This window comes from Budorcas taxicolor, chromosome 19 (assembly GCF_023091745.1).
Source record: "Budorcas taxicolor isolate Tak-1 chromosome 19, Takin1.1, whole genome shotgun sequence".
Lineage (NCBI taxonomy): Eukaryota > Metazoa > Chordata > Mammalia > Artiodactyla > Bovidae > Budorcas > Budorcas taxicolor.
Genome location: NC_068928.1, coordinates 18,066,532 through 18,120,726, shown reverse-complemented (window position 1 = coordinate 18,120,726; position 54,195 = coordinate 18,066,532). Strand labels below are relative to the sequence as shown.

At 36.6% G+C, this 54,195-nt stretch overlaps 1 protein-coding gene across 1 annotated transcript; it reads left to right on the top strand.

Moving 5' to 3' along the window:
• Window positions 1-16,784: 16,784 nt before the first annotated feature.
• Window positions 16,785-53,875, top strand: SUZ12 (SUZ12 polycomb repressive complex 2 subunit). The gene is made up of 16 exons (XM_052658386.1): window positions 16,785-17,058; window positions 19,360-19,406; window positions 19,491-19,555; window positions 23,801-23,869; window positions 31,820-31,869; window positions 35,555-35,640; window positions 37,605-37,836; window positions 38,898-38,991; window positions 43,143-43,248; window positions 46,793-46,970; window positions 49,488-49,579; window positions 49,803-49,946; window positions 50,420-50,577; window positions 50,950-51,148; window positions 51,607-51,686; window positions 53,530-53,875. Exons 1-16 carry the CDS (start codon window positions 16,785-16,787, stop codon window positions 53,873-53,875), a joined length of 2,220 nt encoding a protein of 739 aa, XP_052514346.1.
• Window positions 53,876-54,195: the final 320 nt, after the last annotated feature.

The window sequence follows — 54,195 nt, the reverse complement described above, 5'->3', positions numbered from 1 at the left end:
GATAAGAGCTTGAAATGTGGAAAGGCAAAGTTGTCAGAAAGCAGAAACTGGGTAAGTAGAAATTATGAAATATAGAAAAATATACAGGGTAAGAGTGGATGGGGATGGAACATGTGCCTAAAAGAACATGTGCCTAAGTGCCTAAGAGAGCACCGAATCACATTAATAAGAGTGCCCTGGAGTGAGGACCATAGACTCCTGCAGCTGAAGTCCCATTTCATGCTGCTCTGAATCTCTGTGCCCTTTCTTGCTCTCTGTGTCACTTATAAGAATGCCCATTTGCTTGAGGTGCCTTAAGAGGTTGTCTCTGTAACTGACAATGCCCAACCTAACCAAAATACCATTCTTGGTTCATACAGTTGCTATCACCTGTCAAAGACTGAGGGTATTATGTTTTCATATTTTTTACCAAATAGTACACTTGAGGTGTTCTTCAAAGCCTTAAGCAATTAACCCTTTGAGCTTTGAATATTTATTGGGAAGAATAGGGATGAAAGTTCTCTTCAGAGCCATTTGGTTTTCCTTAACGCCACACTCCTATGGCAGCTAGAATCCACTCACAATGTGAAGGTACCTTGCTTTAAATATATTTGAAACTCTGGATTTACAGCAATAGATTATTATGTGTCACTTTAAAAAATATATTTATATATATATTTATTTATTAGCTTTGTCAGTTCTTAGTTGCAGCATGTGGGATCTAGTTCCCCCAGCTAGGACAGAACCCAGTCCGCCTCATTGGAAGCTCGAAGTCTTAGTCACTGGACCACCAGGGAAGTCCTTCTGTGGTCACTTTTAACAATCTTTTATTTATTTGTTTTATCCAAAAAGTCACATACTGCCAGAGGCCATATTCTTCAATAGTTCATAACCACAAGAGAGCCACAAACCTCAAATTCCCTTGCTATGTTTCAGGGCATACCATTGGCTTGGGTAAACACAAAGCACCCAAGAAAAGGGGCCGTCTGCTTCAAAGACTTAATCACAATCTTTCTCTTTTTCCCCTTCCATGAGTAGCCCTCCCCTATGATCCACACAGCTGCCACTACCCAAAGAAGCCAACTATTTCAAAATGCAGTTGCTACTTTGCTCAAAGGGCAGTGGGATATAATCATTAAAACCAGGAGCTTTATTTTGAGTATGTTTCGTCAGTAGCTAAAACATTTTAAGCATGCATGCTTAAGGCCTAGCTGTCCTGACATCTACAAATCTATCATATGGAAACACTAACAAAAATGCACAGACATATACATACTGGGTTGAATGAAAAAGTGCGTTCAGATTCTTCTGTAAGATATTGTGGAAAAACCCAAATGAACTTTTTAGCCAACCCAATATAAGGAGGATCACGGAATCAATGTTTGCAATAGCAAACTATTGGAAAGATCCTACACTGATTATCAGGCAAGTGGTTATACATGCACACAATGGTATACTACATAACTATTAAAGAGAATGAAGAGTGTTGTATATGTTTTTAGATGGAAATAGGCCTATTACACATTGTTAAATCTAAGACAGGCAAGTTGCACAATAGTATTTATTGTATAATCCATTTTAAAAGTGTGTACGTGCATGTTATGAACAAAATAAAAAGCTAGGAGGATTGCCCACCAAACCATTCATTCATACATTGGTTACATCTGAGAACTGGGATGGGACTTTCTCCATTACTATTTTGTTGAGCAATATAACAAAGGTGTATTATTTTTGTAGTTTTTATTTCAATAAAACAATAGAGAGAAAAGAAAAAATGAAAGAAGAGGTTTCAGAATCAAACTCTGGTTCAAATCCCAACTCTATCATTCTTTTTGGGTTAGTTGGGATATTAAAACACAGACTTGCTTTATCTTATTGACACTTCACAGCAATTGCTTGAAATACCTCAACTTTTATTTTACACATTGCTATTATTAAATACCAGAGGTGATTCTACCTTAAGGGACTTAGGATCCGCTTTTCATGTGAGGAACACTTTTTGTAAGATGAGTAATTTTACTCCCTAACTTATCTGTGTGCTAATAAGATACTCATAAGAAATTGGGCATATTCTCTCTCTCTCGAAAATCCTGCTCCCTTTTCTCCCCGTCTCACCCCAAGCGTCCACAACCTGGGAGCTGTCCAGGTACAAATTAACATTTAAAAAGACCTCTAGTTGTTCACACAAGTAGCTCTATTATTGCTTTCTCCTTTACAGTCTTGGTCTGCTCAAAAACCCACATTCAAATTGGATCACATCCACTGCAGCCCTTCAGCACACAGGTATTGTGGCAGGGAGGCCGCTTTTGGCTATGAATCCCTTTATTCATTCTAAAGTAACTTCATTCATAAGGTTCACTGAACAGCTAGCTTGTGCCCATCACAGACTCTGACAAAGCATCTTTGCCTACCTGTCACTAATCCTTAGGAAATGCTGTGGGTGGAGCTTCATTTCACAGCCCAGCAAACCTAGGTTCCAAAGGGTGAAGTGACTGGCCCAAGTTGACACCACTAGTAAGTTGCAGGAGCTTGCTGGGAAATCTAAACTTCGGGGTTACTAAAGGTCACCAATGGTTCTTTATCTTCCTCCCCCTCCTCCTTTTCCTAACTAACCAGTTTTAAAAGCCAAATAGTGCTCTAAAACTTGTAAAGAAAAAACAGCCTTCCTCTACCCCAGCAATCCCCAATCTTTTTGGCACCAGGGACCGACTGGATTAGTGGAAGGCAATTTGTGTGTGTGTGTGTTGGGGCAAGGGGGTATCCAGGATGGCTCCCGTTTCCCGCCTGCTATGCAGCCTACTTCCTATCAGGCCACCGAGAGGTACCTGTGGCAAAGTAGTAGGGGGACTCCTGCCTTACCCCACCCTTCCCTTCTCTCCTGTGCAACCAAGTATAATCTTATAACTCTTCTGTGCAACCACGTGCAATTCCCCCCCCCCCCCACACACACACACACTCTGTCTACTGGTTTACCACCACATCTCTCAATAAACCCATCTGTTGCACAGTTCCTCTATAGCTCAGTCGGTAAATAATGTGCCTGCAATGCAGGAGACCTGGGTTCCATTCCTGGATCAGGGAAGAACCCCTGGAGAAGGAAATGGCAACCCACTCCGGTATTCTTGCCTAGAGAATCCCATGGACAGGAGCCTGGTAGGTTCCCAGTCCATGGGGTCGCAAGAATCTGACACGACTTAGCGACTAAACCACCACCACCAACTACGACATAACCAAAACGCCACTCTGCCGTCCACTGCTTCTGCTCCCTCTTGATTCAAGGGGTCACCTGCCCTGCCCAGCTTGGAAACTCGGTCCGGACCCCCCTCTTCGCTCACCGAGTGTCTAGCACCACCGCTGGTCAGAGCCCAGGGACCACCAGCGGGACCCGGACCCGGACGCGGGCTGAGCGGTCAGCTCCCCCTAGCCCGGCCTGGCCTCACCACAATCCCTTGCGGGCTGCGAACCTGGGTCTGCGCGGCGGTCGGTGTCGGAGAGCTAGGATCGGGCGAGCACGAGGGCCGGGGTCGCAGGCGAGAGCCAGGGGTGGGGGCCCAGGGCTTGGCTCGGGGGACAAGGATCTGGGTCAGCGGAGTAAGAAGGTCGGGATCCCGGGCTGAGAGCCGGGGTCAGGGGACTTGGGTCAGAGTCGAGGGTGGGGGGCTGCGCCGGCGCGGGGAGCTGGGCGAAGCGGAGGCCGGCAGCGGGCGCCTGTCCGCCGGGCCGCGGTGGCCCTTGGCGGCTCCTGCCGGCGGTCGACAGCGCGGCCGCGCCCGGGGACAGGGCGCCGCCCTCCGCTCCACCAAGTCCCGGCGGCTACTCCGCGCCGCAGTCCCGGCCCAACCCGACAGCCCTCCCCTGGCGCCCGCAGGCCGTCAGCCTCCCCGGCCACGGATTCCCCGCGAGAGGCGGCCCGGGGTGCAGCCGGCGCGGGGCGGGCACTGGGGCTCCGGGTTCCGGCCACTCGGCCCGAAGGCCCCTCCTGAGTTCGGGGTCGAGAGTCGCACTCTTGCCTCGCCCTCGAGGGACGAAGGGGACCACCATCCCTCGGCCTTGCTCCGAAGAACCGCGCCACCAAGCCCTCCAATTTTTCCTTCTGGCTGGTTCCCTTTGCATGTCTTCTCTCAGACTGAGGAGGTCTTCGGAGGAAAATGTCCTTTATTTATGGGGGGGCTGTTTCCCCCTCAGTGTGGCATCCTCTTACCGGCCTCTCACCAACTCCATACCTTTTCCTCCACACAGGCTTATCCTCCCCATACTGTGGGTTAAATCAATTTTTAATTTACCTACAACGAATTGAAAATACTTTTAGCAGTGGGTCTGAGTAATGTAGTATGATTATATCTCCTTTCTAGTACCTGGGGTTAATCATTGTCTCAATTCCTTGTTAAGCTTTCTATGTAAATCCCACTTATTTCCCCCCAAATATTCCGCCCAAACTGTAAATCCCCATTCATTCAAACTCATCAAGGAATACATCTATTTTGGTTTTTTCTCAGAAATCTTCCTCCCATTCCAGTCTTCACTGTTGCTCAGTAGGCCAGTCCCTGTTGTGGGATTTCCCTTCATCGTCATCCTGGGAATTTTCCTTACTTTTTTGTGAGTCCCGTTTCCCACTGGATTCCTTGTCTTGTTTTTCTCCCTGATTTTGGTACAGCACATCTTCTGCTAGCTTCCTGAAAAAAGACTGTAAGGGAGGAGATTTTTTTCTGACATCTTGCAAGTCTGAAAATATCTTTATTTGACATTGATCCTTCGTCTGGGTATATCATTCTGGATTGGAATTCATTTTTCCTTAGACAACTATGAACTGTCTTCTAGATTCCAACATTAGTGCTGAGACGTCTGATGAAATTCTTACTTTTGTCCATGACCCATAGTCCTTTATTCTATTTTTATTATTTCTGGAAGCTTTATGTTCTATCTTTGACTTTCTGAAAATGCCCAACGGTATGTCTTGATGTACATCTTTTCATTCATTGTGTAAGATACTCAAGGACTCCTTCACTGTAGAAACTCTTGCCCTTCAGTTCTGGAAAATTTCTTCCTTAACTTTTTGTCCCTTGCACAATTACTCATTAGATCTCTCCCCTCCACACACATCTTCTATCCCATTCAATCCCCACCCTTCTTTCTCTGTTTTTACTTTCTCAAATTCTTTTTGTTAGTACATCAGTATCTCCAAATGATTCTAATTCTCTCATCTTTTCTCTACCACTTCTCATTTCTCTTTTTTTTCCCCTGCAAATTCATTTCCTTCTTTGTCTGCAAATTTCCTCAACTCTATTTTCCAAACATTTCATTGTCTCTTTGTCAATTTTGCCTTCTAAACAATGATGTGCAAGTAAATAACAATGAACTCTCCAAAGAGGGGTGTGGGGAGCCATCATTGCTAGTGGTTGCCCATTTCCTCCGTGCAAGTATTTCCACCATGCCTGATTTCAAGCCACCAACATTATACCCTTGAAAGCAGAGTTGGGAAGAGAAGCATAGTAGTGTATCATTATGCTAGTATTTCTACCATATATATACAATATACAAATAATCTTAAGAGCATAGATAACAATAAAATGTTAATAATAAAATAATTTGGAAGTGATGAGTTTTAAATATTATTTTTAATATAATATCTTTAATTACAACCATATATAACCTAAAGATATTATATTAAAAATAGAAGTAATATGCAAAACTCATCACTTCCAAATTATTTTTTATCTTTAATGGTAACCCAAGGCTTCCCTGGTGGTTCAGTGGTAAAAAATCTGCCTGTCAATGCACGAGAGGTGGATTCAATCGTGGGTCGGGAAGATCCCCTGGGGAGGGAAATGGCAACCCACTCCAATATTCTTGCCTGGGAAACCCATGGACAGAAAGGCCTGGTGGATTACAGTCCATGGGGTCACAAAGAGTCGGACATGACTAAACAACAACAATAACATATCCTAATTTTTACTGATTGTGTTTAACAAATGGATTGCAAAATTCCTCAAGATTCACCAGTTGGCTCTTGCACACCAGTATGAGCCACCTCCTGCAAATTATTGCTTCGAAATTAAAAACCATGCTCTCTAACATAATAAAATTAAATCAGAGTAAGCACTCCAGTACTCTTGCCTGGATAATCCCATGGAAGGAGGAGTGTGGTGGGCTGCAGTCCATGGGGTCGTGAAGAGTCGGACACGAATGAGCAACTTCACTTTCACTTTTTACTTTCATGCATTAGAGAAGGAAATGGCAACCCACTCCAGTGTTCTTGCCTGGAGAATCCCAGGGATGGGAGAGCCTGGTGGGCTGCCGTCTATGGGGTCGCACAGAGTCGGACACGACTGAAGCAACTTAGCAGCAGCAGCAGCAGCAGCAAGCTTCCAAATGCAGTTCACATCACTCTCCTAAGTGAAACTCTATATTGCTTCTCTGCTTCCTGACATCCTCAATAGTCAAGGCTCAATTCACAATCCACCTTTCTTATTTGTTCATCAAACAAATATTGATCAGGTGTCTGCTATGGGCAAGGTCTTAAGCAAAAGAGGCAGAGGATACAAGGATGAATTAAACACATTTCCTTTCTTTGATGTACTCCCAGTGTAGTAGGAGAAGCAGAAACTTAAATACATACTAATGTAATGAGTGTGATAAGTACCTTTTAAAAGGTATGTACAACACAAACAAAAAAGTACTACAGGAATGTCCAGCAAATGACTAATACAGCCTTGGGGATCTACCAAGAAAAAAATCTTTTCTTGTCTTCTAGGTCTACTAGTGGGTTGGGTTTTTAAATTTTATTTAGCATTGTATACTTTTCTCATCACAAGCTCTAAAGGTAAAGTGGATTTTTAATTTTGAAGAGTCCTAGTCTTTTTTTCTATAAGAAATGTCCTCAGAATAAACTGCTAGTTAATTCAGTTAGGTGCACAAATATTAGACTGAACTAATAGAGGGTTTTTTTAAAATCTATCAATATATAGGAAAGGCAGGAATATTAAAGTATGTGAAATAATATAAAATATTAAATTTCTGGAGTATATTTACATGAATGAACAGAAAAAATGTCATAGAAAAAATGTAAAACATAAATGAAAGTAATAGAATAGCAGCATGTGAAATATACTTGAAAGCTATAACTGAGCCATAAGAAGCTTTCCAGAAATTAGAGAATGTCCTAGGATTAGCAATTATCTTATCAGAAGATGAGATTTTTCTGACCCCAAATATTTGATGTTATGATCTCACTCCAGACTGAAAATAATTGATCCAGTGGAATCTTCTAATTGTGTAAAGAAATAGGCCCAGAAAGTTGAAGTGACTTCTAAGGCCATGTAAATGTTAGTTGAGCTAGGATTAGAGAAGCTAGGTACCTTGGCTCCCATTTTAGTGTGACTTTTCCTCTTAACACTTTACAAATATTTGCCTAGGGGCAAGCTCTGATGTTCACCAAGCAGTCTTGAAGCAACTTTATGCAGATATGTTCATTTTTTTGTTAATGAGTTCAACAAACATTTATTGAATGCTTATTCCACAGTAGGCTTTAAAGATGAAGATCCCCTGCAGGAGGGCAAGGCACCCCACTCCAGTATTCTTGCCTGGAGAATCCCCGTGGACAGAGGAGCCTGGCAGGCTACAGTCCATGGGGTCGCAAAGAGTTGGACATGACTGAGCGACTAAGCACAGCACAGACATTGGCTAATGGGATAGACAAGTCCATACGCTGTGGGTAATTTACTCTATCTGGGAAGATTAGGTGATATTTTCATGTCAGGGACGACATGAAGTTAAAGTGATAAATGTGTAGCACTTTGATGAGGAAATGAGGGGTAGACATTCCAAACATAGTAAGAAACTATAGAAATATTCATGGAATAATGCTTAAACTGGTGTGACTGGAGAGCAGGCAGTATAGCCATCAATATAATGAGGTAAAATATGAAAGTAGGCAGGACTCTGACACTGCAAGCCCTTTTTCTGAGAAATAAGGAACATTTATTAACTTTACAAAAGGCTCAGTTTGAAGTATTGTTTGAAGCAGGATTCAGTAGCTTAGGCACTTAAAAAAGTCTTCAAGACTCACAGCTTTCCAGACCACTTGCTACCTGCCATTCTTCTCTCTGAAATACTCCCAAATTCAAAGGGTCAGGAAACATTTATCACAGAATAGAACAAGTTCCCCAACGCTGTTTGCAGGTTTTCTAGTGAAATTCCCTCTGTTCAAGATATATTCTATTCTCCCTTCTTCTGCTCAGACACTTCAGTAAAATTTTAAGATTTCCAAGAAATGAAAACTAACTTCTAAGGAGGGAAAAAAGGGAACTCTGCTTTAACTGAGCATAGAAGCAACCTCATTAGAATCAGAAAAATATAACTGATTATTACGATTTCTCAGGAGTCCTTGATGTGAGAAAACTGAAACTTGCCCCTTCTGATGAGGGCTCACAGTAAAGAGGAAGCTCCTGGTTTGGAGGGTGAGCTCTGCCAGGGAAGAGCTGGGAAGCAGACCTTCATCGCCTCTTTCTCTCACCAATGTTTGCTGGGAAAGGCAATGAGCTGTGCCACCCTTCCTTGTACAGGCAGATTTGGTTGTCATTTCTCCTCTTAAAGGAATCAGAGCTCCTTGGAGAAATGGCTGATATTGACTATGCCAAAGCCTTTGACTGTGTGGATCACAACAAACTGAGGAGAATTCTTCAAGAGATGAGAATACCAGACCACCTGACCTGCCTCCTGAGAAATCTGTATGCAGGTCAAGAAGCAACAGTTAGAACCAGACATGGAACAACAGACTGGTTCCAAATAGGAAAAGGACTACGTCAAGGCTATATATTGTCACCCTGCTTATTTAACTTATATGCAGAGTACATCGTGAGAAATGCTGGACTGGATGAAGCACAAGCTGGAATCGAGATTGCTGGGAGAAATACCAATAACCTCAGATATGCAGATAACACCACACTTTCCTCAGAAAGCGAAGAAGAACTAAAGAGCCTTTTGATGAAAGTGAAAGAGGAGAGTGAAAAAGCTGGCTTAAAACTCAACATTCGGAAAACTAAAATCATTGCATATGGTCCCATCACTTCATAGGAAATAGATGGGGAAACAGTGAAACAGTGTCAGACTTTATTTTTTTTGGCTCCAAAATCACTGCAGATGGTGACTGCAGCCATGAAATTAAAAGACGCTTACTCCTTGGAAGAAAAGTTATGAGCAACCTAGATAGCATATTCAAAAGCAGAGACATTACTTTACCAACAAAGGTCCATCTAGTCAAGGCTATGGTTTTTCCTGTGGTCATGTATGGATGTGAAAGTTGGACTATAAAGAAAGCTGAGCACTGAGGAATTGATGCTTTTGAACTGTGGTGTTGGAGAAGACTCTTGAGGGTTCCTTGGACTGCAAGGAGATCCACCCAGTCAATCCGGAAGGAAATCAGTCCTGAATATTCATTGGAAGGACTGATGCTGAAGCTGAAACTCCAATACTTTGGCCACCTGATGCGAAGAACTGACTCATTGGGAAAGACCCTGATGCTGGGAAATATTGAGGGTGGGAGGAGAAGGGGACAACAGAGGATGAGATGGTTGGATGGCATCACTGACTCAATGGACATGAGTTTGAGTAAACTCCAGGAGTTGGTGATGGACAGGGAGGCCTGGCGTGCTGCAGTCCATGGGGTTGCAAACAGTCAGACACGACTAAGCGACTGAACTGAACTGAACTGAAGACTAGGGTAGGGAATATACAAGATGAGGCTGACACTTACAACACAAGAAAGAAATTGCTAAAAAACAAAACACAAATGATGGGGCCACGTTAAAGGGGCTGATCTCCCCAATGGCCAAAGCAGGAACAATCTGAACAACAAAATAAATAATGTAGCACTGGATATAGCCTAAAGTATCCAAGTAAACACCCATAAACAAATGATTGAAAAAATACAGAAATGAGGGAGAAAAGTCTCCTATACAGAGAAATTGTAAATAACTTACAAAGCTACTCCCCCATCAAGGAAGAAGAGCTTAATTCACCACCACAACCTCCGTCACTACACCTGAGTGTGGGCTACACATGGGGACTTGCTTCCAAGGATGGGAGTGGAGAAGATTGTCAAATACTAAGTTGGTTTGGTGATTAAGGTTAACATCATCAATGACGATCATGTTGATGGCAGGTACCCTGGACATGAAGTGATGAAAATGGCACTTCACCTCCGAGATCTTTCTCCCCAAAACCCATAACCCTACTCAATTAGAAAACTATCAGACAAATCCAAATTGAGGAACATTATATAAATTATCAGTACTCTTTAAAACTGTCAAGGTCATCAAAAACAAGGAAAGTCTGAGAAGCTGTTACAGGTCACAGACTAGAGGAGACTAAGGCACATGAGCACCAAAAGCAATGCGGTATCTTAGATGATGGACGGAGAAGTAGACAGACATAGATGATTAACTTTGTTTTTTGGGGGTATTTTTTTGACCACTGGAGACTGTCAGGTATCTTAGTTTCCCAACTAGGGACTGAACCTAGCCCCCTGCAGTGAAAATGCCAAGTACTACCCACTGGACTGCCATGGAATTCCCTACATGATTAACTCTGGACAAAACAGAAAATATTCATATTATTTAAACAACCATGAAACATTAAAAAATAATCGACCATTTGGGACCCTGAAAAAACCTCAACAAATTCCTAAAAGCAATTTGTACAGGCCTCTTTTTTTTTCCTTTGTACAGGCCTCTTTTTTTTTTTTCTTCATAGTGTAACAATTAACTGAAGATTGGTTGAATAAATTACCGAATTTTTGTTAAAAGGCCTACCAACTTATTTTTTAACATTCCTCTCTGTGGGCAATTCAGTCGGCTCAGATCTTTTTGGATTCTCAGCATTTTTCAGATATTTTTGCTTTTTTTGGTGAAAGAAGATTTTTATATTCTTACATGATAAGTACAACATAAACTTTCCTGTTTTCATTTCCCATTCTAAATACTGTGTAGTTTACCTTCCTACTGGGCACTCTTCTACATCATTTGACATGTTTTGAGCTGAATTTTTAACCCTTATCTGCTCCATTAGAGAAAAAATAACACTATTTGCCTTTTGTTTATTGTTTCATTCAGGAATCAAAAGTAGAACCCATGTTTTATAACTTTATAGAAAAGGACATTTTCATGAATTTAACTTTGGTATAGCTCACTGGAAGGTGATTTCTGTTATTTTTCTTAGAATTAAAGAACTGGGATAACTTTAACAATAACCTGTATCAGTGTTTCTTGATTTTTTCCCTCTATACCTAGTTTGATTTTTTAAAAAGTTCCTATTCTCCTACCTCTGTAACCCATGTCTATCTTTGTAGGCAAATGTGCCTTAAGAACACATATTATAAGTGTGTCATGTGGTATATGGAAGACTGTCTCTTTTTTCATATAGTCATTAATAAAAAACTTTATTTTTACTGATTATAGTATAAGAACTATAGATAGCTTTGTTTTTCCCTTTCAAAAACAAAATTATAATGCTGAACATGATTTCCCACATAATACATGCTCTACTTTCAACTTCCAGGGATTCTGTTATGGACAAAAATCACTATTCTAAATCAATCCTTAATTTTATATTTGAGAAAACAAAGACCAGAGAACTTAAATAACTTTATCAAACTCACACTGTGAAATAATGACAAGAGTTGACTGATAGTATAATGTCCTTTCTCCTAAGTTTGTTGCAAACTTTTAAAATCTAGGAAAAAATTAGATTTAAAAAATAGAAATAGAGCCAGAAACATTTCTCTCCTATTAAGAAAACTCTCTTTGAAGAATGCTCTCTGAAGAAAGCCCAACCAAATTAATTTCTTGGCTTCTGTGTATTAATTTGATCCCCAAAGTACAGAAAGTTAATTTATCTTGATATGAAGTAGAAGTCCTACTCCCCAAATTGTTCTCTTTACAGTGCCTCTGTGATAAAAAATGGTTACAGAATTCTGAAATCTATTGCCAAGTGCTTTTATAATCTCAGGGAATTTCTTGCAGGCACATAGAGTACTAGATATCCCAGTGGCAACTTGTAAGCTCTGTGTTGTTCTATCAAAAACAGCTGCCAAATCATTCGGTAGTCTCTTCAGGACATTTCTCTCATTCAGCTCAACCATGAAGGTGGCAACTTTCTTAAACTAGCCACATGAATAAGTTATTGTAGGAAGCCATGAATGTGAAGGAGAAAAAACTAGCTCAATCAGGAATAATAGCAATGTTTCCCCAGGATCTAGTTCCATTGGATAGTGTACAGGCAGAAATAAAATTCTAAGTAGAGTAAGGTAGAAAAGAACTTTTTTAAAGAAGAACATACAACATCCTAAATAAAACTGAATGTAGAAGCTAAGAGGCAGCTTTTCCACAAGTATTTAACCCTATAGATTCTCTCTCAGCATATACTTCCTGTGTAATCTTAGCAAATTAAACTCTGGAACTCAGTTTCTTCAGGTGTATAAAAAGAGGCTTAAGCTGGATACTATCTAAGTTTCTTCTAGCTATAAAATTTGTTTTCACATAACAAAGTCATTTATAAAGAGTAATTGCTAAATATATCGGTCAAACGAAAACTGTCTCAAGGAAATAAGAACAGTATCTGTAAAACGACAACAAGCTAAAAATAAAGGCCTGTATCTCTTATTTGTTCTGATTATCAACAGTAATCAGAAATTGTACAATGAAGGTGAACTTACAAACTTTAAATGGAAATTCAGACTGCAGCATTATTATGGAAGTGGTATAATATCTATCTAGTTTTGTTGATATTATTTATGAAGGATGGTGACATAGTAATGCTTTTCTTCCCCTTAGGAAATAAAGAGGAAACTTAGTTTGGAAACAATCAGTTCACACAAAGATAAGGGATAACAAAAGCAAGAAGATTAAATTTTTTTTTTCTGGGCAGGGCATGAGTGAGAAACAGAGATTTTTTTCATCTATATTTCACTACTATTAAGGTAAACTTCATTACTCTAAGCATACTCATGGTTTTCATGGTGTCAAATTTTGAGGTGAGTATAGCCCACATTATTAGTGCCATTTTAGCTCATTGTTCCTCATTATCAGACTTGGGAAGGTAGCAGAGAGTAATGCAGTGGTTTTCAAAAAATATTTCTTGAGCAAGCAGATCCATTATCTTTGAAATTACAGAACTCAGAAAAGCAGAACAGCTCTGATTGCAGATGATGGGGAAGTAGAGCCTACGCTTGCTTTCTGAAACTCTGGGTCTTCCAAGATGACAGACTGGACACCTTTGTTTTACTGGAAAACACATGGGGGTTTGAGTTCCCTGTAACTGGGTTCAAATCTCAGCTTGCCCACTTAAAAGCTGTGGGATGGTGAGAGAGTGACTTAATCTCTCTGAGATTCAATTACTTGTGTGTAAGAGACTAACAATAGTAAATAACAGTTTACAACTGTTGTATGGATAGAATGCTCAATAAATCTCAGTTCACTCCTGCTTTTGCTTAAAATTAAACATAAAATCACTTGTCCCACAGTTTAAAACAAATGGGCATAGTAGTTATCTCCAGTTATAGGCCTCCCAAAATTCAGGTTTAGATATTTCTGTTGTGTCTCAGGTGGTTTCTCCTCCCTCAGGTTATTAGTGTCAAGTTTCTTTTTGTCCCAGGGGTTCTAACTATTCCTTACTACCACCCTTATTATATCTAGTTAAACCTAGATAAACACACACACACACAAATCAGGGGGTTATTATGAAAACCCCATAATACACAGTGAATTTTCCATGGTTCTTATGTTTTTCTTTTCTAGACAAAGGGAAAAATACGCAAACTTTTGATTTTAAGTTTCAAACAGAACTGTTAAAATTATTTTTTCATACTAACTTTTATTAGGAAGGTTATTAATATTTTACATTGGAGGTCGTTCCTTTTTAAAAACCGAATTTGATTATCTCTCTCTCAGAACATGTCAGCAAATAGAACTTTAGTTCCCTCAAAGCGAGACTTAAACATTCTTTTTCTTCTGATACAGCTCTTATTGGCTTACTCTAATAGACTCAATGCTTAATCTTAAAGTGATGGGTCCAAGTCACATCTCTGCCACTAAATGAGCAAGTGACTTAACCTCTCTGAGCCTATTTTCTCTTCTGTAAAATGAAAATAATGCCAGCTTCATAGGATCATTATGACAAATTGAGGTAACATACATAAAAGAATACTCACAACTATAAAGGTCAATATGATGGCTATTCTTTCCTTGCACACATATCTAGTCTGGTGCTAGGAAATAGAAAAGGTCAGTGGCCTTTGCTTTTTAGGGGTTTACCAATTCCAAATATGTATGAAAGCCAAAACAAACAAAACCCTTGAAAGCAATTCAAATTCAGTGTGAGGCCGGGGACTAAATATATACCTGTCTTTGACAGTGAATTGGCATCACCAGTCTCAAAAACAGTTGCCACACCAAACTTAAAAAATAACAAAACAACCTAGTCACAGAAGTGACCAACCTTGAGGTGATCTATTAACATTTTCTCTATGGAACATAATCTGATTAAGAAGATAGTAATGTGACCAAGATAACTCCTCAATTAATTCTAATTTGTTCGAGGTTATAAGGATTTTTAGTATGCTACATACATTCTGGACAAAGGAGAATACAAAAAGTGAGAATGTGTTACACAACTCTTCCATAGCATGGATAGCTTTGATTCTCATGATCAGTACTGGTTAGCTACTGTACATTAAAACTATGCCCAGGGTGAAGCCTAGAATGCTATACCATGGCATTCTTAAATGAAATACTCTTTACCAACATCCCAAATCCTTTGGTTCTATTTCTCTGTTCATTGAAGATTTACCATAACCTCTTTGGTTCTATCTGTATTTCCACCCTCCCCTTCAAAAGGAGAACCCTATTCTCCTAAATGATGAAGATGGGTAATTTTGTCAGTTACTCTTAATTAACAAATTAGACTTTAGGCTTATAACTTGATATTTTGTGATTTGCTTAGTATGCTTAGTACTCCAGACCTTGACTGAATTGATGAAACTTCATTTTCTAACCTTGTAAAGCTAAAGATGAGCAATTTAGCAACATCTAATACCCCACAAGCCTCTAGGAAAGGGTTATTTCAGAAACCTAAAGAACAAAACAAAATCTCTTCTTTATTTTGGCAGGGGGAAACTAAAAAAAATACTGAGTATAGAACAGTATAACACAGGAGAGCATTCTGAACTTTTTGTCTGAATAAAAAAACAGACTACTTAAAAACCAGCAACAGGTATACCTACTTTTGGATGTGTTTCTGAAATGCCAACTTTTATATTACATGCAAAATCTGCAGAACTCACTTTCTTAAGTAGAAAATGCGTTGATAAAACCAGCGCTTTGGTTAAATAACCATTCCAAAGATGCCTGCTTCCTAAACATTTTGAAATTAACTATAAAGGGCCCAACGCAAGCATTTAAAAAATATAATTGGAAGTATGAAATGGATCTGTGTTTATAGATGGCAATTTTCGACGATAATATTTCATTTTAATGTAATACAAGATCACAGGATTTCAACTGGAAGGACGTCCTTAGAGATCATATTGCCCAACCTGAAATTCAAATCTCAGAGTATTAGCTCGACTCCAAACCAGTCCGGACCGGAAGCCTGAATCGGGCCTACGCATCTCTTTTCAAAAGAGGCGAAACACCGGATTCCCTCTACAGTTTTTGAGAGCATAATGAGTAGATGCTCAAGATGGGTGTAGATACTTCTAAAAAATCATCTAGTTTGTCCCTCTGACAACTCGTCTGGTGTCCGGGGATCCAATATCTAGGTTTTACTTCTAACATGTTGAGAAGCCACAACCTCTCTCAGTAAGCATCCTGAAGCTTCACCGCACCTTCAGAACATCGTTTTCTTCATTTGATTTTTGGACATTCAAGCTCCCTAGAAATCGCTCCCTTTGGTGTAGCCCTGCGGCGTTCGAGAGCAGCAGCCGCAAGCCCTTGGCTGCCCCAGTCCTCTTCGGGTCTCGCTGGGTGGGATTCGGCCAAGGGCGGCTTGAGGCACGTGGTGACGAGGGGACCAGGGAAGCGATCCCCGCCCCGCGAGCCCCTTAGACCAGAAGCTACCCGACCCGACCCGACCAAACCCCCAGGCAGGCCCCTTCCTGTGAAGTTAGAGACTCGACGATCCAGCAAGGATCTCGGTTCATTTAACAGGGCCCTCGCCCCCCAGTTCCTCAGAGACCCGCCTCTCCTCAGGGTTCCTGTATACCCCGGGGGCGGCGACTGACGACGCTCAGAAGGCGAGAAACGGCTCCCTAAGCCGCTCGCTGGGTCCCTCTCTCCCCAGAATGCACCGGGGCCAGCAGGAAGGCCGCTCCGACCCCTAATTTTCCCGCGAATTCAGTTCAAAGAGGCGGCCGGGCCCGCGATCGGCAGCGCGCACGGGCCAACCAAGCCGCGCCTCCGCGAGAAGCGCCTCCGCGTGACTGACGGGGGAATCCGCGGGCCAACGGGCTGGGCGGCCGGGCGGCGCGCGCTCCCGCCGACCAATCAGAGCGCCGGGCGGGGGAAGTGGGCGGAGCGAGGCCAGGCTAGGGTGAGCGGTCTCTCGAGCGGAGCGGGGTTCTCAGGAGGAGACACTTTTTTTTTCCTCCCTCCTTCCCTCCTCTCCTCCTCCCTTCCCTTCCCCTCTCCTCCCCTCTCTCCTCCTTCCCCCCTCGGTCCGCCGGAGCCTGCTGGGGTGAGCGGTTGGTATTGCAGGCGCTTACTCTCCGGGGCCGCCCGGCGGGTAGCTGGCGGGGGGAGGAGGCAGGAACCGCGATGGCGCCTCAGAAGCACGGCGGTGGGGGAGGGGGCGGCTCGGGGCCCAGCGCGGGGTCCGGGGGAGGCGGCTTCGGGGGTTCGGCGGCGGTGGCGGCGGCGACGGCGTCGGGCGGCAAATCCGGTGGCGGGGGCTGTGGAGGCGGCGGCAGTTACTCGGCCTCCTCCTCCTCCTCCGCGGCGGCAGCGGCGGGGGCCGCGGTGTTACCGGTGAAGAAGCCGAAAATGGAGCACGTCCAGGCTGACCACGAGCTTTTCCTCCAGGCCTTTGAGAGTGAGTGTGTTGGAGGCTTTGAGGGCAGGAATCTCCACTCTTGCAGCGTTAGGGGGCCGGGACACTCGTGCTGGGACCCCCTTCGTCTCCTGGAGTCGGTTTGATTCGGGAGTGGAGGGCGAAATTGAGGGGGCTCTTCCGCCTTCGGGGGTTACGGCTCACGGGGGCTCGAAGTCTAAGGGCTTTGGGGGAGATAGGCTAAGGGGTCCAGGTGAGGTTCGTGCCTCCCCAAAGATTTACACGCGAGCTGAGGCCGTGGGGCCCCGCGTTAAGGGCAGGCTGCTTTTAGGTGAGGAGGTCACGGTTGAACTGAACAGTTGGATCTGCGGTACAGGACTAGTTCTTGCTTTCTTTCATGCCTTCCGTACTCCGAGTACAAGGCTGTCGGTTGTAGGTTCAGAGGAGCAAAATTAAGCCTGTGAAGAGAGGAATGCAGTAAAATCGACCAAATTGTCAGTCTGAAATGCCTTCGCAAGAACTTGGTGCTGCACATTAACATGGCACCTTTTGATGCTCTAAACCTTTCAAATCTTTCCGCCCATTTAAGGGGGATGTAAACTGAGACAGGTAGTGCTTAAGCAACTCACTTCACTAGACACAGTCGGAATTCTGCCCGTTTTGTTTGTGTTCATTTCGGAACATTTTCTGATGTCAATTTCTGTTTTTAAGGTCTGTTTCGAGGGCAAAGCTACGACTTAATTTAGGAAGGGGGCAAGGTGTCTGGAAACAAACAATAGAATTTGTAAGAAACAGCATGACTATGAGTAACCTGCCCTGTTCTTTAATGAATATTACGTCCTGGTTATTTTCCTCTCTGCTTTGGTGTGGATGTTGTATCTGGATGATATTTAACAGCTAGATGTCTTACAGATACTTGAATAAACTCAGCTCTACCACTCAGTGTCTTTATTTACAATTTTCCGTGGCATATGTTAAGGGCATGGTATCAGCTGTGCTTGGAAAGATGTATTGCATTGTTTAATACCCTTCTTTCATTCTCTCTCATTAGTGCTTCATGAAATTCTAATTGAAATTTAATACAAGGAATTTCAGTTTTTATTGAAATGAGTATTGAACCTGCTTGAGAGAGATTTACATTATTCTCGTGTTTCCTTAATATAGTTTCGGAAATCTGTAGAGGCTTTCAATTGGAAATACTAAAGCACAGGGATGACAATAAACATACATGTTTGTACCCTTTCTAAAACATCTCATCTCCTTTTAGTTTATTTGAGACTAAAACTTAGCTAACTAAAGAGTGAGTGGAAATTTAAAAAATTCTCTCTAAACATGAGAAGACAAATCCTCGAAGAAAGTTTTATCTGTCTTGCTTTCTGATGAGTCTGCTTTGTAGAGATGAACTGTCACTAAGAGTTAGATTTGGAAAAAAGATTTCGTCACAGAACAACTTGATTCTTCTCTAATATTGATCTTAGTTTCTGAGACGTGTATATGCTTTGATGTATTTATGAATACAGTCATTTTTATATTGCTTTATTTAAAGAAATATATTACTAACATGTCATTAATGTAACTGGTATTATGGTATTTGTGTATAAAATATTTTCTATCTATAACCTACGTCCTTTGTAACAAATTTAAACAGCATTAAAAACATTCTGGGAATCTATTACTTTAAAAATATGTGCTGCGATAGTATTTACATACTGAGGTAATATTTTCATTGAGCAAAATAGAAACTTCAACTATAGCTAGAAATAAATTTAATGAAAATTTTAGCTGATCTGTGTTTTAGATTTCAGTACTGACTAATTTTGTTCATATCTGTATTGGGACATCTATCTAGGTAACAGTTGTATTCTGTTTGAGCTGACTACTGGACAGACTTGAAAAGACCAATTAAAAAGTGAACATTTCATTTTTGTTATTGGTATCAATATGGAGTTCTTTTACGGAATCCAACTCTCATTTTAGCTACTTTTTAGAAAGAGATGGGTTATTAGTAGTTTATATTAACTAAGTTAAATGAATATAACTACTCTGCAGTTCTGCATACAAACTTGTTTAAAAATAGCTGCCTTAGATATGCAAGGCTTAAAAACAGGATTATAGAGTACCTTAAATTTAAAATAAATGTAGATGCATTTTGTGAGTGTTGTAGACTGAATGTCATTTAATGTGTTGTGCATACTAATTTTCTTGATGTAAATATTCAGTACATGATTTTCATATAGGTGATTAGTTTATATTGGTTATAACATGGGCTGGGTTGGTATTTTCTTAACAACTTAAGTAATGAGTGAATTTAGATAACATTTGGATTTTGTTTCTGTTACCTAGAACCAACGCAGATCTATAGATTTCTTCGAACACGAAATCTTATAGCGGTAAGTAAGCAACAAAATTCATCAGCATTATTTTTTTCCTAGAATTTCATCTATTTAATTTGAATATTTTAACTTTTTTTATAGCCAATATTTTTGCATAGAACTCTTACTTACATGTCTCATCGAAACTCCAGAACAAACATCAAAAGGTACATTTTATGAATCTTATTTCAAGTTGATCAAACCATGTTAAAATTTTGTTTTAAAGTACGATCACTAATGAAAGGTTAAATATGAAAACTGAAGTGAAAGAGTAATTGAATTGATTGCAAAGCAACTTTTTAAAGTACCACTTTTGTAAATCCCAGTTGATTGCCAGTTTATTCCTGATAGAAATGATTTAGTAGTGAAGTAAATGAAGTGATTTTACTGACTGATGTTTTTGCTCTGTGCTAATAGTTTTTTTCAAGTTTGGTAGGAGTTGACTTAAATATTTACTAAATTAGGGCTCATGGGAACTTATCTTTGATACATAACTTTACCAGTTAATGTCTGAGTATTTCTTTCATGTTCTAACAATAAAGAAATCTCATTTTATATTTTTGGTGGTTGTTTTATTAAAAGGGAAATACTTTTGAAGTCAATAGGAGGAATGTCTTTAAAAACTTCTTAATCTTAATTACTTAGTCTTAAAGTGAAATCTAGAGGTGTCAGAGAGCTTATTTTTGCTTTTAACATTTAACCGTATATAATTATGGAATGCTAGTTTCTTGTTCTGTGCCCATGGTTATTTACTGAGCATATCAAGTGAACAAAACTTTAAAGGAGAGAACCTCTACTAAGCATTTGGTATTGTTATAGTCTTGACTTAGGAAAACCATTAAGCTTTTCAATAAACTTTGAAACTAAACTCCTTTGGAGACTCCTGCTGATTACTAAGTAAGTATCAATGTTTTTTATGGTAAGACATAGTTTAGTTTTGTAGATCTATCTAGATGTATTTTGAAGGATTGAAATGTTGAAACCATTTGTCTTTTGATAATCCCTCTGGATCCAGAGAGAGAGGGCACGCGCATGCGATTGTGCCCACGCCTGCACATGTATTTAACTAGTGAAAACTGTCAAATTTGTAAATAACTAGAAAGAAAATGATAGACTAGGCAGCAGAATTAAATATGTCAGTTCTTTACCTGTCTACTCTATGCCAGGGTTCAGTAAACTTTTTCTGTAAAGGACCAGATGGTAAATATTTTAGGCTTTGTGGTCCAGGAAACAGAATTGAGGATATTAGGTAGTATATAGGTATTATACAAAAAAGAAAAAACATATGTCAACAAATTTTTTTATCAATGAAATTCAAAATATAATGATTGAGTGCAGTATTTTTTTTTTTTTTTTGGCCACATGGCCTGCAGGATCATAGTTCCCTCACTAGGGATTAAACCTAGGCTCCAGTGGTGAAAGCAGTAAGCCCTAACCACTGGACCACCAAGGAATTCCCTACTGCAGTGTTTTATAATACATGCCTACTAATGAGAAATGTGGAGAAATGTGGAATTCTTTTATTTTTGCAAAGTGGGGTGAGGGGATAGCATTTAACATAATTGGGATTTAGAGTTCTCTATTATCAAATTACTTGAACATGTTTATCTATAAAAAGCATTCTGGTTTATAGGCTGTGCAAAAACAGACAGTAGGCTGCATTTGGCCAGTGGTCCATAACTTGCAGACCCTTGATTTACTCTATAAAAAGTAGGAGGATTTGATTAAGTAGTAAATTTTTCTTTCAATATTTTTAATAGGGAAATGAGATCATCTAGAGGACTTTGCTGGCGATCCAGTGGCTTAGACTTTGTAATTGCACTGCAGGGGGTGCGAGTTCAATCCTTGATCAGGGAACTAAGATCCTGGATGCTGCCATGTGGCAAAAAAAAAATTACTGCAGTTATCATCTAGAATGCTATCTGATTTTAATTTTAAGTGATAAAGTTCTTTAAAAGTAAATTTGAGTTAATCTATAAGTGGATTAAAGAATACATCATAATTGTTTATTAGACTGTCTGTGGGATTAATTTCTCTTGTCCGCTAATGAGTGGAAGCCATTCTAGAAGTTGAGTAGTAGAAGTGAATTTTCTTAATTTGGTACCCCATAGGTAAAAAATTGTCTTTGGGGACAGTTTCTAAGCAGTTTGCCAGCCAAGAGACATACACGTTCCGTTTAGTCTATTTTCCATGTAAGAATGCATTAGGAATCACTTTATTCTTTTGTTGCATGCTTGGCCTGTATAAGACACTGACTCATTTTTAACACTTATACTACAACTTAATATCTTCAAATGAGTGCTGTCCTTTTCAAAGTAGTTAGTGAATTTGGAAGGTGACGAATTTAGTGCAGTGATTGTGGTCTTTGTTCACAGTGTTCTTGAAACTGCTTTTACAAAATTGCTTTTAGTACTATCCCTTTGCTCACCATGTTTTGGGAACTCCTTTTGTACCATTATAACAACATAATATTCATTGTTGGAATATACTTATCCTTTTGACATGCAGGTGTAAGATTAAATGTATATTTGTTAAAGTCTTTTACTTTTGTTGCACTTCATAGAGGTATTCAAATTTTATAGGCTGTCAGCACCCTGGCACAGTGGAAACACTGGTGAGGAGAGAAGGGTGTCTTATTGAGCCCATTTTACTAGGTTTCATGCAAGCTGCTTCTGAATCCTCCCTCCAAAATTTCCTGAAATTTCTTGAATTTTAATAATATTCTCCATTTTGATGACCTTTTGATAACTATATCCCTTGTTAAATCTGAGCTAGAGGAGCAGCACCTTTCTAAAAAACAGAAATACTTGGTGTTGGGAGGTGAGGCTGCTTTTATGTAGTTACCTATATGGTTTGTTTTGTTTTTCCTAAGGAATGCTGGGTTGCTTGTATGATCTGATCTATTTCAAATGATTATTAATATTCAGTTCTCCTATGAACGGTCTCCATAAAGTTGGAATAGACGAACCTTGTGACCCACAGTCTTAACTTTTCTTCCTACAGACAAGGTTTCTTCTTAATCATTACACAAAGATAAACATTTTATTCTTAAAAGTTTTCAGAAACTTTACAACCTCCTCAGTAGTACATTTTAGTATTTATACTGAAAAGTTCTTTGTAACTAGCCTAAAAGAATCATAGATTTTTCTTCTTTCTTCTCTCTTATCTATGGAGATTGAAAATGTATTGCCATCCTTCTTAAAGAACTTCTTCCTATGCTTTATCAGATGAAACTTTAATATTGAGGTTTTCAGTAACTCTAAAGGTAAAGAGAGAAGCTTTTTTTTAAAAAGACCTTTTGTTAATGGAGGCTATTTATTCACCTGAAATATAGGTTATATCAATTCTGTTCTTCCTATCAGTGTTTTACTATGATACATTTACATCAACATTTCTCTGCTGATATTTTATTATAGGGTACAATAGCTGTTTTTGAGGAATGAGCATATTAGTAATTTCTAGTATCTGAATTCAAGCTTTACAAAGTAACTAATGTGGAATGCTTGAATCTTTTTGAGTTCTAAATTTGAAGGGAGTATAAGAAATATGTTTCCCATTAACATATATGAGTCTAGTGTTTTAGCCTCTAAAAAATGTAAATGGTAGATTACCTTAAGAACAAAGATGAGGCTTATTTTAGAATCCATTCATTCTTAAATTGCTTACTGAGGGTGTGGTTATTCTTAATTTAAGTTTCTATTTTGTGGAAAACTACTTTTTTCTCTTGTTAAGTTAAAAAGCTGATGATTTTGTTATGATTTGATGATATGTCCTTTAAACTTCAGTTTTTTTCATGATGGTGACAACCATCTCTTTACAGTGACATATTTAACTTTAGTCATTGCTGCTCATCTTTGAGGGTGTTTTACTATACTTTGTATGTTTTATGGAATATCCATATTTGTCAGGTTACTTAATAGAAATATGAATGTTTCAAAATATACATAATTTGCATTTGTTTGGCCCAGTCCAACAGATGCTTGGCACCTTCCAAGATTAAGACAACATGCCTAGCACAATGTGGCTTTCCTTGAAGAAGATGAATCTCTGCCCTTTAGAACTTACAATCTAATAGAAATAAAATATTTATTCAAGTTTCACATTTAGGAGACTAAATGTCAAAATAAGTATAAACCAAGTTCCATAGGTAGGGAGAAATCCCTCTAGTTTTGGATTAATTACCCAAGGTTTCATGGAAAAGTTAGCCTTTGAAATGGGACTTGAAGGCTTGTTTGCTGTATTATAATACACACTGTCTCAATAGTATTCATTGTTATGGCTAACCATCCATAATTTATCTTATTAAAAATAAAAATCACATACCTAGTTTGCCTATTCTAGTGACAATAAAGTATAATCTGTTTGTTTTTCCCAGTTGAGAAGTGATTATTTTGTTTATCTGTTTCTTCCAGGAAAACATTTAAAGTTGATGATATGTTATCAAAAGTAGAGAAAATGAAAGGAGAGCAAGAATCTCATAGGTAAGATAACCTATCAGTTTACATTAAGTGACAAACTTGAGGAAAAAAGAAAAAGTACAGTGATCATTTTCATTGTGATCACCTCAATATTGTAAGGAGTTAGAGCGAACTTTAGAGGTCATCTGATCCAAACTCACACACAAATCAGGGATTACTTCTCCTGTTGCCTCCCTGGCAGAGACTCCATTCTTAAGCCTTATCTTGAATATCTCCAGTGCTGGAAACTCACTGTTTTCTAAGGCATTTCTGTTCATTATTATTTTTCTGTGCTACAATTTCTTGCATTTTGAATCAAAGTTTCTGTAACTTTTGGAGTTAGTATTAATCCTGCTACCTCATCTGAAGAAAGATGGAGGCTCATGTTATGGTGTACTCAGCTGTACTTGAGGTGCTGTGCCAAGTGCTTCACACGATCACATCTTTTCTAAGGAATCATCTACAGTTCTGAGAGAGGCACTTTTTTTCCCTTTCTCATCCTTCCTCTTACTGACGTCCTTCAGACAAAATATTCTTAACTGTAGTTTATATTTGAAATGTGTTTATCACATGATAGTTTCAGAAACCTGGCCTTTTGGACAGAACCTTAATGTGTGTTTTCAAATATGATTCCCAGAGTTAATCCCTAAATGTTCCCAGTTAGCTTAATATCTCCCTAGGCTAGACAGATGCTTCCAATCCTAGACGGTAGGTATCTACTTACTCTTTGAAAAGTAAAGAAAGTTGAGTATTATTCTAAAGAGAAACAGGGACTTGGGTGGTATTTGTTTATTCATTGACTACTTTTAGGGGAGAATGTAGAACTAAAAATACTAGATTTTTTAAAAAATGGAGTTGAGAAAACGGCCACAGGATTTTTCTTTTTCTCTTGAAGTTTTAAATCATACTTTACCAATTTAGATAGGATGTACGTTAACTCAGTGATGCTTTATTTATAGTATCTCATTTTTGTGAGCAAGAGGTGTCACTTTTGTAATTGCTTTTAAGTTTGCCTTTTCATTTTGGTTATTATTTGAATTTTTTTAAATCTCATTTTTAAAATGTTTGCAGTCTTGTAGGACTGAAGCGTAATTTATTTCCCTATCTAGGCAGACTTTGATTTGTAAATACACTTTGATGGTTCATTCTAGAAGCTGAGATCCGAAATCTTTACCTAATCGATTACTGCCCAAGGAATACCTTACAGTATTGGTTTATATAGACTGAAAATATGCTCAGTGCATGCACTCTATTCTTTACTTAAATTTCTGTTCCAAATCCTATCTGTTCACCTGCCCTGGAAAGACCTTTTGGGACCCTCTGGGCCTTTTGTAGTTAAAGTGTGAAGCTGTAGTCAGAGCCTGACCATACATCCTCACTTCTTTTCTCCTAAACACTTTAATAGTTTGCCCTCAGGTCTTCTGAGGCTTGTGTGAGAAGGAAGAGTGAAAACTAAACAGAAGAAAACTTGAACCTTTCTTCATCTCCCCCATCAAAGTTCTACCTTCATCACTGCTAAACGTGACTACTATCCCATTGTGACCTTGGCTTTGATAAATATTACAGAACTTCTCTTAGAGTGTGTGTTGTGAAGAAGATAGATTATTATACTGGTACTCACCAAATAATTATATTCCTTTTGACCCAATGAGTTTAACAACTCTGCCAGTACTGTAACAGGGGTATTGTTGACCAACTCACAGAAACTTCAGAGAGTTGCGTAGAATTCCTGCTTGTAATTTTAAAAATAGTCTAGGATCTAACTGGGACCAGTGAGGTTGGTCATTTCAGCTCCCCAAGATCTTTTTAAACAGACCTATCTGTGTTGGAGCTGACCATGCTTGCTTAATACTCAGCAATGCTCTTCAGGCCCATGAGGTGTTGAATCACTGTACTCAATGTTCCACCCCCCAAGCCCCACGCCACACACACTCCATCTTTATGAACGTCTCATTGTTGCTCCCAGAGTCACTAAAGTTAACTGAGAAATTGGTTCATTTTAAGTTTACCCGCAAGGCCCTATGTTACTAAATTCCTTCAATGTATTTTGCATCTCGAATTAGGCATAATGCTGCCGTTCTACTAAACTTTATTATCACATAGGATTGTAAGTTCCCTAGACAGCAGTATATAATGTCAGCACTATAAAACCTTACTTGCAAGATCTATTGTCAAATTCTCTTATGGGAGAACAAGGTAAATCTTTGTTGTTCCATGAAATTAATTAGTAGACCTTAAAATCTTAAATCATGTACAAATAAAGTATCTCCCATCTATATTTTTATTCTATACTATCTTAAACATAAAGCTCTTACTCAATTTAATTGGATCCTGGGTTTGTTCAGTAGCTACAGTTGGGATATATTCCATTGGAACTCATGTTTTTTCAGTACTTCAACAGTCTTAATGTCTCCACTCCCAACCCCAATGCATTTCATTCCCCAAAGTTCCAGGACTGTTGAGATACCCCAGATACTGTAGTACTACAGCCCAAACGTTAGAACAGTCACATGCCTGATCTATTTAACACAGTTGTAGAGACTTAAAAACAACCAAATTCCTGGCATTATCTGTGCAGAATGAAGTTGGTGTTGAAGGATCTTTTTTGTCCTTTGTACTTTAACTCTACGGTTATCTTACTTGTCACAGATAATGGCAGAAATTTATTAGGGGATAAGCTGATAGAAAAAAAGAAACATGGGATATTTCATGGTTTTCACTTCTTTAACGTATCAGTCAATTTGTGACAGTAAATCAGGGTTGCATTTGTAACCTTAAAACTCAGTAGTAGTACCCACCAACTATGAAGATTATTTCATTATACAATGGCTTCTGTGAACTTGATAGCAATTAGCAAATTTTAGAAATTCATAGTGGTCACATCTCTAGTCTCTATTTTTTCCTAATCTTCTTGCTCTTCTGGTGTGGTTATGTATATTTAAAATGTCTTTCTTTTTAAAGAATTTATGACACAATACTTTATGTTCTGTCCTCTCCATCTCTTGTTTCTGACTTGCCAGTATATTGTGGATTTTGAACTTATTTTGAGTTTTGACCAAGCACTACAGTTCAGTGGTATAAATTTCTGATCTTTCTGTAGTATTCTGTTTTAGCAAGATCCCAGGGAGTCTCTTGGGCTATTAATCCTACCAGTTTGGGAATTCTGTAGTCACAACTCCTGACTTCTAAGTGCATCTCCACTGACTGAAAGGTAGCATGAAAAGATTTCCAAATTGGAACTGCTTCCAGAAATATTTCCTGTGGTCAATTTAGAAGCATTTCCACTTAATCGTTTCCCATTCCTGGTCCTGTTAGTAGCTGGAAAAATTCCTTCCAAAGATAACTCAAGTAGAACATCTACTAGGTATATTTCCAAGCCTATGTTTTTAGCAGGTGGAAAAGGTAAAGTGCCTTCCATCACTTTATGTTGTTGTTACTACAACCTAAACTTTTGAGTTAGTAATTTTCCTTTTCTTATCATCTTTTTGTACTGTAACAAAATTTGGATCTATTTTTTTCTGGGATTCCCATTTTCTTCATGTACCATGTCCCAGACACTTTACTAAGACCTAGTGGATGTAATGGTGACCAAAACAGATGAAGACCTTGCCTTTGTGGAGTTCATCAGCATTTAGGGAAAAAAGGCATAATTGTATAATAAATATAAGTGCTGGAAAGTAAAAGTAGACACATAGGGAAACTACGGCTGTAGGAGGCAGGAGAATCAGCTCTTGTTTGAGAGTCTCATTTGGGAATAGAAATGTTCAGTGAGAGCTTCCCTGAAGGAAGAAGCTGAGATTTGAAACATGAATATAGGAGTAAAATGAGGATAGAGGGTGAGCAGGTAGGTGATTCTAGATAAAGGGAAGGTAACATCATTTGAGGGCAGTGTGTACCTGACTAGAGAGAAGATGACATTTGATGAGACTAGAGCAGATGGCCATGACCAGATAATGCAGAACCTTGTAGGCTATTTAAGATTGTGGGTCTTTATCCTGAGAAAGCTGTAAATTATTTTAAATAGATACATTGCATTAATGGTGTTACTCTAGCCACCTGTTTTGTAGGTTTAGCTGCATTTTTAAAACTTCAAGCTGCTGCTTAAGTTGAGTATATGTCTTTTTCCACCATAATAGGATCTGATGTCTTCCTCCCTTTCTCTCTCTCTTTTTTTTTTTTAACAATTTTGTCTTGATTGTAAGTTTTGAAGTTGTTTTCATACCAACATCCTTTCAGACTTAAGTTTTAATTGTTCCTTTTTTAGAATCTGGACTGTAAATTTCTTTGTGCCTATGTACTTCTGAAGGTGCCTTATCATTCACCACTAATCATACATGATTCTTAAAATCTAGGTATTTGAGAACAGATTTTTTTCCCCCAAAACAATCATATCTTTATTGACTTTTTTTCTGACTACAGCGGCTTTTTACTTAAGTCTTAAGGAAAATAAACATCTTTTAGAAACAGCTTGATACACAGTTTACAGTGTGAAGCAATATACTAATAAGAAATGCTCGTCATCTTAATGTTTACATCATAACATTAAATGTAACTTAGCTTATCATCACACTTGACCTGTTTTGAGGTCATATAGCTTTGACTCTAGAAATGAAGTCTTAAACCTGCCACTGTCAGATTAATGTATAAATTTGAGGCACTCATCTTGGTTTCTTTCCTGCATAAAAATGTTGGTCCTTCTGTGGGATCTGTCTCCTCCTAAAATTTGAGTTTCCTACATGAATCTCATCTCAAAATATTCATCTCTTATGAATTTAAATTTACTTAACCTTATTCTGCTTTACAATTGTCAGATACTTGTCAATTACTTGTGCTTAAAATCTTATCCCAAAATTTCACATTCCCCCTCTAGTTTCCTGTTCCCATATTGCTTTCTTCCTAAGAAGATAAAAATAGGAAACACATCACGAAGATGAACCAAATCCTTATCTGATATCTTATTCTGATCATCTAAGCTGGATTCTGTGCTGCCTAAGACCAGATAGGTTTGACAAGGCCTATGTGTTTCTTTTTTCCCTTCCTCTGATCCAGCTTAACCAATTAAGATGTAGACACAGTAGCCACAAGAGAGGGAAAGGGGTAAATCAGAAAGGGAGAGAAAACTGTCCTCTTTCCTTGGACTAAATCACCAGTGAACGGGATCAACTTGGTCTCATTGTTTCATTATATTCTAGGCACATATCAGTGTTTACTTTTAGGAGGGTGTTTTCCCCTAAAAGTGCTTACTTTTAGGGAAAATTATGCATAGCAAATCACATTGCCAAATTTGTTTTTTAAGCTGGTTAATTGAAATTTGGAATTCCTTTTCTCAAACAATGTTATATGGTGGCTGAATGGATCTGCCATCTCATTTAATTTGTAATGTACCATTTAAAACTGTGCCTCAAACCATCCTGTGGTGACCTTTTTGTTAGTTTTTAATTTCCAATCTTTTGTAGATGGATACTTTTTGTAAAATATATTGATCACGTACTTGGATGTCATGGCAATGCTAAATTTCTATAAAAATGGTTAAAGTCTAATTCTCAATATTTTGCCTTGTGACATGGTAACAGTTTTTCCAGTTATCTCAGTGGGTAGACCAGGTTTTGAATAACACTAATATAAAGTGTTTTCTGGGGTAGATCAATGCAGGGTACTTTTGTTGTTTCATAGTTGGAACCTAGGATCAAATTTCCTATAAAAACAATGTAAATAATTTTAGAAGTACCACAATATAATGGGTCCTGATCCCTGACCTTAAAAATCTTACACCTGTAGGGAGGACATCATTATCCTTTTGAAAATCATTTGTTGAGTGCCTTTCTGTAAGACATTACTAGATACAAAGGACACTGATATGTTAAAAGAGAACGTGTATGAAAAAATTGTGACGAAAAGTGGTAAATACAAGTGCTTATAAAGGAAATTAAGCTCTGGGATGATTGGGGATGGGGTCTTATGTAGAAGGGGAAGCAAGTACTTTGATGGATATCTTTAGTCTTTTATCCATGTCTCCCAATCTTCATTTTATAGATACCAGGTCACAGCTAATAACTGGAGCCAGAATTCAAACTTGGATTTGCCTCTATTTTATCATTCTATTCTACTTTCTTATATGAGTCTTTAGTAGGGCTAAAGAGAAATAGGAACCATATCACAGACAGCACTTAGACAAAAGATTTGGCAGTTGGGGACCCATTAGAAAATTGGAGAAAGAATTGATTCATTTAAAATGATGTTTTAAGAAAAATTAACCTGGCCTTTAGTATGTACGTTTAACTGAAGCAACTAAGAATAGGATAGGCTGGTTGTGACTAACGAATTATAACATGTGGAAACTGTGGAATATTTCTCTCAGTTTCTCAGTTTTATTTTGGAGTTTCACCTGTTCTACGTTATAAGGTTTCATTTATGGAACAGTTTTTTATAGAAAAATGCTAGTTATCTTTTAGTGAAATGGCTTTTAGAGTTTATAGATGGTATATATACTTTTAAAAAATCAACTTGGTATATAATTAATATTCAGTATAATAAACTCACCTTAAGTATATAGTTTGAGTTTTGACAAATGTATGCATTTGTGTAACCGTAACCACAGTTAAGATATAGAACATTTTCATCACCTTGGAAAAAGTCCTTTGAGCTCATTTACAGTTGATCCTCTTAATGTACTTGAAAAAAATTTTTCTTGATTAAGTTACAGTTACTAATTTTTCCTTTGTGTTTATGCTTTTTAACTCTGCTTGAACCCTTACACTTCATAGTCATTTTGTTAGTCTGTTGATATCCTAGCTTACTTTTCTTAGTACCGTTCTAGAAATGCCCTTCAGGACTCCCACCCTGTATTTTTTTAGCATACACTTTCATGGATTATCTCACTAGAAAATAGAGGCATCCTCACATCTTCTTTTGAAATATCTCACTTAACCTCCTGTTGCGCTAATACTTGGAGTCCTGGGCACAGTTACAGAACTAACTTGTTAGTAATATGGCCTCATTTCTGACGATTGCTTGTTCCTCGACGCTCTCTTGCCTCAAAGTCTATATAACTGTTCCCCTCTGGTTATATGAATGCATAAATTGTCACCATCATTAAAAAAAAAGAAAGATACCCTTTTTTGAACCATATTGTGCTTTTACTGTTTTACTTTGATTCTTTACACTAGTAAATTTCTTGAGTAAGGGTTCAGTACTGCTTCCCTTTTCCCAACATCTGTTGTCTATAGCCCTGTATAATCTAGTGTCTGTATCACATGACAGAAACTGTTCTGGAAAGTTATGAATGGCTCCCGATTTAAAGATAGATTGCTCTTTGCCAGTTTAAAGCTACTACAAAAGCCTGTTGATGTTTTTATTTATCCCAACTTAATAGTTTTTCCATTGTAGTAAATAGTTTTTGAAACAAAAGGATCATTGTAGTGTATGCTTCCTTTTCATTGCTTATTAAACTAAAAGTGAAAATGACATGTTGAATAGTAAGTAACAAATTGATAGCATATTTGTGATTGTGTATTTCATCCCTCATTAGAGTAGAAAGTGATGGTTCTGCATCATTTGTTAAGGAGGTTGAAATTCTGTAGCTTGACAACACACAAAACACTTGAGTATTGAGTAGCATGGATTCAGCTATTGTTTAGAGGGATGGGAAGGGAAATCTGTCCCCGTTTTACAGGTTGAACATTAAAGCACTATAAATCATCTTGCCTTTTATTTGATGGTCTCTTTCTGTGTTGCTTCTTTGGTGTTTTTTCTATTTGTGTGGTGTCTATATTTCAGTGTGTATAGACACAGTTTTGGATGTCATACTTAACACGGAAAGCATGGAGTCATTAGGCTTGAATAGAGTTAAGAATTAGACAGCCAAATATTTATAAATTAGCTGAAGTAGCTTTGATTTCAGTGTTATATTTAAAGTCTAAGTTATTTTTGTTATAGCATATTAAAGTAGTAAAATTTTTTGTTTGTTCTGTTTAGCTTGTCAGCTCATCTGCAGCTTACATTTACTGGTTTCTTCCACAAAAATGGTATGTATTTAAAAGTAAACTTACTGGCAGTCTACAGTAGCACACCTTTGTGAATGCAAAAAAACCCCACTAAACTGTAAATTTGTAAAATTATATTTAATGGAAAAGATGTTGATTCTCATCATTTAATTTCTCTTTAGTGGATTTCCCCAGCAATTTCAGTTACGGTTTTTGTGGTCAATAGTGGAATATGGAGGATGTAACTTATAACTCATTAAACTTTAAAAGTAGTAGTTCTTAAGTCTTAGTCTGTGTGGAAACATTTTGACAGTTTGTTTGAAATACATATACCTGGACCCTCTAAGGCCTCAGATCTAGTAGGGTTTTGGTGGAGTTAAGGAGTCTGTATTTTAATAAGGCATGAAGGTAATTCAGAAATAGGTTGTCTGAGAAACAAGTTTTAAGAAACTACTTTAAATAAAGAATGTGTATAACTGAGTCACTTTCTTATACATCAGAGGTTGGCACAACAGTGTAAATCAACTATACTATTATAAAAATAAATAAAAAACTGTCTTAAAAGCTTTAAAAAATTGTAGGTCAACCTTGTACATACATAAGATTGTGCTCAGCACCTGGTTTCCTTATAGCTTTCTTGCTGTCCATTTAAGTTATGAGTGGATTTTTAAATTGTTAAAATAATCAATATTTTGTGGGTTCATTCTTGAAGGTAAACATTAGCTTATCTAAATAGATGAAATTCCACCTCTAAAAATTCAATCATACCTTTTAGGGCTCCAAGCATTGCAGTTAAAAAAAACTGTATAACATTATCTTACCAACTCAGAGCCCTCATCTTTCCAAAGATCACCAGTAGAAAATATGGGAAAGACTTAGTAAAATGAAATTTTTTAGATTTTGTTATTTTTTATTTACAACATTTTTCAAACTTTAAATTATAAAGATGGTGAGAATTTTAATTAATTGCCTCAGAACCTGGAATAGGCATAAACATTTTGAATTTTTTTCTTAATGACATTTTATGAAAAAACCCAAACAAACTTTGTGGCCATCCCAGTACAAAGCTGTAACAACTGAAACGAGCACTGCTAACCAATGGGATATATCAATATGTTAGATATTGTAAAAGGAAAATTACATAGTCTTGAATGTTACTTCATTAAAAAAAGGTGAAAGCATACTGGGGAAAGTTTCAATTGGTTTCAAAATGGATAAAATGCCTCTGGGCTTGTCCATCTTAAATTTAAGGGTGTATCCTTTAATATAATCATGCAATGTAATAAAATCTTTATAAGAAACAGGTCAAGTTGTTCATCCTTGATATTGTTTAGTAAGAAACAGTGTAATAATAAATAGAATGGTTATATTAGAACAGTTCGATAACTAGTCAAGTTTTTAATGTAAGAAATTTGAAGTCTGGTCATATCCTATTAGTCTGGTCATATTAGCAGCTAATGTTAACTTCTAGTTTTGCCTTAGACCTGGTCTGTTTTTTTAATAGAAGTATCCTGAGTGGCATTTTCATGTTTTTTCTCCTAAACCATTTATAATCATCTTGTAGAGTTCTTATTTCTAATCACTCATTATATTTGATCTCCTGTGGTACTTAAAAAGTACATGAATTCTAATACTGTAGAAGCTCATAATATGAATTTTATAGGTTTGTTAGCCCTTTGTTCTCAGGTACTTCTATAAACATAAATTACTCATCACTGAAATTATTGGTGGATATTAATAGAATGCTATTTACTAATATTATATAAGTAACAGTAATTTACTTGAATTAATTAGTTGACATAAACTGCCACATGGTATGATAATTTTTTTCCTGTCTACATGACAGAACAGTTCAAGAGTTGCTCAGATTCACTTAAAGTTTTATTTTTTTCTTGATATTACTGGAGTAAATGAGAAAGTAAACTGTCAATATTTCTATTTCCAGAAAGTAATTTCCCATTATAACTTTGAAATTAGTGGAAGTTGGAAAGAAGCATATATATTCCCTCTCTTGTCTATTCAAGGTATATTTGTAGTTTTTTTTAAGAAATAATATTTTTAAGAAACCAGGGTAGAAAAATAACATCCAGATCCCTAAAATATTATTTTTTCTTTTATTTTTGAATGAAGACTTGTTTAGCAGTTACTACTTATAACTGCTTAGAATGAATATACAGATTATTAGGGTACTATTTTCATGGTGAGTATTGTTCAGAGAATATTTTTGTTATTGCATTTTGGACATTTGGATATTTTGGCTATGTTAAATTATCTTTATCCTGGATACAGCTTTCAAGAGGCTGATTCAAATGTGTTTTATGTATATACCCTGAGTAAGAAGAATATTTCTAAGCAGAAAAAGTGTTGCCTAAAATTTCAGAACAAAGATTATTTCTTTGTATATGGATTCATCTATAACATATATATGTGTATTACTCATCTATAACATATATGTGTGTATACATATATATAACATAGTAACTCTGTATATTATTGAAACTTAATGATAAATGAATGATAAAATATTTAAGGTTTTGGACTATTAGTGCCTTTGGGATTAAAGATAAATTGTAGGGAAGTATTCTGGAACCTTAATTGGCAGAAGCCTTTTTTTTTAAGTTCATTGATAAAAAGACTATATATTATCACTTTAAAATTAAGATTCCTTGGAGAAGGAAATGGCAACCCACTCCAGTATTCTTGCCTAGAGAATCCTGTGGACAGAGGAGCCTGGTGGGCTGCTGTCCATAGGGTCGCACAGAGTCAGACACGACTAAAGCGACTTAGCTGTAGCAGCATCAGTGCCACAAACTGAAAATATAGGTCACTAACTACAAACCACTAAAGGGTTCCATTTCCACTTAAACCAAGGTCATATACTTTATGTCTGAACTTTTTTTTATTTTTTGTCTTCATTCATATCTTGGTAGTTTTCCCTGCTTTCCAATAAAATTTTTCTGTGAGGGCTATTAAAAAAAAAAAATTAAGATTCCTAAACTCTGTAAACCAAGAGATTCTCCTAGGTAGTAACTAATATCTTGATTTTTGCTATCCCATTTATGCTTTAAAGAAATTCTGGGGGAGGGAGGGGGATTCAGAATGGGAAACACATGTACACCCATGGCTGATTCATGTCAATGTATGGCAAAAACCACTACAATATTGTAAAGTAATTAGCCTCCAATTAAAATAAAATAATTAAAAAAAGAAAAAAAATTGTAATAAATGGGGAAAGAATATGAAAAAAAAGATTCTGGGGGAAAGGTCAAAAATAGCTCGCTCGCTTATAAAATGATAATATGTTTATATTATAAATAAGTTATGTTTAATATTTTTTGAAAACCTTTTTTCTTTTAATCCTTTTGGTTACAAGCTTTGGTCACATCAGAGAGCCTTTTAGTTTAGACATCTGAGCATTCAAAATGAAGTGAAAGATAGTAACCAATTCAATTTAAATATATCTTAAACTAGTAAATTATTCTAATAGATTTTGGGAGAAAGAAAAAAATGTTTATTTTGTGTCTTACCTCTCCTGAACTATTTCATGTATGCTTTCTAAGAAGCCTTAACTGTATTTGTTAAATTTGGGACTGACTTAGGGAAAAGAAATGAGTAAACTTCGGAGAAGACTTCATTATAGAAAGTCTTTGTTTGAAATTCTCAGACGTCTTAGGAAAATGAGTACTATTTTTTAAAATAGATTTTGAAGTATTGTTTTTCTGTTTAGATAAACCAACACAAAATTCAGAAAATGAACAAAATTCTGTCACCCTGGAAGTCCTGCTTGTGAAAGTTTGCCACAAAAAAAGAAAGGTGATGTATAAAATGATACTGGTGGACTAAATGGAATAATTTTTTCCGTTAAATATGTTTATGCAAATATATGTGTTTTTAAACTATGTGGTTGTTGTTTAGTTGCTAAACCATGTCCGACTCTTTTGTGACCCCATGGACTGTAGCTTGCCAGGCTCTTCTATTCATGGGATCTCCCATGCAAGAATACTGGAGTGGGTTGCCATTTCCTTCTCCAGGGCTCTTCCCGACCCTGGGATCTAACTCAAGTTTCCTGCATTGGCAGATGGATTCTTTACCACTGAGCCAGCAGGAAAGCACTTTTAAACCTTAAAAGCTTTAAAATATGTTGATGGCTGAATTGTAAAATTGATAACCTCTTTTGCCAACCTCCCATGTCTTCAGGTTTTTCTAATCTGACTGTAGGTATCTGCATAAAACTTTGTTATAGAAGTATGACAATGTGGGGGAAGAAGCTTATTTTTTAGCGTCTTAGGACATAAATTCAGTTGCTTCCTGCTACTCTAATCTCTTAATTTTTTTTTCACCTTAGCTATTTAAACACACTGGTATTTTAAATAAGGGCTAAGAGAGTGTTCTTCCCTAAAGAATTATCTTGTACCAGTACTCTCAGGCAAAGAAATTCAGCTGCTAGCGTTATCAGTCATTAACTTGTTAATATATTGGTTCAAATTTTTATTTGCAAGATGAAATCATTTTACCATAGAAACAAGTGTTATATTGGTTAAATTTCCTGGGCAACCCACCAAAGCCAGTAGGTTTACTTTTAGTAGCCTTGGAAGTCCTTCGGTGTTTTAAGAATAGGAGGGACTTCCGTGGCGTTCCAAAAATTTAGGACACTTTCACCACTGGGAGCATGGGTTCTATCCCTGGTTGAGGAGCTAAAAGCCCACGAGCTGTGGGGCAAGGCCAAAAAAAAAGAGTAAGAATGGTCTGTATAGAGGTTCCTATTGCTGATGCTCTTCCAAAATCATAGTAAGATGATGTGGTAAAAACTGTGCTAGAGATATGGAGTAGACCAGAGTGATGGGAGATACCAGTGTAACTATGTTAAAAACTCTATAAAGGTTAATTAATAATACTCTCTAGTCCTCCAAACCCCACACACAGTAAGTAGTAATGTGAAAATTCTTCAAGATATATTATTTAGGCAAAAAAGAAATGACTATAACTATAGTATGATCCTTCTTGTGTTAAGAAAAGGCATAAATATTTTCGTCAAAGGATATGCACAGCCACTTGCTAATATTAGTCCTCTCTAGAGTATAAGAACTGGGGTGACGGAGACTTGCATTTTTCCCATTTTACACTCTTGTAGAACAGAATTTTAAGACTATAAGCATGTATTCTGTTTGTTTTAAAACAGAAGCTGCCTAAAATAGGTGCTGTATTTTCTTGTTATGAGGTCGTCTGCATCTTGCAGTTTTTCGGCTTTGCTCTTTCAGCATAGCCCTGGTTATATAACGATAGCACATTACTCATAAGATGATTAATATTACTTCTTATAGACAATATATTTCAATAAATGGATTTATTATTTCTTAAGGTTGTTGTCAGGGTTATCGTAATCATCTTTTTTCATTTCTAATGATCCTATTAGTTACTTTGTTAAAACTAGAATATTTAAGGGAAAAGAGTAGTTTACATGAGTTGCAATACTTGAGGCATGGTTTTAGTTCTATATTTCTAACTTAACACTTTAAGATGACCATCAGCTAAGTATAAGATACACTATATCATTATTTTCATTATATTGAGGAAGTCCTCAATTGTGTTAATATTTGAAAGATAGTTGATTGATATTTTCTTTGTGCTTCATCACAATTTTCAGACCTTTGTTTAGAATCTTAGCATGCCATTTGGAAATCATGCCCTAAACTGTACTTCCTATAGCTGTGATTAGAGGTTTTAGTTCATTCTTATTGCATATACATAAATAAATATAATAATCTTTGCCTTTGCAGGATGTAAGTTGTCCGATAAGGCAAGTTCCTACAGGTAAAAAGCAGGTGCCTTTGAATCCTGACCTCAATCAAACAAAACCTGGAAACTTCCCATCCCTTGCAGTTTCCAGTAATGAATTTGAACCTAGTAACAGCCATATGGTGAAGTCTTACTCATTGCTATTTAGAGTGACTCGTCCAGGAAGAAGAGAGTATAATGGGATGATTAATGGAGAAACCAATGAAAATATTGGTAATTTTTATTTTAATAATTTTGTTAGATTTTATTGTTGGAGATTAAGATGAACTGTAAAAATGATTGAAGTAGTGCATCTTCATATTACTCATAATTGTGTACAAAGTGTTTCTTTTAGAGGGAAAAATGATGCAGAACTAGAAGTTATTGCATGTGCTCTAACAACATGGCCTTTATTAGGAAATCTCTAATGAGATAATTAATATTACGGTAAATTGGCCTGGTGCTTACGCTGTTGGTTATTGTACTGTACTAGGTATTTAGTTTGTAAAATTTTCATTATTATATGGTGAAACATTTCATGTAGTAAAAAAAATATGTATATATTGAACACTGGATGGAAAAGATTGGTATTTAAATTAGTCTCTGAGCAAATAATTCATCCTTTCCCCCAGCATGTGAAGAATTTCATACATACAGAACATTCAAAAGAATTTGGTAGTGAACAACTATTTATCTACCACTTAGATTCTACAGTTAACATTTTATTATACTTACCACATATCTATCCTTCTATCCTCCACACTGTTCTGAATCCACCTTTGAGGTAACTATTCATATAACATACAGGTGCTCAGGACACAAAGATGATTAAGAAATCCAGTCCCATTTTCCAAAGCCTCATAACCTAGAATACAGAGATAAACATAAAATATAATTGCAGCTAAATGATCCATGGTATAATAGAGGTATTTTTGAAGGTTAGTGGAGAAATACCTTGACAAAAATAATCTTTGAGTCTTGAGGCATTCTTTGAAGTTCTTGGAAAGTAACCATGAATGAGGAATTTTTTTCTCCTTGCCTAGCAGGGAAGATCATTCTGAGTAGAAACTAACATCTGCAAAGATGTGGGGTTAATAATGTCAGTGAATATTAAAAAGTAAGAACATACACACAAGGTGGAGACATGAAATTGAAGGGTGTCAGTCTGGGTATTATATTGCAACTTCCTGTACCTCATCTGGGATAGAGTATATGCTGTGTGAAGGGTCCAAATGTCATAAATCTGGTGTATTTGTTTGAATATTTGATTCATGAGTAATGTTTGTCAAATTCAGATGTCAATGAAGAACTTCCAGCTAGAAGAAAACGAAATCGTGAAGATGGGGAAAAAACATTTGTTGCACAAATGACAGTATTTGATAAAAACAGGTAATGTTGGACAGGCAAGGCTCCCATGTTTTAGGAATGTTTTTATTTTGAAGCAGAATATAGTGGTGATACTGTTTCTTTGCCTTTCTCTTTATTACTATGGATGAAAAAACAAATTTGCAAATACTAAATTTTTCTCTTTATCACGTAGAAAGCAATAAATACCGATGAGTTGTTTGAATGTTCAGTTAAGATTGTTTATTCAGCAAGTATTTTCTCAGTGTCTACTTTTTTGTTAGATACTGTTTTCGCCCATGAGGAGGCAGCAAAACCCTTGCCCTCATGGAGCTTAAATTCTAGTAGAGGAAACAGGTACTACTCCCCAAAATTGTATCAGCTAACGTACTTAGTGAGAATGCTGTGAAGAAAAATACGAGAATAAAGGGTTGTTTTATAGAGAAAGCCTCTGGGAGAAGGTCATATTTGAGCAGAGACTTGAATGAAGTGGGCTTCATGCAAATATTGAGATTATGTATTTACCTGAGTTAAGGAAGAAAATTGTGTGTTACCATCATTGTGTGGCTCTTTGTGCATTTGACACAGGGTAGGAAGGAACACTTGGATTTATAATCATTTCTGCAGTTTTCACTTGGGAATTAAGCACCTTAGTGCCAGTAAAGAACCGCTGGGAAGCGAATGCAGTATTCTTTATTTGGTACGATTAGAGGATGAAACGTGTAATATGCCATGATTTCTTGTCCTGAGGTGCTCACTGTAGTGAACACAGTTCACTGTCAGTCAGGGATAGGAGAAAGCCAAGCCAACTAGTGCGTTTCTCCTGCTCTTTAAAAAGTAGATTATTGCCTTGATATAATCCACTTACTAGCCACCAGGGTAAAGAAAGTTTCTGGGCTTTTAATGGGAAAGCAAAGGTGATTAGGAATAGTGCGATTGATTTTGCTACCATGTTGTCTTTGAGTCTATCACTTAATGTCAGCGACATTGTTTTCTCTAAAGTCAGAAATTTGAAAGGGGTTGTGTCTGTGGGAAAAGCAATTAGGCTGTCGTACACTGGACTTCATCAGTGTTAGTAAATGTTCTCTTTTAGGCAGTGTAGGAGGAGGGGTACATTATATTTTTTTAAAAATTCTTTCTACGTTAAATATGTTAACATATTCCTTGTATTTAAAAACAGTTGCCTTTTTAAAAGTTTTATTTTTAATTGAAAGATAATAGCTTTAAAATACTATATTGGTTTCCACCATACATCAACACAAATCAGCTATAGGTATACATATAAAAACTGCTTTTTAAAACAGTACCAAGAGGAAATCATAAAATAATTTTCTCCCAACTTAAATTTTGAAAATTTTCAAACTTAAAAAAGTTGAAGGAGAAATGCAGGTAGTTAATACCCATGTACCCTTCACCTAGATTCATAATTTGTTGACATTTTACCACGTGTGCTTTATTCATGAGTATTTTTGTGATAAACCATTTGAGGGTTTTAGATCATGACACTTGATTCCGTTTCTTATTCCTAAACTTAGCCCAGATCTCCTGAGAGCAAGGACATTAACCTCCATAACCACAATACATCTACCATATGCAGAAAAGTTAACATGAGACAAAAATACAGTGCTCTCTCCCCAGTTGCCTCGGTAATATACTTTTCTGCTCCCTACTCGCTGTAGTCAAGGATTGTGATCTCTAGCTAGTCGTCCATTGTTGTATATATTTAGTCTCCTCTAATTTGGGATGGTTTTCCAGTCGCCACCTCCTGCTTTTTTCCCCTTCTGTGACACTTTAAATACAGGCCTGTAGTTTGGCAGAATGTATTCCATTTTGGACTTTTGTGATTGTTTCATGTTTAGATTCAGGTTAAACATTTTGGGTAAGAACACTAATTGATGATGTGTTCTTTGTGCATGTTACAGACACAGCTGATAGTTGGTTTGATCACTTGGTTAAAGTGGTGTTCATATTTCTCCACTGTAACGGTACCAAGTATGGATTAATGAATTCCACTTTTATTCAGTCTGTTTTAATCTATTTCTGTTGCTATTTTAATGTTCAAATTGTCCTAAATTTGCTCAGGAGGAGCTCTGGAGCTCCAAACAGGTTCCTAAGTCCCTTTGACTTATTTTTATTCATTTATTTCCTTGTTTTCTGGAGAATTCTAGATATTCCAGGCTTTACATTCTCCTTTTCCTACCTCTGCTCTGGAATTGGCTCTTTCTTAAGAGTCATGGTTCCTTTAGTAGAGGAAAAGTATTTGACAGCCAAGATCTGGTATAAAATTCATTTTATAATCTCTGAGAAGTTAAAGTCTCCTTAAAGAGTAAAAATCAAAAGCCATATCAAAAAATATGAATATGGAGCAAAATAAAAAGTTTCTTTTAAAAAATGGGCTTCCCTGGTGGCTTAGAGAGTAAAGCGTCTGCCTGCAATGCAGGAGACCTGGGTTCAGTCCCTGAGTCGGAAAGATCCCCTGGAGAAGGAAATGGCAACCCACTCCAGTACTCTTGCCTAGAAAATCCCATTGACAAATGAGCCTGGGAGACTGCAGTCCATGGGGTCGCAAAGTCGGACACGACTGAGTGACTTCACTTTCCTTTCCTTTTGAAAACAAAAATACCATCGTGAGCCAAGTTGAAATAAAAATGACAAGTCAGAAGAAAATTAATTTGAATTCACAATATGTAGATATTAATGGATACCTCATTCCTCTAATACATATAGATCATATTAAATAAAAAGGAAAACACAACTGACCAATAAAATGAGGAAGGGATATCATGAAAATACAAAAAAAGAAAACGTGGTTTTTAAACAACTAAAAGGTAAAACATCTGAATATAAAAATGCATTGAGATGTCATTTTTTTCACTTACCAGTTTGACAGATATCAAAAAACTTGGTAAAGTACCATTGATGAGGCTGTGGGGAAAAAGGGACTCTTCATACATTACAGATAGGAGAGTAAATTGGATTGTAGCCATCAGATGTACAACCATAAAACAATGTTATGTAGCCATGTAAACGTGTGAGGAGAGCTCCTTTCCATTTTAGAAGAATATTAGTATCTATTCAAACTAATAAAATCAGCTTTAAAAAATATTAAGCTGATACACTGAAGTAGAAAAAATTCAAGTAGGACAACATAAAGACAAAAGTTCTTAAGTTCTTGAAGTCATTTGCTGTTAAGAGTCAGACTTCAGAGACAAGCTGTCTATATTGTATTGCTAGCTCTCTCTACTCATTGTGTCATCTTAAAGCAAGTTATTTAACCCTGTCTCTGCCCCTGTTTCCTCTTCTGAACAGTGAAGTAATAGCCTACTTACTTCATAGAGTTGTTGGGAAGATTAAATGAACCATGTAAATAAAGTCTTTAAAATAGGGCCTGGCACATAGTAAGCACTCAATAAATGTTAGCTAATATCACCTAAGAGAATTTCTCTAAGACTGATGAGGAGATGCCAGATTCTTGATATATAGTTAATTATTGGGTATGGTTGGAGAATGGTATTTAGGTTAGTAATGTTACCAGTGTTTAATGGTATGGAAAAAATAAAAAACTATATACACACACAAATATGTACACACACATTAAAACTGTACTGTGACTATGGGTTTAATTTAATTGATTCTTTGATTCAACCAGTATTCCACATATTCATTCACCTGTGAAATGTTTATTGAGCACCTATATGTGCCAGGTGCCCCCTTAGGATCTTATAATTATCCGATTTGTCATTATAATCATCAGTTTGCTGAGTCAAGAATTCTAGCTCAAGTATTTACAATAATTAAAGATAACAGACATAATTCTTAGTGGCTCCCTAAGGCAAGTATTAAAACACTGTTGTTATTTCATTTCTAAAAGTATAAAGCCTGCACACATGCTTTATACTTAATATTTAAAACTTACTAAGTTTTAATACAGTAAGCATATTATACTTTAAATGTTTTAAGTTATATTTGAGTAGCTACAGTAATGAAATAATTCTCTAGTAATAGTTATTAGTACAAATCATTAAAAAAAAAATTTTGGCCAGGAATGGAGTGTAGGTATATTTTTAAATCTTGTTGGGAATGTAAGCTAGTTTATAAATTTAATAAATGCTTTTGAATATAAATCTAAAGATGCAGAATTTGTGTACTTACAGTAATACTCAGGTTACTTTAAAGTGTATGTGTTTGTCTAACAGGCGCTTACAGCTTTTAGATGGGGAATATGAAGTAGCCATGCAGGAAATGGAAGAATGTCCAATAAGCAAGAAAAGAGCAACATGGGAGACTATTCTTGATGGGAAGGTATGGACTACTCAGAAGACTGAGCACGTTATAGCTATAAACTCCCATTTCTGATTGATGTTTTCTTCCCCGAATGCAAATTCATGTTGAATTCATATTGGAAGGAAGAGTCCCTTTTTTTAATACCTTGAAAAACACAAATCAAAATTATCTAGTCAGAGTATTTAATGGAAGGCATCATGCTTGGAGCCAGACCACCAGGTTCAAATCTCCACTTGTAGCTATGTGGCATCTGGCAAGTTACTTAATCCTATGTGTCTCAGTTTTCTCATCTGTAAAGCAAGGCATAGAATTGATGGATTAAATGAAATAATTAATGAAAGATGCTTAGCACCGTGCCTGGCATAAAATAAGTGCTCAATAAATGTTAACTGATATTTTAAATCCCATTCATAGTAACAGCAGGTAACATCTGACTAATAATAAACTTATCAGGAAATCTTTAAATCTTAGATGAAGCAGGCTTAAAATAACTTTTAAGAGACTTAAAAATAGGCATACATACAGTTCTTGGATAGGCAGACAAAAGAACCAGTGTCATTTGCTTCTAAATATATTAGATCAGTGTAGCAGCACAAGCAAAATCCTGAAAGGATTTTTTTTTTCTTAAGCCTTGAAATTAGTCTAAAGTTAACCTAAAACTGTGTAATAGTACTAAGGAAAATTATGGAAAAGTTTTCTGAGAACCTTTACATTGCAGATAACAATAAAAGAACTTAAGTTTATGGTACAAGTATAGGAATAGACAAGCACATCACTGAAGCATAGTCTTGAAATAGTTTTGAGTTTAATCTGTGATAAAATTGGTGTTAGATCTGTGTGGGAAAGATAAACCGTTCATTATCTATGTGACAGAATTGCTCTCTAGCCATCTGGAAATAAATGTAGACCTAATAAATTCCAGAAGGCTCATAAATGTAAATGTAAAAATTAACACTACATAGCTTCAGAAAAAAGGCAGGTGAATATTAATATCTTGCTATGAGAAAAGCTCTTCTAGGTATGATACAAAAGCTAGAAAGCATACAATAAAAACGACTAATTAAAATGAGTCGTTTCTATACTTTAAAAGTCTAAAGTTAAAACCAAATGATGGACTGGGGCAGATATTTGTAACATACAAAAGGCTAATATGAATATGCAATTAATAAAAAGCAATCTAATTAGGAAAAATGGATAAAGAACAGTCTGACAGCTCTTAAAGCAACATACAGATGACTAGTAAGCTTTTTTAAAAAGATACTCAACTTTACTAGTATTCAGAGACATGTAAACAAAATCAGAGATTACTAGCTTTTGATTACTAGTTTGACAGTTTCTAGTTGGAGATGTGGGGACATATATTCTCAAAGAATGCTTTAAGTTAAAAATAAGTTGATATAACTTTACTGGAGGGGAGACTGACAGTATAAATGAAAATTTTAATTGTGTATATACTCATTAACAATTTGATATAACAGTTTATATTTTATAATTTTGTCACAAGGGTAGTGCCTAGATAACTGAAAAGATCTAGGTAACAAGTCTTGCCTGAAATTTTTAAATAGTGAAAAATTGGAAACACCTTAACTCTTAAAATGATAGCCATTAAAAAGGGCAATATTTTGACAAGATTTCCATGATATTCAATTTTTACATAATAACACATACAACCACCTTTTCTAAAATTAAGCATGATAGTGGTTACCTTCAGGTGATGAGATTTTAAATAACTTTAATTTATATGTATCTACAGTGCTTGAATTTTCTGCAGGTATTTCTTATTTTTATGTTTTAAATTTTTTTAAGTCTAAATTTATCCTTGAGAAAATAGGATTATTGTGTATGAGTTTTGAGGTTTTTCCAAGAAATTGAGACAATATTAAATTTCTTTTTTAAAGTTTAAGTTTCTTCATGAGAAAATAGAATTATTATACATGAGTTTATACTCATATGAGTTTATACGCGTGCTGCAGTCCATGGGGTTGCGAAGAGTCGGATATGACTGAGCAACTGAATTGAACTGATACAGGAGCTTGGGGATTTTCCCAAGGAATTGAGGTATCCTTTTAAGTCAGGTTGTATAGATTTGCTTCTTTTTAACAGCTCTATGTTACTCTTTTAAGTATATGTCCCATAAGTTGCTAAACTAATGTCACTTAAGTTGATAATTTATTTTAATTTTTTTACATTTTAACAAACGTTGTGAGTATACTTGTACCCACTTGCACACGTATCTTTTTGCATTGCAAGTATTTTTACAAGATAAATTCCTAGATACAGACTCATTCTGTCAGAATCCGTTTATATGATTACCCTTTCACTTCACTCCAGTCTAAAATTCTAGTTTTAAGAGGATTATTTGTAATAAAGATGTAGAAGGAGGTTAGACTTGTGTGGCAGTAAAATAGGAAATCATTGAAGATTTCTATAAAAAGGAATAGCATGAAAGCATCTTTGACAAAAATTACTTGGTCTCCTGAATATGGATTGAGAAGTAAAAATTAGAAGCAGAGAGAGCAGCTGAGATACTGCTCTCTAGTAATAAGATACTGTAGTAAGAATCTATACGTAGTAATTATATGAGAATAGCAAGAATAGGTTTCAAATGTAATTCTGAAATTTTTAGTTTAGGGTCACTGCTGCTAAGTTGCTTCAGTCGTGTCCGACTCTGTGTGACCCTATAGACGGCAGCCCACCAGGCTCCCCTGTCCCTGGGATTCTCCAGGCAAGAACACTGGAGTGGGTTGCCATTTCCTTCTCCTTTAGGGTCACTAGTAGAATGATAATGCTTGGGACAAAAATAAGTGTACTTCAGAAGAAAAGGTAATAGATTCATGTCTAAACATACTTTAGTTCAGGATGACCTGGATATCCAAGTGACAATGTTTAGAGCTCTTAAGTGTAAAGAAGGGAGAAGCAATTTGGGAATAATCTAATAGGTAAATCCTTGAGGATGGGTGAGAGATTGGGGCTTTTGGCTAAATGTTGGCTAGGAATTAATTAAGGAGACCAAGGGAAGAGTGGCTTTGGAAGTGATTAAAAGTGGAGGAGGAAAGCCTCAGTGTCCTAAAATTCAGAGCGAGAACCAAGGGCAGTCGTTAGTGAAGCTGAGAAGTCAAACATTATTCATTGCTAAAACCATTCAATTCAGTCAGAAGTAATTGGTCATCTTTAGAGAAGTTGCAAACTGGCAGGCTTTGGGTACCATAGTTGTTTTTTTTTAATTTTGTTAGTTACCAGCAAATAAAAATGGGAGTATTTTTCATATGAACTTAGAAAAAAGTCTGAAAATATGGCTGTATTGGGCCAGTGTTTGTATGGGGAACCAGTTTAGCAATTGCCAGTCTGAGCCCTGTAGTACTATATACAGTCTTTACTGCGCCATACATTTACTTTATTTCCCTGGCTATCCATGTAGGCATTTGGGGGTTTTTAAAGGAAAAATCTGTTGATTGAAGTCAGTTCCACATTAATATGTCATAATAAGTATTTTTTTTTTTTACTCCTACAATTTCTTTCGTTTTGGGGGATCTTCACTGTTTTCATGTTTTTTCTTTTTTAGAGACTGCCTCCATTTGAAACATTTTCTCAGGGACCTACTTTGCAGTTCACTCTTCGTTGGACAGGAGAGACCAATGATAAATCTACAGCTCCTATAGCTAAACCTCTTGCCACTAGAAATTCAGAGAGTCTTCATCAAGAAAATAAGCCTGGTTCAGTAAAACCTACTCAAACTATTGGTATGAAAATTTTGCTGTCAAATAATGCTTTGCAGAGTTAGGACTTAGGTTTTAGATTAATTTGTCTTTTGCTCCAGAAATCTTTGGAAATATTATTTGACTTACTAGACACATGATGAGTACATTACGATTCTCCTGAAGTTCTGTGATGAAGTGCCGATCAACAGTACTTAATTCACTAGATGTATGTGGGAATTTTGGAGATTTTTTTTTTTTAATTTTAGAATCATGGTATAATATATAGTATATATACCATATATTACATAATATCTTCAAATGAGGTTTCAGTTCACTTCATTCGCTCAGTCATGTCCAACTTTTTGTGACCCCATGAATTGCAGCATGCCAGGCCTCCCTGTCCATCACCAACTCCTGGGGTTCACCCAAACTCATGTCCATCGAGTTGGTGATGCCATCCAGCCATCTAATCCTCTGTCGTCCCCTTCTCCTCCTGCCCCCAATCCCTCCCAGCATCAGTCTTTCCCAGTGAGTCAGCTCTTCGCATGAGGTGGCCAAAGTATTGGAGTTTCAGCTTTAGCATCAGTCCTTCCAAAGAAATCCCAGGGCTGATCTCCTTTAGAAGGGACTGGTTGGATCTCCTTGCAGTCCAAGGGACTCTCAAGAGTCTTCTCCAACACCACAGTTCAAAAGCATCAATTCTTCGGCCCTCAGCTTTCTTCACAGTCCAACTTTCACATACATACATGGCTACTGGAAAAACCATAACCTTGACTAGACGGACCTTTGTTGGCAAAGTAATGTCTCTGCTTTTGAATATGCTATGTAGGTTGGTCATAACTTTTCTTCCAAGGAGTAAGCGTCTTTTAATTTCATGGCTGCAGTCACCATCTGCAGTGATTTTGGAGGCCAAAAACATAAAGTCTGACACTGTTTCCACTGTTTCCCCATCTATTTCCCATGAAGTGATGGGACCAGATGCCATGATCTTCATTTTCTGAATGTTGAGCTTTAAGCCAACTTTTTCACTCTCCTCTTTCACTTTCATCAAGAGGCTTTTTAGTTCCTCTTCACTTTCTGCCCTAAGGGTGGTGTCATCTGCATATCTGAGGTCATTGATATTTCTGCCGGCAATCTTGATTCCAGCTTGTGCTTCTTCCAGCCCAGTGTTTCTCATGATGTACTCTGCATATAAGTTAAATAAGCAGGGTGACAATACACAGCCTTGACTTAGTCCTTTTCCTATTTGGAACCAGTCTGTTGTTCCATGTCCAGTTCTAACTGTTGCTTCCTGACCTGCATACAGGTTTCTCAAAAGGCAGGTCAGGTGGTCTGGTATTCCCATCTCTTTCAGAATTTTCCACACAGTCAAAGGCTTTGGCATAGTCTATAGATACCTTTATGTCAGTTTAGGAGAAGTTTTTCCATTAAATAAATTTGTCCCAAACGCATGAGAAAATGATTGATTTTCAGAGCTTTGTAGTTTGGAATTGCAGCTATAAAGGGGTTTGGAACTACGTGCTTTTTCAAATTTACATAAAAATTTGTTAATATGGAATTGACTTAACCATTTAAGAATATTTGAACAATTTGGGGGCTGGAAGAGGATTATTATAACCTGAATTTTATCAGATTAAATTCTGTAGTAAATTTTTAAGAGGAGAAACATTTACAAATTGTAGCAGTTAGCTCTGTTGGGTTAAGGCTCAGGTTGCAGTATTCTTTCATTTTTTATCTGCCTGATGAGAACACTGTCCTTGACCTGAGGGTATCCATGTGTTTTATCTAAGACTGTTTAAGAAGGCAGAAGGGAGTTGTCTTTGACATATACCACTCAAGTCCATCCATTAGCTGTGTGCAAGTCACTGTAGTTAGAGTCAGTTTTAGGAGATGTAAGAAATGACCCGTGTCAGGGGAAAGATTTCCCAAGGAAATTGTAGTCTGGGCACTTCTCAAAGTGTTCTGTGGCCAAATACTAGTAAAAGAGTTTTCAGGAAACTGAGAAGAAAAGATTTTTACAAAGTTTTACATAGGAAATGATTACTTATGTCAGGAGAAATACAAATTATCATTTTTAAGTCAGTAAAATAATACACCAAGATTATTAATAATGATTATGTTTTGGATTTGCAATGATATTATTACAATCATTTTCATTTAATTTGTTAAACCAATATTTAGTGGATATCTGCTCACTGTTGTGCACTGGGAATACAGAGACCAATCAAAACCTTACTTTGACCTTAAAGTGCTTAAAGCATTACAGTGACTACGTATAATTACTTGGGGTTATTTTTTAAATGTTTTAGAACATGATAGGTGTCCTAATGTTTTAGAACATTTTAAAGGGGAAAAAAGAATGGATCTTACCAGTAAAGACCTTAGTATCTGGTTAGGTTGATGATAAAGGGATTGTTCCCCTGAAATCAGTTGAGGGTGAAAACATTGTATTAAATACCACAAGAACTTTGTGAAACCTTTATTGTTTAATTATGTTCACAACAGATACTATTTCACTTTTTAGAAGCAAGTATTTTCATTAAAAGTATATATTTTCAGCTGTTAAGGAATCATTGACTACAGATCTGCAAACAAGAAAAGAAAAAGATACTTCGAATGAAAACCGACAAAAATTAAGAATATTTTATCAGGTAAGCATAGCTGACCCTTCTTTTTTTTAAGTAATCATGAGATACCTTTGTTTTGCACGTTCTATCTGAAATATTTTGGCTTATTTAAATAAAAAGAATGCCTCTGACTTGATTTTCCTTTTATATTGTTTTAACTATGTTTAAAGTTGATATTGAAACAAAATACCTTGAGATAAGTAAGTTGGAGATTTGCTGTTCTTTTTGTTTTTTGTTATCTTTAAAGTTCCTTTATAACAACAATACGAGACAACAGACTGAAGCAAGAGATGACCTACATTGCCCTTGGTGCACCCTGAACTGCCGCAAACTTTATAGCTTGCTTAAACATCTTAAACTCTGCCACAGCAGATTTATCTTCAATTATGTTGTAAGTAGCTTTTCATTTTTTCTTACTGTTACACATTATGATACAATTTGGCTTTCAGAAATTGTACTTTGTGCAGAATGCCAGTTTCTACATTGAATGGATTGTTTATGGATGAATTACGGTGAATGATTCAGTGTTTGTGTATATTTGCATAGTGCACCTCTAATGACTCACATAATCCTAACCCCAGCTCTTTGAATTAAGTGGTAATTTCCTTATCCTTGCTCAGACAAGAAATAATTTGTACAGTTACCAAGCCAATAAATGGCATAGCCAGGATTTTAACATGGATCTTTTTGACTCCAGATCTTCTGGCTTCCTGTTCACCATGCTGGTATGCCTGGCTTATTTTAGTTTTCAAAACATTTAAGAACCCACAAGTACGTTTTAATTAATTAAGTTGGAGGAATAGGTATTTAAGATAGGATAATTAATACTTTATTTTTCTAATCACCTTGCTGTTTTTGTTACAGTATCATCCCAAAGGTGCTAGGATAGATGTTTCTATCAACGAGTGTTATGATGGCTCCTATGCAGGAAATCCTCAGGATATTCATCGCCAACCTGGGTTTGCTTTTAGTCGCAACGGACCAGTAAAGAGAACACCTATCACACACATTCTTGTGTGCAGGTAGGTAAAAAGGTCATGTGGCAAAAGTTTATTTTCTGACTTTATTGATGTTTGAGGAATAAAGGGAAGCCAGTCAAAACTACTATTTAGGTGGCAGTTCTTATTTCAGTTTTAAATAAGTCTCTAGGGTCGTATACTGCTTTATAACTCTGCCTGGCTCCTGTTTTTACAGCAGTTTTCTCACTTCTCCGCACAGCTTTTTCCTGTGTTCATGTGGCTACTGCTCTAGTGGTTATAGGGGGATTAAAGTGTCTCCCAGTAGAAGTCTGTGTGCATGCCTAGGTGGAAACCTCTGTAAGAAAGGAATGTACTCTGAGTAGTGTGAGCCCTCTCTGTGTTACTTAATATTACAGCAACATTTCTTTTCATTAGGCCAAAAAGAACAAAAGCAAGTATGTCTGAATTTCTTGAATCCGAAGATGGAGAAGTGGAACAGCAGCGAACATATAGTAGTGGACACAACCGCCTCTATTTCCATAGTGATACTTGTTTACCTCTCCGTCCACAAGAAATGGAAGTAGATAGTGAAGATGAAAAAGACCCTGAATGGCTAAGAGAAAAAACCATTACTGTAATTATTAGTTTTGTTGCTATTACCATCATTATTATTGACAATGATTTTACAATTTTATGATGAAATGATTTTGTTTGAAAACTAATAACTTTAATATGAATTAAATTTTTGATTTAATGTTAAGGAGCATTTTTCTAAATTAAGGAATCCAGGAATCTACAATTTTTGTAATTGTGTCATTTTAATAGTTACCAACTAAAGGAAGTACGGGTTTTCTTCTTGTGATTTTGTGGTTTTTCACTTTATTTTAAGGCAACTATTTCATAACTAAGGATTTCCCTTTTAAAATTACCACTTAAATGGATGTTGGAAACTTTGCTGCTTTGCTATATAAATAAGTTGTGGTATTTTTAGTTATAAAATTCTGTTTTTAACATTCTCACAATTTTTTCTTAGAAATATCAATTATATTTATTCTGCATCTAATAGATTTTTTTTTCCTTTTTTTCTAAAAGCAAATTGAGGAATTTTCTGATGTTAATGAAGGAGAGAAAGAAGTGATGAAACTATGGAATCTCCATGTCATGAAGCATGGGTAGGGTGTTTCTAGATTTAAATATTCAATTTCCTTTATGTTCTTTTTGTTGCTTCACATTCTATAAATCTGTGTTAGGATCTTACTTAAAATTTAGGTATAGTTTATTCCAAATATCCTAATTCAAGTATTAGAAAAATGGTTATCTTCAAAGAATATTTAAGTAAGGTGCTAGCTCCATCTAACAGCAGGTTTTTAGTTAATGTTTTCTTAATAACCCAGCTTTTATTCCTTTTATTGCTAGGGAATAAGTAAATAATGCACCATGTGCTACACACTTGGAAATCCTGAAAACCACTAACAGAATTATTAACAAAATTTTTAACTGCTTTATTATTCAGACTAAAATCTAAACAGGTAGCTTTTCTTATTTCTTACTACCATTTCATAAAGCTGAGGGTAGAACAATCCTAATTTCTCGTGCCTTTGGGGCTGTAGCATTGTTTTCCTGTACAACTGCTTCCCTATGTGAACTATTTACCTGTCAGTACATAGATTCTTCTCTACCTTCATTAGTATTAGACCCTTAAATAAGGCTTTCTTTTATAGTACATGGATCTAAGGTTTTTTCCTTTAAAGGTTAAATAAATGGGAAGGAGCATTTTATTTTCTTTATTTTTGGGGAATGGAGGACTTAAGTGTTTTAAGTTCTAGTTCAGATGACTGGGTGCATCGCTTATAGCCTTTTTTTTTTTTTTTGGTAAACTGCCTTGAGCTAAGAATAGTCTTCACATTTTTAGTGAGTTGTAAAAAAAATTAAAGAGGAAGACAATAGCGATTACATATGGCTTGCTGATTCGTTTCAGTCGTGTCCGACTCTTTGTGACTCTACGGACTGTAGCCCACCAGGCTCCTCTGTCCATGGGATTCTCCAGGCAAGAATACTGTTGTGGGTTGCCATGCCCTCCTCCAGGGGATCTTTCCAACCTAAGGATCAAACTCGCGTCTCTTATGTCTCCTGCATTGGCAGGAGGTCTTTATTTACCACTAGCGCCATCTGGAAAGCCCACATATGGCTTGCAAAGCCTGAAATACTTACTGTTTAGCCTTTTACAGAAAATGTTTGCCTCGTCCCTGGTCTAGTCATTAAAACTCAGTTATGAGTAAATATGTATGTGGAGGCTTGGCTGAAATCTTTCTCCTTTTGTCTTGATATGCCAGTTTCAAGATAGAGTTTTAGTCAAATTACTTAACTGAGTTATATTTTAATTCCTGATCCAAATCTGTCAGCGTAAGAACTACTAGGTTCACTATAAACTGGCATTACAAAGTGGCAGGTAGTTGGTAAACTATTTGTATTTTTTCAGATCTGCAATCAGGCTTTTACATTTTACAGATTCTGGTTTGAGTCTCAGTGGGTAATTGAACATCCATCTCCTATTTGGTTTAATTTGGTTCTCTCAAATTTTATTCCTTGCCTTCCACCAAAACAGTCACACTATACCACAATTGTTGTGACATCTTCATTTTTTCAAAAGTTTACCATGAACTGAAAGTGTGTAGAAACACTGCTTCTGAAATAGGAAACTGAGAGAATAGTGTTATACAGTTAATGAAAGTGGAGTAGCAGGAGAAAATATTTTACACTTTTAACTGCTGACTTCCTAATTTCATTAGGAAAAACAGAAATGACATGTGTTTAAGCTCTGGTTAAATTAAACCTCTTTAAATTTCTAACATGGTAAGTTTATTCAGGTGATCGAATCTCAGATTCACTATAGTTTTACTAGTTAAATCATCACTTTTCTAGATATAGTCTTATTATCCTGTAATAGTTATCACTGTGGCCTGTGACAGAAATACTTTGTATTGTTGTTGATGTGTTTGTGTTTTTATTAAATAGGTTTATTGCTGACAATCAAATGAATCATGCCTGTATGCTGTTTGTAGAAAACTATGGACAGAAAATAATTAAGAAGAATTTATGTCGAAACTTCATGCTTCATCTAGTCAGCATGCATGACTTTAATCTTATTAGCATAATGTCAATAGATAAAGCTGTTACCAAGCTCCGTGAAATGCAACAAAAATTAGAAAAAGGAGAATCTGCTTCCCCTGCAAATGAAGAAGTCACTGAAGAACAAAATGGGACAGCAAATGGATTTAGTGAAATTAACTCAAAAGAGAAAGCTTTGGAAACAGATGGTGTCTCAGGGGTTTCAAAACAGAGCAAAAAACAAAAACTCTGAAAAGGCTTAACCCCACATTATGGACAAACACTGAAATTTCATTCTAGGGAATTCAGCCTCTAGGAAGAGTTCTGTTTTTGTTTTTAATCATAGGTTCCAAACAGGCACTGTCAGATGAAGTAAATGATTTCAACAAGGATATTTTTAATCAGGGTTCTACTCAACTTCAGTATGCAGCATTACCCGCATATCAGTTTTATTGATGTCATTAAAATATTCTCAAGTTCAAGCATGAAAAGCAATACCTTAAAGTATTTTTAACTTCAACAATTGTCTTATGAAATATACTAAATTGATAATCTAGAAATTATTTCATATTT

What these genes read in the sequence shown, in the direction of transcription:
- SUZ12 (XM_052658386.1), top strand. Translation starts at nt 16,785, where the DNA reads ATGGCGCCTCAGAAGCACGGCGGTGGGGGAGGGGGCGGCTCGGGGCCC. An exon ending in TTTCCTCCAGGCCTTTGAGA is followed by an intron (nt 17,059 to 19,359) that starts GTGAGTGTGTTG and finishes TCTGTTACCTAG; the next exon opens with AACCAACGCAGATCTATAGA. An exon ending in AGAAACCAATGAAAATATTG is followed by an intron (nt 37,837 to 38,897) that starts GTAATTTTTATT and finishes TGTCAAATTCAG; the next exon opens with ATGTCAATGAAGAACTTCCA.